Source organism: Thermobia domestica, chromosome 4 (assembly GCF_964235325.1).
Source record: "Thermobia domestica chromosome 4, izTheDome1.hap1.1, whole genome shotgun sequence".
Classification (NCBI taxonomy): domain Eukaryota; kingdom Metazoa; phylum Arthropoda; class Insecta; order Zygentoma; family Lepismatidae; genus Thermobia; species Thermobia domestica.
In genome coordinates this window covers 268,036,181-268,108,269 of record NC_137457.1, presented here as the reverse complement: position 1 = coordinate 268,108,269, position 72,089 = coordinate 268,036,181, and the positions used below count along the sequence as shown (strand labels likewise).

The 72,089-nt window shown below is 36.5% G+C and overlaps 1 protein-coding gene across 1 annotated transcript; it reads right to left on the bottom strand.

The window, feature by feature from the left end:
* Positions 1–19,925: 19,925 nt before the first annotated feature.
* Positions 19,926–44,145, bottom strand: LOC145684055 (uncharacterized). The gene is made up of 2 exons (XM_081755895.1): positions 43,855–44,145; positions 19,926–21,315 (listed from the first exon to the last, which is right to left on the bottom strand). Exon 2 carries the CDS (start codon positions 21,288–21,290, stop codon positions 19,938–19,940), a length of 1,353 nt encoding a protein of 450 aa, XP_081612021.1. The 5' UTR covers positions 21,291–21,315; positions 43,855–44,145; the 3' UTR covers positions 19,926–19,937.
* Between the last annotated feature and the right edge of the window lie 27,944 nt (positions 44,146–72,089).

Below are 72,089 nucleotides of genomic sequence, written 5' to 3'. Positions count from 1 at the left end.
TGTGTACCAAGATACATCGAATCCATATCCTGGGGTACACTGCACAGAACTTTTGTATTTTTGTATGGCTGTGTTAGGTATATCTTCCCTCTTTAAAATCGCTAAAGGTTTTGCCCATAAAAAAAATGACACGATTGTTCGTCCTGGAGTTTCGAATTTGGATTCTATGTACCAAAATATATCGAATCCATATCCTGGGGTACACTGCACAGAACGTTTGTATTTATGTATGGCTATGTTACATGTACCTTCCCTCTCTAAAATCGCTAAAGGTTTTGCCCATAAAAAAATTGACACGATCGATCGTCCTGGGGTTTCGAAATTTGAATTCTGTGTACCAAAATACATCGAATCCATATCCTGGGGTACACTGCACAGAACTTTTGTATTTTTGTATGGCTGTGTTAGGTGTATCTTCCCTCTTTAAAATCGCTAAAGGTTTTGCCCATAAAAAAATTGACACGATCGATCGTTCTGGGGTATCAAAATTTGGATTCTGTGTACCAAAATACATCGAATCCATATCCTGGGGTACAATGCACAGAACTTTTGTATTTTTGTATGGCTGTATTAGGTGTATCTTCCCTCTTTAAAATAGCTAAAGGTTTTGCCCATAAAAAAATTGACACGATCGATCGTTCTGGGGTATCAAAATTTGGATTCTGTGTACCAAAATACATCGAATCCATATCCTGGGGTACACTGCACAGAACTTTTGTATTTTTGTATGGCTGTATTAGGTGTATCTTCCCTCTTTAAAATCGCTAAAGGTTTTGCCCATAAAAAAAATGACACGATCGATCGTCCTGTAGTTTCGAATTTGGATTCTATGTACCAAAATATATCGAATCCATATCCTGGGGTACACTGCACAGAACGTTTGTATTTATGTATGGCTATGTTACATGTACCTTCCCTCTCTAAAATCGCTAAAGGTTTTGCCCATAAAAAAAATTGACACGATCGATCGTCCTGGGGTTTCGAAATTTGAATTCTGTGTACCAAAATACATCGAATCCATATCCTGGGGTACACTGCACAGAACTTTTGTATTTTTGTATGGCTGTATTAGGTGTATCTTCCCTCTTTAAAATCGCTAAAGGTTTTGCCCATAAAAAAATGACACGATCGATCGTCCTGGGGTTTCGAAATTTCAATTCTATGTACCAAAATATATCGAATCCATATCCTGGGGTACAATGCACAGAACTTTTGTATTTTTGTATGGCTGTGTTAGGTATATCTTCTCTCTTTAAAATCGCTAAAGGTTTTGCCCATAAAAAAATTGACACGATCGATCGTCCTGTAGTTTCGAATTTGGATTCTATGTACCAAAATATATCGAATCCATATCCTGGGGTACAATGCACAGAGCTTTTGTATTTTTGTATGGCTGTGTTAGGTGTATCTTCCCTCTTTAAAATCGCTAAAGGTTTTGCCCATAAAAAAATTGACACGATCGATCGTCCTGGGGTTTCAAAATTTGGATTCTGTGTACCAAAATACATCGAATCCATATCCTGGGGTACAATGCACAGAACTTTTGTATTTTTGTATGGCTGTGTTAGGTGTATCTTCCCTCTTTAAAATCGCTAAAGATTTTGCCCATAAAAAAATTGACACGATTGTTCGTCCTGGAGTTTCGAATTTGGATTCTATGTACCAAAATATATCGAATCCATATCCTGGGGTACACTGCACAGAACTTTTGTATTTTTGTATGGCTGTGTTAGGTGTATCTTCCCTCTTTAAAATCGCTGAAGTTTTTGCCCATAAAAAAATTGACACGATCGATCGTCCTGGGGTTTCAAAATTTGGATTCTGTGTACCAAAATACATCGAATCCATATCCTGGGGTACAATGCACAGAACTTTTGTATTTTTGTATGGCTGTGTTAGGTGTATCTTCCATCTTTAAAATCGCTAAAGATTTTGCCCATAAAAAAATTGACACGATTGTTCGTCCTGGAGTTTCGAATTTGGATTCTATGTACCAAAATATATCGAATCCATATCCTGGGGTACAATTCACAGAACTTTTGTATTTTTGTATGGCTGTGTTAGGTGTATCTTCCCTCTTTAAAATCGCTGAAGGTTTTGCCCATAAAAAAATTGACACGATCGATCGTCCTGGAGTTTCAAAATTTGGATTCTGTGTACCAAAATACATCGAATTCATATCCTGGGGTACACTGCACAGAACTTTTGTATTTTTGTATGGCTGTGTTAGGTGTATCTTCCCTTTTTAAAATCGCTAAAGATTTTGCCCATAAAAAAATTGACACGATTGATCGTCCTGGGGTTTCGAAATTTGGATTCTGTGTACCAAAATACATCGAATTCATACCCTGAGGTTCGGTACACGGAACTTTTATTTTATTTTATTTTATTATGATTTCTTTGTTTTCTCTGTGTGTGACTGTGTTATTTTTGTCACCAACAATCTGGGGGCCTAGGCTCCCCGGCCCGGAGCTAGATCCGCCACGAGAATTAATAAATAAAATCTTGTTCATGTGGGAGCCGAACTTGCAAGTGAAATATCAAATAAAAACAACATATAAGAAGTGTGCGTCTTTATCAATTCCTCATGCAATTGTTAAGTGATAGCATGGATGAAGCTATTTGATATAGCGGAAAAGGGACAACGAACACAGAAAATGGATCATAAAGGACGCCAAAAGTAAGCGGAAAGCAAAATGGCGTACCCTAAGACGAAACTTTAGTGAATAGCTCTCGTCCTTGCGCCTCTAGTTTTGCCTTCAATGTCACTCGCCTGTTCCGCTTGCAATTGCATTCTATGTCTCCAAACACCCCCCATGAGTCACAAGACAAGTCTCTTCGTATAAGCACATCTAGCGACAATGAACAGTACGCGTTGAAATAATCGATTTTGTGGCATCTATTGTTATTTCATGTTTGCATCCATACAGTAAATTTGTATGCTATTCGTTGGAAGACGGCAAGAGTTCCTCATGCATTTGAACACAATTTCGAGAAAGACGTGATTTTAAATGTTTATTATCTAGTAGAATCCCGATTCTTAATCTGTATGGGTAGTTGAATTTAATTGTCTAGTTTTAATCTGGCCCTCTACCTCTAGGAATCAAATCTCGCTTGTCCCGCTGAGAGAAGACCATTTTAAAAAGTGAAGTAATATATTTTTTGAGAAACAAGTGAGTTTCGATTCACAACAGTAAAACTACGGTAAACGCTATGCAATTTCAATATTTAAATCAGAAGCACTAGATCTATAGCTTCCGGTCACGATAGAGCAATACCAAGAGAGGGAGAATCTGTTCATCGAACGGTGGATTCACATTATAAATAGCTTCTCTCTATCTTTTACAATTATTACTATATAAAAATTAATATAGAGATCGAAAATTGTAGTTGCTATTAGTATTTGTGGTTTCAGTAGAGAGAAAAAAAGTGAGATGAAATTTTTTGGTGGGGGACTCGGAATCCATACCAGAGTTCTTTTGGTGCCTCCAATTACCGATTTTGCTCTATGAGAATCAATATTAGAACTGAAAGTGATAAATAATTTCTACCACGTTTAGTTACAGTAGAGGAATAAAGACTAAAATGAAATCTATTCCTGGCAGGGGCGCCAACTGTGCGGTTGCTCCGGTGCTCGAGTATATCATGGAATCTTTTCTGTGGGTGGGGTTCAAATCAGTCTTGAGTATCAAAGTTTCATAATTTCTGTGTTTCATACTGACAGAGCAACCAGGTTTGAATAATATGCGGTTGAAACAAGAAGAAAACTGCATTACGACGATGTGTGTTATTTTATTCTTGGACAACTGCCTGTGGTGGAAGTTGTCAAGCATTTTCAGAGAGAGAACATTTCACGTTACACGATCAATACCATCATAAAATGCTATCAAAATAGTCTCCCGGTTGAAGACTTGTCAAGGTGTGGCCGTCCTGGCAAATTGATTCACAGTGACAAGAGAAAACTAAAGCAACTTCCAAAAAAAAAAAAAAAAAAAAAAGAAAGAAAGAAAACCCTTGTTAGGACAAGTGGTCAAAATCTGGCTAGCTAATTTCGTGTCTTCAGAATAATTGCTCGGAATTTGCAAAAAGATGGCGTGAAACATTTCATGCGCCAAAAAGCACCCATCTATACAGAGAAGCAACTTGCTACAATAACAGGCAAGTATAGGAAACTTTGTCGCGACATTTTGCATCCTGACACAATGATCATCACCAACGATGAAAAATACTTTTCATTTGTCGGAGATGAAATACCAGATATTATGGGGACTTCGGCTACTGTACGCTACAAAAGCAAGGGAAAATTTTAGAAGAAAATACGTGTATATATGACCATTTCACCAAAGGGTTTCATCCAACTTTTCATCAATACAGGTAATGGTCCAGCAATGTACACCAAGAGATATCTACCGAAGTTGTTTCAATTCATTAACACACATCATCATCATAACAAATATGGATTTTAACCTGACCTCACTACCAGCCAGTATGCCAAGAAAACAACTGACTGGTAGAGGGCGCATTCAATACTACTCGGAACACGGAATGCCAATCCATCAAATGTCCCACAGGCACGCTCTATAGAACATTTCTGGTCTCTGCTGGCTGCGGACGTTTATGATGAGGGATAGAAAGCCAAAATTACATTTTTGGCATCACAGCTCGTCTGTCGCATCAAGATCCAGCTACGGAACTTGGACTTCAGGCTTGTTTAAAGTAAAATTAAGAGAACTCTTCACAAATTGCGACAAATTGAAGACCACGGACCCCACGCAGTATCATAATAAGTAAGATGATTTGTCATCAGTGTTTCCATAATTTACAATAAACTATCTGCCTTTACAATAAATTAACACATTTACTAGGTAGTAGCATCTTCTTTTCTTTGTGTTAAGAGTCAACATCCCGGCGAAATTAAAATACCGCTAATTTTACAGTAATTATGTGACATTTTCAAATAGATAAAAGATAATTGAAATATGGAACAAGAGCGCCCTAGACAATATTATTTTGCGTGAGGTACCGTTATCACAAGTCACCTAGTGGCTTTCCGTTTTCAGCCATTTAGAAACGCGAAAATAAATGCCGATTTTCAAAATGGCTCGAAATCGAAAGCAGATAAGTGAGTCGTGATAACGGTTTCTCATGTAAAATAATATTGTCTAGGGCGCTCTTTTTCCACATTTCGATTATCTTTTATCTATTTGAAGATATCACATAATTACTGTAAAATTATCGGTATTTTAATTTCGCCGGGATGAAGACTCTTAACTTTCACCCATACCCTTACTTCGCTGATGTCATCTTTAAAGCCTAATACTTTGTTTTCAAGACTTTTTAAATGCATACTGAATTGCACATGTACCCCAATATGAATAAATGTACACGTTGAAATGTTGTGTAATAAGTATTATTATTTTGTGCATCCTGTGTAGTACAAACAGAAGAAAATATTCATTGAGAATCATTTCTTATGCACCCACGAGACAAGAGGTGTGTTGTCTCCAAAAGGTATTGAGAAAGTGATGTCTTGTGTCGGAAAATGCACATATATGTTCTCTTCTTGTCTCATCTTTGGGCAACCCTAGATCTCGTAGAAATGATTAATAACTAGAGAATCAAGCATATGCCATTTTATGTCAATGTTCTACTCCAACAATGTAGCATACTCTGTTAAAAAATATCAATTTATATTCCTTCACTGCGATGAGTCAAACCAAGAAGAAGAGGAAAAAATAGTTCAAGAAAAGGGAGAATCGAAGCAAGGAGAGCACTTTGGTGGATGTAAAAGAAAAAAGCGGGGAAACCCTCGGAGAATCATAAATCAAGAAGCAATTGGTGGACTCTCTTCGGAAACTTGTAAGCAGAACAAAGGAAAGCGTAGATAACCGAACATGGGATTGCTTCTTGGGAGACGCAGACTCAACCAAAAAGAATCCGGAAGAAAGAAGACGCAGAATTGGAAAAGGCGAAATCTTTTCGAAACTTCTTATGGCTTGCCTTCATATATTTTTTTCTTCTTTCTTCCCAACTTCTTTGTACATGTTTCCTCTCGTTTCATGATAAGAAAAATGGTAGAAGCCGAGCAGTTGACATGTCAAATGTTACAATATCTTCCTCTTTTTTCCCCTTTCTTCTTCCAAGAAAAAGAAACATTCCACAAGGCCTTGCAACTTCACTTCCAGAAGAAGGGACGAAACGATGTCAATGGTCGTCGCAAAGTGTATTTGTGGAAACAGATTCATTTTTATGGTCATGGCTCGTAGTGGTAGTTCTATATACTTTTATGTTACAGGAGCAAACACAATAGAAAATACTCTCCTATGCTTTTGTATCGTTTCCTAAGAAATACGGTTAAAAACATGTTTGAAGTCTTCTTTTGGACGTTCTGTGGACTATACGTGTTGTTTGCTCAGTAAAATGGACCAACAAGCAAGAAGCAGAAGGAAAAGCCCATCCTTAATCTGATCATGTTTTATGGTGCTATACCCTTCATCCTATACGATCCACTAAAAACCCACATAGTGCCTTAATGGCCAAATTTGTTTTATTAAGGATCCTTTATAAAACATAGAACTGAATCCTTTTCTTGAAACTTTTTATGTCGACTGTTTACAGTCAAATAGAGAATTTATATTCTTCTCATCTAGAACTCTAGAAGAAGTATGGCAGAAGTTAAATGCTAAAGGATATAATGCAGCTAATGAGATGGATCTTTGAAGTTGTCCCATTCAGACTTAGAGAACCTTCTCTTGCAGTAAGAATTATTTTACAAAAGTGGTTTTATTTATCAAGACGTACAACGGAACTTTCTTCTTGGGTTTAAACAGTAGTCCAGTTTTCTTCTTTTGATCATAGTGCTGTTAACCTGGGTTACAGTATCATCTGGACAGTACAAATGAAATCTTAAAGTTTACTTTACTTGTACCAGAAATGGAATAAGTGAGTCGTCGTGAGTCAAGGTCTGTGAGTGGGTCAGTGGGTCATGAGTCAACAGGATGTGATCCACCACCCACCATGACCTACTCAGACCCACCACCCACTATGACCTACTCAGACCCACCCTTCCACCATGATCTACTCAGACCCACCGATCCACAGTGACCCGCTCTGACCCACCAACCCAATACGACCCACAGCACCTATCTGCTCATTCCATTGTAGACACCATCTTCTGAACATTGGTGAATTTGTTTACGTTTTACTTTCAAGACCTCGATTTATCTTCTTTTTTTATTTGTTTCTATTTACTTACCTGAGATAAGTAAATCTAAGTGAAAAAAGAACTTTAGGCACTTTTGGGTATTGACATTTGTAATTGTAATAATAGCAATAGGACTTACTACTTGGCTTTCGAGACACAGCCTGTGAGTTTTTCGAGGAGCTGACTACTGAGGAAAAAATATTTTTGAATCACTTCTAATATATGAATTATTATACCTAGTATAAAAAAATTAATATAGCTATATGTGTGTAATCATCAAGACGAAATGTCAAAGCCAAATTAAATTATTTTTGGTATATAGTTAGGCCCCAAGAGCAACGAATGTTATCGTATTGCCTTCATTATAATACATATTCTGTGCGGGAAATGGGGTCCGAATTTTTGCGAAAAATTGAGCATCTCATGAGTGGGTAACGGTGGGTGGTGGGTATGGTGCGTTGTATGTCAGAGTGGATCACTGTAGGTGGTGGGTCAGTGGGTCGTAGGTCAAATTTTCATTGACACACGCCATCTTTGCCTTGTACGTAGATGAAAAGAAATAGTCGATAAACACATGTGAATCACGATGAGAAAAGTAAGCTGAATGAAAGTGGTGAATGAAAACAAATAAATTAATACAAAGTTGTACGCTTAAAGTTCAAAAGACGGGTCTTTAAAATACTAAAATATTATTATGTGCTAGATATTGGTACCTCAACTTAAAGAAGAATAAATTAGGTACTGCTTTCTTTTGTATTTTAAAGCTACATGATCGCCTTATGAAAAAAAAAAAATGAAAACTGGTTGAAATTAGTGCTGTCGAAATCGGTTTTTGAAAAAACCGAAAACCGGTTTTTGAAAAAAGTGAAATTTCATAAAACGAAATGTCGGTTTTTGAAAACCGCATTTGCGGTTTCGGTTTTGAAAACCGCATTTGCGGTTTCGGTTTTCAAAACCGCTTTTGCGGTTTCGATTTTGAAAACCGACTTTCTCGAAAACCGAAAACTGCAGAAGTCACAAAAATTCAACAGCACTAATATCAAGTAACGACGAGGAAACAGCAAAGAATCTTTCCCATCTTCGGCTCACAGTTGCCAGATGGAGGGAAATTTCCCCGGCGTAGGGAAAAATGCTCAAAATTTGCAGAGGTGAAAGAAGATATTTTTTCTTAAAATGTCTTAACGTGTAGGGAAATTCTTGTTTAGTATTCTTTTACAATTGGCGGAATAAAAAAAAAGTTGCAGTTTCTCACAAAGAGGCACGGCTGTCGTTATTGGGAAGTAAAAAGATATAGAATAAAAGATGATCGGTGTTCCCTTCACGTATGAACTATTGCAGGTGTCTGGGACTTGCGATAAGAAACCAGTAAACACATACAAAACCACAACATTCACATTTATCGGTGTGGCAACAAATCAACGATAAAATTGTGTATTGCGATCTAAATTTTTTCTTTTCTTTTTTTAAGAAAGGGAGGTGGTGTTTTTTTGTTAACAAAAGAAAGAGTGGCAGTACTATTTAGAAACAAGGTGAAAGAGTAATGATAATATAAAAGATCTCAGTCTAAATGGATGAGATTCCAAATTGGATTTCATGAGTTGCAGGTGTAGTGATCTTAAATAGGGATATACCTTATTTTCTATTTAGCTTAGTGTTGTCATATTACCCGATTTTTGCGGGTACCACCCGATTGTCAGGTTCTATATTCGTCCCTCGCTATCGTAATCACGAAAAACCACCCGCTTTTTGGGATTGGAGAAAAATCTAAGACGACTTAGTGAATAAAGTGTTGGTATATTCAACGTAAACCGCTACACCTTTGACAATCTTAATCGCGATTGAGTTAAATTTGGACTCGCGCTCAGGCTCAGGCTGTGAGCTATCTGAGCAGTGCGCGGGTGTAGGACCATTTGCTAATAAGAGATCTGCTCTAATGCACAATAGTTTTCTTTGTGTAGTTCATGTGTTTTTAATGTAATGTATTGGAGGTTCTATACGAATGAATTTTCTTTTGTAGATGTTGTGACAAACATACTTGAATTATTCATGCCTTCATAAGCTACAAGAATGCCGAACGACAATTTCAAGTGTAACTTTAACGACACTTATAGAAGCGAATTTACGTTTCTTAGCCAGGGCAGAACTCAGTTTGAAGCAAAATGTACACTCTGGAAAACTCAGTTTCGTTTGAAAATTAGGCTGCAGGGAAGCAAAGTGGACTCCACCTGATTTTTATATATTTTGTAAACTAGATCACGAGGAATACGAATCTGCAGTTTTGATCCGACTTCCGGAGCTCGAGATATTAAAACTAAGTTTAATATAGATATATTCTCTATACGAAACATATCGAAACATATTATGTCCTGTGAGATATATAAAGGTAACCAAGAAAGTTCTGTCGCTTTTTGTGGAGGTCTGTGTTCAATTGATCCTCACACCGTGAGTTGAATGCGAATGGAGAAAAGGCGAAGGTCAGATGTTGGTGTGGGTATATCCAACATTCTACCTGCTTGTGGCAGTTCAGTTACAACATGAACTTGTGTAAGGACATAGTGAATATGGAACCTCCACAGAGCGTCATAAGGGCGTGTATGTTGTACGAGTTCAAACTTGGATCAAATGCCACTGCAGTGGGGCGGAAGATATCTCAGGCCTTTTGTGAGGGTGTCGTGATTACGCAGACAGTGCAAGGGTGGTTTAGAAAGTTTAAGGACGGTGACAAAACACTCACGAAAGATGCATCACGTGCCGGAAGACCAACACATTAGAAAGTTTAAGGACGGTGACAAAACACTCACGAAAGATGCACCACGTGCCGGAAGACCAACACATGTACAAAATGAAGATCTTCAGATAGCAATTATTACGCAGACAGTGCAAGGGTGGTTTAGAAAGTTTAAGGACGGTGACAAAACACTCACGAAAGATGCATCACGTGCCGGAAGACCAACACATTAGAAAGTTTAAGGACGGTGACAAAACACTCACGAAAGATGCACCACGTGCCGGAAGACCAACACATGTACAAAATGAAGATCTTCAGATAGCAATTAAGGCGAACAGTGGAGAGACCTGTGGGGAACTGGGGCTAACATTCAATGTGAGTGGAGAAATCATCCGCTAGCACCTCCATCAACTTGGGAAGCACTACATTTTTAGTGTATTGGTCCCACATGAATTAACTCCGGGCCAGAAGACTACGCGTGCAGACACCTGTGTTTCTTTGCTGTCTCGTCTGAGGAAGGAGCCATTTCTGGACAGGATGTTGACATGTGATGAGAAGCTCCATGGTGTCGTCATCATTGGTTAAAATTCCATGAACTGGTTCCAAAACAGCTGAAACCAGTAATGCAGCAGAAAGTCCTGCTGTGTGTTTGGTGGACTGCTCGCGACATCGTGCATCGGGAACTGCTACCGGCTGATCAGAGCAGAACATTAATGCAACTGTCTACTGTCAGCAGTTGAGCCGTGTTCAAGAAAAACTCAAAACCCTGGAGCCAGCACTTCTCAATCGCTAAGGGGTTCTCCCGTTAAGGGACAAGCCTAAGCCCCACATGACTAGAGTGACCCGGGACACCATCCTACGCCTTGAATGGGAAACACTATTGCAACCGCCATACTCCCTGGACAATGCACCGTCCGATTATCCCTGAATCATTTCTTGGACACTCACCTTAGAGAACTAAAGTTCAACTCCGTAGTAAAGGTGCAAAATGCACTTGATAACTTCTTTGCTTCACGGCAAACCAAGTTCTACCGCGAAGAAATAAGGTACGTTTTCAGAAGATCGTTAATACTGATGGGTACTATTTTTGATCTTCCAGGTACGTCTTAGGCAGGGGTATAGCCACGGGGGGCCCATTGGGGCCAGGCTCCCCAAATGATTTCCTGGCCCCCCTAATGACCAGATGTTAAAACATCATCGTGAGATTACTTCGCTTCAGTCATTTAAAAATAACAAAGTTTACATATAATTAATAATTTACGGTAAAATAGTATGGAAAAATAGTATTTTACCATACCGATCACAAAATAGTATGGTATTTCTTCCTTATAGCGATCCGAAAATAGTATGGTATACTTTTTGTGACAGTAGATTACACAATTTACGGCGATTTGTATTTGACAGTTTGAAGACAAACGTTTTGACAAGGTACTATAAATTCTATGAAACGAAATTAAATCTTTGAGTATAACGTCCCACGCCTATGCTGGTTAGGCCAAAGGAGACGGTGATTATGAGAAATGAATGAAATGGTGGAATGAAGAAAGTGGGAGGAAACGGGAGAGCCCCGAGAAAACCCACGAGCACGGTGTTTGTCCACCACAAAGTCCATATGGCGCGAGCTGGGGTCGAACCAGGGACCCCAAGCACCGGAGGTGAACGCTCTACCATTGAGCCACCGCGCCCCCCACTATAAATTCTATCATAAAACAATGGTACTATACTAAATCGTAAGTACATTATATTATTTATATGCTGTAATTAGTGTTTCAAGAAAACTTTTTATCAGATGGAAAATTTGGTGAAAAGCAACGTTTTTATTCAGTTTTTCAGTTTGGATTTCACTCGCTTTTTAAAATGCTATTTCGTGTAAAACAGGAAGTAAGATATAACTGTTAATAAAATAATTATGTCTTTTTAGTCACGAATAATAAATAAACTTTTTTTTCAGAAAATCTTAAAATAGATTAAGTGCAATTTCAAAGAAAATCAGTCTTATGTATAAAAGTAACCAAGAAAGTTCTGTCGCTTTTTGCGTAGGTCTGTGATAGTTGGTCCTCACTGGCGGCCGGGTTTCGTCGAGTTGAAACATATATCTCGCGTCGGGGTGTTGAAGTTACCACCGCGTAGCAGCGACCAGCGAGAACTTCGTCTTGGTCCGCACTTCTTAAATTCTTCGCGGAGAATCGTGAAGGGACCAACACGAAATATAGCCAGTCATGTGCATGCGGTTATTATTATATATTATTTTTTGCTGACGAATTGTTTCTAAAGTGAGCTCCGAGGGTCAAGAATAACCTCTGCCTCAACATCATGACGTGAAAAATCTTGAGATAAGTGCGATAATTGTATGAATTTAGATGATAACTGTCGTCGATCATTAGAAAGTGAGTATGCGAGAACTATGAAATAAAGTAAATATACACGCGTTATTTTGTTACAAAATTACATGGCGAACACATTTTTTCTAATTCCAAACAGTTATCGTAGAATATACATGGTTAAAGAAGCACTGTGATTGACCAAATTAAAAAGATCTTAACGATTTATCCCTTTACAAGCGACGTTTCCTTCATCGCCATCGTAGCGAAGTAGGAAGAACACTTGCCTAGTAATCATAAGGTTGGTGGTTTGAGTCCCCTTCGGGGTAATTTTTGGTACTTTTTAAAGGGTTTTTTAGACTCACCTTAATGTAACTAAATCACACATATAGCCGATTTAACATTTTTGGGGAGTAATTTTGTGGTTCATTGGCGTTTTGTCGCATCTCTGCCGCTGGTGGCATAATTTTCAAAACGGTAGAAGAGCCACCGGGGATCGTCGCTGCGGCGCCGCCAATGTTTGACGTGATGTCGCTAATTGCCCATTTGTGGTCCACCGACGCTTACGGCATGGGGACAATTCAGTGTGAGTGGCGAAACCATTCAGCAGCAACTTCATCAACTGAGGAAACACTAGAAGTTGGGTCGATGGGTCCCACATAACTTGATTCCGGGTCAAAAGCCAACGCAAGCAGACACCTGTGTTTCTTTGCTGTCTCGTCTGAGGAAGGAGCCATTTCTGGACAAGGTGTTGCCATGTGATGAGAAATGGGTCCTGTACGAAGTTCCACGGCGCCGTCATAATTGGTTAGCATCCCATGAACTGTTCCAAGACAGCCGAAACCAGTACTACACCAGAAGAAAGTCCTCCTGTGTGTTGATGAACTGCTCGTGGCATCGTGCATCGGGAACTGCTACCAGCTGGTCATCGCATCAATCCAACTGTGTACTGTCAGCAGTTGAGCCGTGTTCAAGAGAAACTCAAAACTCTGGAGCCAGCACTTCTGAATCCCAAAGGGGTCCTTATGTTACAGGACAACGCTAAGCCCTTCGTGGCTAGGATGACCCGGGACACCATTTTACGCCTTGGATAGGAAACACTACTGCATCCGCCATACTCCCTCGACATTGCACCGTCCGATTATCATCTGTTCCCTTCCTTGGACAATCACCTTAAAGGATGCCAGCCCAAATCCCAAGTAGAGGTGCAAAATGCAGTTGATACCTTCTTCGCTTCACGGAACACCAACCTCTACCGCGATGGAATAAATGGCCTTCCAGAACGTTTGCAGAAGGTTGTCGATCTATTCTTGATCTTCCAGATACGTGTTAGGTGACATATGAATATTCGGAGGTGGTGGGTGGGAAAGCGATAGAACTTTCTTGTTTACCTTTATAGATCGGTTCTGTGTATTGAAATAGTTATGCACAAAGGTATAATGTTTGGTCGGGGGCAGTAGATCTTGGTTAAACATAATACAAACTATCTGTAATATAATTTAAGAAAATTATTATTATTATTATTAATAATAACAATAATAATAATAATAATAATAATAATAATAATAAGAAGAAGAAGAAGAAGAAGAAGAAGAAGAAGCTAAAACAGTGTTTTTAGTTTTCCGGAAGGAAACCAAAATTTTCCAGTTTTTTTCAGGCTTCAAAAACACTAGCTGTAACACATTTTTTTTTAGATTGTAGCTGTCCCCCTTCAAAAACGACGGGCCCCTCCTACAGAAACCTGCTGGCTACACCCCTGGTCTTAGGTGACATATCGATGCTCTAAGGTGATAGGTCAAAAAGCAACAGAACTTTCTTCGTTAATTTTATACATACTATGTAAAACTACTTTATAAGTTCTAGTATCTCGAGTTCGGGAAGTCGGAATGTCAAAATTCCTTAACATGCGTGTTCCTCGTGCTCTACTTTACAAAATATATAAAAATCAGGTGGGGTCCAGTTTGCTTTCCTGCAACCGAAAAGTACATTGGAAGTGTCATCAAAGAAGTAACTAAAAAAAACTGCAAAGTATTTGTAACACACAAGTTCACATCAGTACTTATGGAGTTCTAAACCGTAAGAAAGTGGGAGGAAACGGGAACAAATAAAAAAAGTTGAAACACAGACATAAATCAATACAATTGTCTCGATCGATAGATGCTTTCACAATTGTTAAAAGGTGTAATTAAAAACATTGGTTTCGGTTTTGAAAACCGCTTTTTCAGTTTCGATTTTGAAAACCGCTTTTGCGGTTTCGGTTTTGAAAACCGCATTTGCGGTTTCGGTTTTGAAAACCGCATTTGCGATTTTCGGTTTTCAGAAAACCGGTTTTCTCAAAAACCGAAAACCGCAAATGTCACAAAAATTCAACAGCACTAGTTGAAATCTAAATAATTCTACATTCAAATAATCAAACATTATGTTCTTTGCATATTCGTTACTCAAAATTTTGAGTTAAGATTCTTTTGAATAATTGTTTGATCAATTAATTCAAATAAATAAATAAATAAAAATATTCTCATAAAAATTAATTGTTCGAGTAATTACTCTACTAACTGATAATTATTTGAGTGAATATTGTCAATCAACGACTAATAATTGTTCATACAAATTTTCCAGTAAATGAATAATTGCTCAAGCAATTGATTCAACAAGAGAATAATTGTTTCAATCGGCTTTCCAATAAACTAATAATTGTACGTGTATATTTAAATGAAAAATTGTTCGAAGAAATTTTCCCTTAAATGATTAATTGTTCCAGGGAATTTTTCCTTAAGTGAATAATTCTTCGAGGAAATTTTTTCTTAAATGAATAATTGTTCATGGAAATTTTCTCTTAAAATAATAATTGTTGGGGAAAATGTTTTTTAAATGAATAATTGTTCGAGGGAATTTTCTCTTAAATTAATAATTGTTTGAGAAAATTTTCCCTTAAATGAATAATTGTTCGTGGGATCTTTCTATTAAATTAATAATTGTTAGGGGAAATTTTCCCTTAAATGAGTAATTGTTCCAGGAAATTTTTTCTTAAATGAATAATGGTTCGGGGGAATTTTCTCTTAAATTAATAAATGTTGGAGGAAATTTTCCCTTAAATGAATAAATCTTCCAGGAAATTTTCCTTTAAGTGAATAATTGTACGGGGAAATTTTCCCTTAAATGAATAATTGTTCGATGAAATTTTCTCTTAAAATAATAATTGTTGGGGGAAATGTTTTTTAAATGAATAATTGTTCGAGGGAATTTTCTCTTAAATTAATAATTGTTTGAGAAAATTTTCCCTTAAATGAATAATTGTTCCAGAAAATTTCCCTTTAAATCAATAATTGTTCGAGAGAATTTTCTCTTAAATGAAAAATTGTTCGAGGAAATTTTCCCTTAAATGAAAAATTGTTCGAGGAAATTTTCCCTTAAATGAATAATTGTTCCAGGAAATTTTCCCTTAAATGAATAATTGTTCCAGGAAATTTTCCTCTTAAATGAATAATAATTATTAAAAATTTTATAATTCGCTTATATTTGTTTAGAGTAAATTTTCCACAGCTGAATAATTGTTTAAGTATGTTTCTTCAATAGGTGAATAATTGTTTCAACAATTATTTTAATACACGAATATCACAGAACTGCAAAAATAAAACAATGCTAAGCTGCTTCGGTTTGGTTAACTGATTCGTATGTGTTGGGGTGCGCTGAATCCAGGAATGACAACCGTTTTGTCCTGGGACATCTGGGTTTCCAACAAACGGGTGGTCATTTTTGAACAAAAATATGAACACAAATATGCGATTTACAGAAACACATTTATCAGCGTAACACAAATTAATGTACAGAAACACGCACACACGTGAAGACAAAAAGGTAATACCACCCTCAATCAGATTGCTTGTGAAATCATGTTTTCTTAAAGGTCAAACTTCGTTTGGAGCTTGTCCTTTTGTAAGTGGCTGCCGGAAGATCCCTAAACAACATCTAGTAGTAGTCTGCTATCATCGTAACACTCCAATTCCCCTGATATCGTTGTTCCATTTCTCTGATATATTGATGGAAACGCCCCCCCTGCTCTTCACTCACTGCTCTCACATTCTCAGGAAAATAGTCAAAGTGGGAGTTGAGAAAATGGACTTTTAAGCACATGGAGCAACCAAGTTTTCAGAACGCTTGCAACATCTTTTCCACCATTTCCTTGTACTATGGGTCCTTTCGGTTTCCCAAAAACGTTTTGATGATCAGAGTAAACGCAACTCAAGCGTCTTTTTCAGTTGGAGTCATTGAACTGATGAAGTCTTTGTCGGATATGAGTTTTCTAATATCAGGGCCAACAAAAACCCGCATACTCGTAGTATTTGAGCAATAGAGTGTGTAGCCAGAACTACTTACCAACGTTTTATAGATCTAAGATGTAATCTTACTAAATTCGTTTTATGAACAGATTTATTATTTTCGGTTTTTCTTTGTAATCTCGTACGCTCATTCATAACACACTACGACATGTGTCAGTGATCCCCATCCGGACCAATATACAGGGTGGCCCAAAAGTAGTTATATACCCCTGCATTGATCAAGTGTAACATTCTAGCTTATAGGTTTATTTGCTTCGGCTGTTCCGAGCTTAAGATAGGAGTAAAAAGACATTAAGAACAAATAATAAAGAAATTAAGTCTATCTGATGGATAACAAAAAGAAATTATATCAAAAGCTATGAGTTGACTGTATACGTACTTTAAGGCCACCCTGTACATGTATTTTCATGTTTCGGGGAGCACAAATACATTTAATCTTCCATGTTCATTTTTATTTTCGTGTGATGCATTTGCAATTTAGCGATTTCCAGCTACCTGTTTGACCACGTTACATTTCGATTGCGCAAAAACTTGATGTCCTAGGAAGAAACGGGAGCATTTTCGACTTCGGTGCACCCAGGAGCGTAAAAATCAGCTAAATTTATGCAAACAGCTTTTTGATTGCAGATCTGTGTAACTGTTGCAATTATCATTTCAACTGACACATAGTTACTCAAATAACGATAATTTTTTGAGTAAATAAAGTAATTAATAAAAATATTGTTTTGCAAATATTCGAATAACTGGGTAATCTTTCAGATAAAGCAAGAAAAAGTTTCAAAAAAATATTGAAATATGGACTGTTCAAGCACTTATTTGAACAGTTTTAACTACATCAATGTTTACAACGTTTTGCTATAACGCTTCAGAGTGTACAATCAATATTTAACAAAATATCCATTAGTATTGCTTCTTCATAGCCACAAAAAATCAGCCAGAGACTAAATACACCAACTGTAGCATCCAGACTCCGCCTTGCTGTATTACATCTTCCCCTACGGCGTCTTAAAGAATAAATTTTCTCACATAGAGAGAGAGAGAGGGGGGGGTGGGGTGGAAAATGTTCCCTAGCGCTATTTATGCAGTATATCCCCAAAAAATGGCTGTTCTGGAAGCCGATAAGAGAAGTACATATGAAGGCTGACAGCGATGATGAAGAATGTTTTCGGGGGTCGTGCTATTTTTTCAGTGTTTTCCCCTCTGTTTGTATATTCAAATGCATTCTATTCTGTATATAAAAAGGAGGGTGATTTGATAATAGATAAGTATCTACTCTTTAACAGAAAAAGGATAGAGGATACTATTCTTGAATATAATATGAGTACTTGACAGAATATTTATAATTTTAAAAGAGAATAAGGGTGGCTTCAGAAATGAGTTTTTTTAAGTTTATTTTTTTAAAAGAAAGAACAAGATAGCGGAATACAGTTTGGAGAATTAATGTGTAAGTTTTAATAACGTTTCGACAGACGCAACTCCATCTTCAGGCTTGAGAAATATGCATCTGTTCTTTACCAGCGCCTTGAGTTTCATCACTATATCATATTTACCACAAACAACTGATAATCTTATGGGAATTGTGCATAAACATGTTTTGCCCTATGAGTTTCATCTTACATTCTAAAACTATAGAGCTCTTTCATGGCTAAGCCGTTAGCATACGCGCCTTTGGCGTGCGAGACCCGGGATCGATTCCCGGCAGGAGCTCATGTGGTTCGGATTCCATGTTACATTGTAGATCCATATTTCATATATCCTCGCTGCTGAAAAGGACTAAAAGTCAAAACAATCTAAAACTACAGTAGACCTTCAAACTACAAGATTTTATACTACTACGTATAAAGAAGATTCAATATTGAAAATTGAAATGGTAAATTAAAAGTTGTATGAAGATCAGAGGTTAACATGTAAAATTAAAAAGTAAAAGTAAAATAGACAGAATCTGAAGAACATCATTATATAATATTCCTGCATTATTAATCATGTATGAAAATTTGATCCAAATGTGTGTTGCTGAAATTAAAGTCAAAATTAGCCCCAAAAGTTAAAAGTTGACTATAATATAGCTAATATGCATATGTAATAGTGTTGAGTGTTTTCTCCCAGGGCACGCTCTAACTTATTTACCATAACCTAACTGGATGTAATAACTAAGCTAGTATGTTAGAGATTCGATTTTCAGTTCCTTCTCCCTTGTAGTTTAAAGAAATGCTATCCGTTACACAGCCTCCGTTACATAGCTAAACGCTTCCAACACAACATCTCATTCTCTTCTACACAACACACCACATCCTGCTCTTTGTCCTTCGGACCTTACCATACACCATAACCTGCTTCTTCTGCTCTTCACTCTCTGTCATTGTACCCTAGCACCCGAAAGCTAAGGTCACATTCTCATCGAAGATTTTTCTCACTAATAATGCCCTAGTATGCATCATACCATCTTTTGCATAGTAATCCTCTTCTTTTAACAGAACTTCCCACTGTCTTCATTCAGGTGTAGCCCTTGGAAAGGAAGATCACCAGATCTGTTTCAATAACCAAAGCCGATTTTGTGACGTCATCTTCATCATTACTAACCTACCTACAAAAGTGTTATGGTTAATGACCATAATGACATCTATGCCTAAATAATGCGAATGTTTCAATCTTGTACGCATCCCCAATTGTTGTGTATTATGTATTAAATAATTGATGTTTAATAATGCTAATAAATTCACTATTGGCCATCCATAATTGTTCGTTTCCACAATCCCTATAACGCATTTTTCCTAAATAAAGGGCTGTAACCTTTCGGAGAGAGCTAGTTAAATAAAGTACTCTTCCTATAAAGACTTCCTATAAGAGTCATTTCCAAATGGCTGAGATATCAACGGGGAGCGTGCTTTTATAATATTAGGAAAACAGAAAAACACAACCAGGAAAGGTCGAGAGCGGATACGGCAGTCAGGAATCCATAAGGAGTATGTTTGAAATACCATTGGCTACGCTCTCTATGTTCTTGTTTGCCCGTCACCACTGTCCTTACCTGCCCGATCTTTTCCCTCTACAGAAGGTAAGGACAGTGGTGACAGACGAACAAGAACATAGAGAACGCAGTCAATGGTAATTCAAACATACCGTACTCCTTGTGGATTCATAACTACCTTATTCTCTTCACTGAATGCTGAGAAGACTAGCAGCTCAGTCAGTTGTTTACTGAATAAGTAGCAGCAAACCGTAACGGGAAAAATGATTCAGATAGAAATGACTGTCTTTCAGTGTCAAAGAGCCAAAACATTCACAGATGGAATATAGGTAATCGTTGTTGGGTAACTTAAATGAAAGACAAGTTTTCTTTTTTTCTAACCAGATATATCAATGTCATCACAATCATCAATAGTATGTACATTATTCACATTATAATAATAATCACCATTTCCCTGAGGCTTGCCTTTATCGTATAATACCTGCATTCTGCTGTCGTCGCTACCATTTCTATTATGCATTTTTTTATTTCTAGCTCGTCTACATCGTACAATAGCAAACACTATAATAGCGACTAGTAGAAACCCTCCAGCTGATAGAAAGAATATAACAATTGTGTCCTTTATGCTAATGGAGTGTGAGGCAGGAACAGGCATAGAGCATCCTATTGCAGGCCATTCTTTAGCAAATTCATTTTCGTCATCTTCTGTAAAACAATAGTCAGTCCAGTAGACCCGCACATCTTTTTCTTCCAATTTGTTGCGTAGGTTTTTGGTGGAACAATCACAATACAATGGGTTAAGAGATACATCGAAGATATTCAGTGATGTCATTGAATCAAAACTTAATGAATCAATCGTATGTAAGTGGTTTCCGGATAAATTTAAGTAGTTGATATTTGTTTCACGGTATGGTGTGTTCATAGGGATATTACTAATATTACATGAACTGAGATCTAACGACTGTATTTGTTCCAAGTTTAATAACGACGTAACACTAGAAATATCTAAGTAGTTACCGGAGAGTCTGATATACTGAAGTTCGGTTAAAGAACCAAAAAATTCACTTTGGACATGCGTGATGCCACAGTCACTAAGAAATAACCACTCCATACTGTTAAGCGTCCGAAAGGTTGTGCTGTTCAAAATTTGTAAATGATTTCCCGATAAATCAAGTTCTTTTAAGTTTTTCATACCTACAAATGCTGAGTCGTGTATTCGAGATATGTTACAGTGACTTAAACTTAATTTGACCAGGGATGTCATTGAGTTTAAGAACGAAGGACCTTTAGCGGCACTAATTGTTATTAAAGGATTTCCATCAAGATATAGATACTCCAAATTGGTATTACTATCGAACGTTCCCGGGTGAATGTACCCAATCTTGTTTCGACATAAGTCAATGAACCAAAGATTTAACAATCCTCGAAAAGATGTCTTTTTAAGTTTATCGATACTATTATCCGATGCGTACAAACAAAGCATATTTTGATAAGTATCTGCAAAAGAACTTTTGTCGATGGCCGTGATGTTATTATAGGAGATAATCAAAACTGTTGTGTTTAGTGGAATTTCAGCCGGAATTTTATCCAATACTTGCGCCGTACAATTGATCACAACCCAGTCGTAGTTATTGACATAACATTCACACTTAGGAGGACACGAGAACACAACAATGTTCGATGTTATTGTCAGTAGACACAAGATGCACAATGTTAACTTCTTCATCATCCTCAACCATAGTCAGTACCACTGTCTGTAAAGAGAAAAAGGGACATTTAAAATATTACAATGATATATTCTTATGCATTACTTACATGTGTTTATACAATTTAAAAAACAGAGAGAAAAAGACTTCACAAAGGGAACTAACGATAATTTAGATCTATCTATTGTTCACGAAAGAAGGCAGAAGAAAAAAATAGGATCATAAAATTCAATGTGTGCTATAATTCAGCCCCACTATTTCCCTAAATTTAGTATTTTGCCCCAAAAATGTCACTTTCCTTACTTGCTAAATTTTGTTATCAAATTTCCCTAGGTTCGGGATATTTCCCTTAGTTTATGAACACTGACATAAACCTATTTTAATACGGTTTTTGACGCATACAGGGAGAGAATATAACCTGTAAATCCATATGCGAAAAATTACTGTCTAACCATCTTGCCAATGTATCTTCGCCCTGCCTTTATGTCATCTAGTGAAATGAAATTTAACACGATTGTTGGCTCTTTAACTCTTACTGTAGATACTTGCTAAGAAAGGATTTTAACGGTTGAGTTTGCTTAGGCTGAAAAGAAGTTAAGCCTGCTGAATATCCATGCTACTTGTGTTTTTTATCCCCATTAATTTAAACGATGAAACATTTATCTTTTTTTAATGATAAGGGATATTAATAGTTTGATTGATCTGGTTCCTTCTTGAAATCTATTTCAATTCGTTGCTCTGCAAAAAATACAGAAACTACTTTTAGACACAGTAGGACACTGTACACATTACTGGCACTCTTTGAACACCTCCAGATGACACATATTCACCCTTTGTAGATGATGTATTATCCAAGTATGTCCCAAATGTATGTGCAAAATGTGCAAAATGTATGTCATCACTTTGTTTCCGAACTGTTTGCCGAAAAAAAGGGTTTTAAATATGTCATACTGGACACTGTTTGCGGAGAATGGACGCTTTTGAATACGCAAAGCACACTTTATAAGCACACACTTGATATATTTTCCCCTCAACATCTGAACTAAAAGTGTTTGAATGCTGTTTATTTTTTTTTACAGTGTATTTTGTGAAAATTAAATTATGTGGTATACAAAATAAATGAATCTTAATTTAAGTAGTAATATTCAATTCATATACAGTATAATGGGAATTCATTTGGACACAGCAAGGACATAGGTGTAGCTACGAACAATGTTTCTTGCAGGCATGTTTTTTTTTGGGGGGGGAAGACACTGCCTCCCGGAGGAGACCAAAATAATCTATATTATAAAAGAGAACGCACAAATCCTTTGTTAGCTCATCACGCTAATACGGCTGAACCAATTTCTTTCATTTTTGGGGGGTTATTAGGATTTGGACCCTAGATGGTTTTTATCATATCACTTTAATTTTTAATTACCAGTGTCTTGAGATAATTGACCATTCAAGTGTCCATAACGTACAAATCCTTTGTTATTAGTTCATCATAGGTAAAAATAAACGTATTTATATGCAACCCGCATGACCGTGTCACTCGGCGGGTTAACATAAATGACAGGCGCTATAATGTTAACATTTACTGCAATTTGAAAGCGAAAAAGTAAAAATTATCTAAGTAACAAAGTTTATTGCGTTCCGGGGTGACCGCAGCGAAGCGGGGTGAACGCTGCTAGTATGTTAATAATATATTAACAAATAGAATAGTACCATGTGAAAATAATATGTGCCCCTCAGAATACTAAGTGTGTCCTTCCCCCCGGAACATTTTCTTTTGTGAAACAAAACACTGGATACGAGATGCGCATGCATAAGCTTGTGCACATCCTAAAAAGAAAACATTGCCCATTTTTCAACATACTAGATTTTCGAATTGATGTGTTAAAATAGTTTGATTCTATTTTTCTTTCTTTAATTATCACGTATTCTAAAATTTTATCTGTAACTCTTTTTTAATTCATTAAAACAACATTTTATCTTATATCCATTGCAGTTAAAACCCAATAAAATGAGCACATGAGAACGTTATACAAGTATTAAGGGGGAGGAGTGAACTTTAATTATTTTTTGTATACACCGTTATGAAAAAGTTCTAGCTACACCTATCGTAAGCATATTGAACCAGACTAAAGAGAAAATCAGTAAAATTAAACCATTAAAATTTCAACGTCTTTCAAAGTAAGAGGAATATTTTTCCCATATAAGTTAATGAGCAAAAAGTAACGCAGGTACTCTGCAGTACAGGTACTCTGCACTATTCATCATCACCATCATAGGTATCCTTCCATCATTCGCATGTCACTTGCTGCAACTGAGAACCTTCCATGCTCCACGGTCTTCTGCTAATCTCTTCTTCACGTACGATTTTTCTGCACTATTAAGCCTAGGAATACCAAGAGAGAGGATGGCTCTTCGAACCCACAAAGTAGTTTTTGGTTAAAATTTTCAAAAACATATTATCAGCCAGTTATTTTTTAATAGTTATTTGTAAGTTACGGTTACTTAGACAGTTTCACATAGAAATATAGTTACATTTTAAAGGCAGTTAGTTGGAAGTTGTAAAGACGGTTGGATTGGAATGGAAAGATCGAAGACTCACAAGGAACTTATATATGAAGGTAAGTAAATGTTAGAATAAAGAAGAAAATGACAGAAGAGAGTGTAATTGGAAGGGGAGTTTGATACAGATGCTGTCTCTCGCTAACATTATTTAATACTTATCTAGAAGAGACAGAGAAAAAGCGCCTACCTAATGAAAACGGCATTTTGGTAGGAGGTATAATGGATTAGGTGTATACGGTTTGTAGATGATATGGCGCTTGTTGCAAAATCTGAAAACAAAATCAATAAGATGTTAGAAAACTTGAAGAAGAACTGTGAAAATATATGGGATGAAAATAAAATGTTAGAGAGACAAAAGCCATGGTGATTGGAACGAAGCGGTCCGTGTCAAATATAGAAGTAGAAGGAGAGAGAACAGGTGATTAATTTTCGACACCTTGGTAGTATTATTACTGATGATATGAAGTACAAACGTGAAATAAAAGCAAGAATAGGAATGGTGAAAGAAGCCTTTAGGATTAAGAAAAGTCTGTTTTGTGGGACCTTGAATAAAGAGTTGAGAAAAGACTCATAAAATGCTTCGTGTGGAGTATTGTAGACTGTATGGGGCAGAAACAAGGACATACACAAAAATGAGGAAAAACGACTGGAAATTTTCAAAATGTGGGTATGTAAAAGAATGGAGACTCTTAGCTAGGTCAAACGGAAAACAAATGAGAGGGTCTTAGAAATTGTCGGTGAGAAAAGAATAATTTTAGATACTATTGAGAAGAGGGAGAAAGCTGGTTGGGACATTGTTAAGAAGAAATTGTATTATGAGGGATATGCTGGAGGGTATGGTGGAAGGGGGCGAAGGAAACTACAATAAATGGACAATATCAAAGTAGCTTAGAAAATAATTTAATGGGTCCTAGGAGCCACCCCGCACCCTCCTTTAGGACTATCTGGAATCATTTCGTTTGAAGATAGTAACAAATTTAACTCAAACACCAGACTATTATCTGGCCGGAATATCAAAGATAATTTTATCTCCATGTCTGCGAATTAAAGAAAGTATGTATCTGATCACTCTGCCCAACCGGGCAATGATTTTGTGTTATTAGTGTCAGATATGTCGTTTTTACATACCTCTTTGTCAGCTCGGCACGAACAAACAATACTACACCTTCCTGTAGAGAAAAGGAAATAAGTAGTCTTCTGTGATTTTTTATGTTCTATTGACTGTATGCTTATGGGCTAACAAAATTTAAAATAATTCCTTTCTCTTTGATTCTCGCACTGCATAAGTCGACTTTTGTTGACGGAAAGAAAATTTCACTAATCAGAAAATGTTGAGTATAGTCAATGTTTTAAAAAATTGTATCTTGGGCTTGTCGAGAGTAGTCGCTGAAGGTGTTTCGTGCGATTTTATGGGGTTCTATTGTTTTCGATAGACAATGGTTGAAAGAGTTACGCAGTGAAAGGGTTAATTATATGAAAACGTTACTGAGTTGGTTCAAGAAGCCCCATAGTATCGTTGATAAACGTATATTCGAGGTGGTATTCTGGGTTTCCTCACAGAACAATGGGCACGTACCCCTTGTCTTTGTTGTGTGCCCTTAACGTTCCGTTCGAACAGCCTGCTAAACTATAAACGCTTTTCCATTTAACATAGGTTGCCTTACCAGAGTGAGGACCAAATAGCTAGTATGCAGTGGCGTAACTGAGGTGCCCGCAGGGCCTGCAGTGCGGGGAGGCCCGCAGAATTTGGAGGCTCACTGCGAAGCAAATGCCAAGAACTATAGGCTAAAAAAAGGTGAGCTGAATACGGAATATCCATTTCCTTGGACAACATTATTTACTTTAGAAAAGAAAAATATGCTTTGGGTGAAAATTTATCCATTCTAGCAACATCGGTTTAAAAAATCATCTTAGCACTCGAAGGTTAAGGGAAAATAATTTTTGCTTTTTTCGGTGAGTATTAATTTTAATTGTAATTTTGTTATATTCCATGGATTTATTAACCATTGTCTTCTACAGGAACATAATATACTGAGAAATTAATGAGCTGGAAGGGAAGCCCAAAAATAATCCTGCGGGGAGGCCCGAATTTTGCGTTACGCTACTGCTAGTATGGTTGGAAAGATTCTACAATTTTTAGGTTAAAAACCTCTATTTGCACAACAAATTTCCTCTCCTTCCATTTTCCCCCATCTTTATTCATAACGGAGCTGCCCTACGGCCCCAGACTTTCGATACACCCTATATATATAATGAAAAGTGCTTATGTCTGATGTTAAATCGAAGCTCTGTATACCTACTTAAGCTGTAAGTTCGTATCTTGCATAACCTCAATCTTGAAAAGACACGTGGTCTCTCCGCTGTTAATCTGCTGTCAGTTTCTTACAATTTAAACACGCCTTTTGAGCCGTAACTTCATTAAAATATTTTACCATTTACCACTAATATCACAATATCGTTTTTCTTTATTTTATCATTTTCTGTAAGTTGATTTTCAGGCTTATACTAAAATTATGTTCAAACAGTGCTGACGTACATGGTCCCTATATATGTATTACACTTGTATTTACACAGGGACCTGATAACTGCTGATATTTCCTTATGTAACCGGCGACCTTTAGTCGAAACACTATATGGATTATTACTTCATGAACATTTTTATATACGCTACATGTAAAAATAACACACGAGGCCGGAAAATGCTTCTTTAGAATTCCCACACACATATCGATAAGCACGTGTGCAAATAATCTCAGGAAATAATATGTCGAGGGAATCGATCTAATAAAACATATAATTAATCATCGCTCTCTCAAGTACTTGTTTACTTCTTATTCGTTATCAGGTGGCTAAGGTGGGTTAGTGGTGAAATGCCGAACTTTGTAAAGTCCGCAGCAAAAAAAAAAAAAAAAAAAAAAAAACACCTGGAACATGAGCATGTAAGTTTATTGTGAAACTACGCCAACAGCGCAAGGAAGCAACATAAGGTCTAAGTAGCACGAATCACGCCAGGAGAAACCTCGGCGTCCTCCCCTGCATACTTATTTTGGAGCAAAAGACTTCGTCGTTTCAGAATAAACTTACATGCACATGTTGCAGATTTTTTTGCTGTGGACTGTACAAAGATTCCTGGTTCGATACTGTAACCACTCCTTGTAATCGGGTCGCTGTTCGGGCTGCCATTTATTTGTAACCACTCGGTGTTCGGGTCGTTGTTCGTGGTTCGTGGTCCTACCAATAAGTATTCTCCTGAGGCCTGAACTTACCTGCATAGGACGATGAAGGACCTCTCCAAGAAGGGTTACAAATTGTTTCCAAATCGCTCGTCGGTCTCAATGATGAGATGAGCATTAGGCGCCAAGAGGTTCGGGTGTCTCGTCTCGAAAACCTCACGGACGATCAGACGGTCATCCAGACCATAACGCACACAAACATCACTCATACAAACAACGAAAACACACTGAATCAAATAACACTATACTTATTTATTAGAATACTAATATAAAAAAAATAACGAAGAGGAATGGGCATAACACTTAACACATAATATGTATAATAATCTTCATTACTAAAATTACACTTTGCCCTTTTAATGCAATGTAGCCCTTCATATATATATGAAATTATATCTGAAATTTCACTATGAATACTTCTCTCACACCATTGACGCACTTGGGGGATTAGCACTGGGGAAAAAGTTGCCGGGATAGTCCCACGTAGAAATCCAGTTGCTGCGCCAAACAATCCTGAAGCGTAAAGATGAGTCTTCAGCAAATTCAAAAAAAGAAAGTAGAATGCTGATGTTGGAGGGCGCGTGTATAACTTTTTAGGCGCACAAGGTTTGTGTACCTGGGACTTCACTAGTTGGGGCTAGCCGTAAGAAAACGTCCTTCATCGGCTAATAGCTTGTGCCCCTTAACACAAAATCATATTTAATTCCCGACGCAACGAGCGTGGTGGCTGCACACAATACCGGAGTCAAACTCCCTGAGCACCAAAGCTCAAGGTACGAACTGCAATGGTTGATTGAAGAGTGTTGGCAGTTCATTCTAAAAACCACTCAGTTAACACACCAGTATGCACATACAAACAGAATATAGAAAATAATTTATGTTAATTTTAGTCCACTGGCTAAGATGCACGAGACATTGCGATAACTCGGAAGTGAGAAAGTGCAGATAAGGTACTGCAAAACCAATGTGACTGGCGTCACTTTGGTCACTTGAACATCTGGTCAGCCAGTATTTCTCTAAACTACTGCAATATTCCCATAAGCGATTAAAGAAAGCACTTAATTCAGTTCCAAATAACTGCAGAATATATACTGTGCATAATAATAAGTCAGGGAGAAACACTGAGAAGGTTCATGGCTCACTGAAATTGTCTCACCGAAAGCAATGTTATATTATATATATATAAAAGCAATGAAAGACTTCTTAGTCCAGTTGTGTGGGAAAGAAGCAATTCCTACCGAAGAAAGAACCTATTTGCGTCGCAGTATAAAGTATAAATCGAAAAAATAATGACTGTCTTTACGAAATATACAGAGCGTCCACAAAAAATACTTCTATAACCTGTTGCGGTTATAATACTAAATCATGAGAGTTTGCGGTGGACAGAATTGAGACCATATTTTTCTTATATTTCTTCGATATTCTCCCACATTCTCATTCCATAATATAATTCACTGGATTCACTTTATCATGTGTCTTCACCTCAAGTCTCTTTGTGGAGACTCTTGCTTCTTGACTACAGAAGGACAAAATGCTCTGTATTAATTGGCATTGTTCAAGGGTAGGGGAGGGGATTTTGAGTTTAACATCCTGTTCAGCAGCGAGGCTATATGAAACATGGACCTACTGAGTAACGTGGAACCCAAACCACATGAGATCTCGCTGTACATTATACAAGGGACTAAATGTTTAATGAATCCGTAATTACACAGCTCATGCATATAACTAACTAACTAACTCTATGGCTTATGGAACCCGGATGTTCAATGGCCCGTTCACAAAAGCTCTCTATTGACTTCTATCCTTAGCCAACTGGATCCAGTTTCTACCTTGTATTCCTACCTCTGCGAGATCCATCTTAATATTATCCTCCCGTCTGCGCCTAGATCTTCCTAATGGTCGTTTTCCGATTGGTCTTCCAGTCAAGGCTTTCTACTTTCTTCCATCTTAGTTACATGATCTGCCCACCTAAGCCTCCTAGACTTGATGACCCTAACAATGTTTGGTAAACCGTCGTCGTTATGAAGTTTCCGCCATTCCCCATTCCCGTTCCTCTTGAGTCCGAATATTCGTTTCAGGATCTTGTTCTCAAATACTTTCAGTCTATGTTCTTCTCTCACAAGTAAACCTTACGTTTGGGTGAATCGAGTTGCTGAGTGAGACACATATGAGAAAGTAGTACTAAATGTGGTCAGTATTTCAGTGAAGTTATAGGTGCGAAGCTCCAGGGGTTTAGGAGATACAGCTACCAGAACATCACATGGAAGTACAGAATAGTCTTCATACAGTTGGAGGTAAAAGCCCTGTAAGACCTCTTGTAACGACAAAAGGCGAATAACAAATATATGGGTACATACTAGGACTAGGGGGAAGTCATATAGTAAGGGTATACCTGACGGCGGCCATCTTGAAATCCGCCATTTTGAATTAAGGTTAAGTTTTTAAAATAGGAATAGGGTCATGTGATACATGATTTAAGACGCAAATTTAATCAGAAGAACAATGGTGACGTTAATTTTGATTTACACGCAATTGGTAAAAAGTTACAGGGAAATTAAATATTGTTGCAGCATATGTATTAGTTCTTTACCCCACCTAGTAAATTTTGTGTTAATGATAATAATTAAATAAAAAGCAGGTGGATAAATATTAGGTCTATGGTAAGAGTTGCCTTGACGGCGGCCATGTTCAAATCCGCCATTTTGAATCAGACAAAAGTTTTAAACAAAACGCATAATATTGTCACCTTATTCATAGCAAATTTTACCATAAATCCAACGGTATAACTATTTTTGCTCATCAAACAACTAACATTGTAACGCCACCATTGTGTTTCTGATTAAATTCTAGCCCGAAGTCATCTATTGTATTACTCTATTCCCATTTAATTTTGTTCTGGTTAATGATAAGGCAAAAATGGTTATACCGTAGGATTTATGGTAAAATTTGCTATTAATAAGGTGTCACTGTTATGCGTTTTGGTAAAAACTTTTGTGTGATTCAAAATGGCGGATCTGAACATGGCCGCCGTCAAGGCAACTCTTACCATAGACCTAATATTTATCCACCTGCTTTTTATTTAATTATTATCATTAACACAAAATTTACTAGGTGGGGTAAAGGACTAATACATATGCTGCAACAATATTTAATTTCCCTGTAACTTTTTACCAATTGCGCGTAAATCAAAATTAACGTCACCATTGTTCTTCTGATTAAATTTGCGTCTTAAATCATGTATCACATGACCCTATTCCTATTTTAAAAACTTAACCTTAATTCAAAATGGCGGATTTCAAGATGGCCGCCGTCAGGTATACCCTTACTATATGACTTCCCCCTAGTCCTAATATGTACCCATATATTTGTTATTCGCCTTTTGTCGTTACAAGAGGTCTTACAGGGCTTTTACCTCCAACTGTATGAAGACTATTCTGTACTTCCATGTGATGTTCTGGTAGCTGTATCTCCTAAACCCCTGGAGCTTCGCACCTATAACTTCACTGAAATACTGACCACATTTAGTACTACTTTCTCATATGTGTCTCAGTCAGCAACTCGATTCACCCAAACGTAAGGTTTACTTGTCAGAGTAAGCGACCATGTTTCGCAACCATACAGAACAACAGGCATGATTATCGTTTTATATATTTTAAGCTTCAAATTCTTCAACAGAATTTGCGACGACAAGAGATTTTGAACTTAATAAGAACACGAATTCCCTGCTTTTAGTCGATCTTTAATTTCTTCGTGAATATGATTTTCATCTATTAACTAGCAGCGTTCACCCCGCTTCGCTGCGGTCACCCCGGAACGCAATAAACTTTGTTACTTAGATAATTTTTACTTTTTCGCTTTCAAGTGATATGATAAAAACCATAGAAGATTGCAGTAAATGTTAACATTATATCGCCTGTCATTTATGTTAACCCGCCCCGCTTCGCTGCGGTCACCCCCGAACGCAATAAACTTTGTTACTTAGATAATTTTTACTTTTTCGCTTTCAAGTGATATGATAAAAACCATTATAACGCCTGTCATTTATGTTAACCCGCCGAGTGACACGGTCATGCGGGTTGCATATAAATACGTTTATTTTTATACCTATGATGAACTAACAAAGGATTTGTACGTAATGGACACCTGAATGGTCAATTATCTCAAGACACTGGTAATTGAAAATTAAAGTGATATGATAAAAACCATCTAGGGTCCAAATCCTAATAACCCCCCAAAAATAAAAGAAATTGGTTCAGCCGTATTAGCGTGATGAGCGGACAAAGGATTTGTACGTTCTCTTTTATATATATAGATATTGATCCTAGATATTTGAAAGAGATCATGCATATTGTTGTCATTAATCCAAATTCTCAACCAGTTCCCCTGCTTCAGCTCGTAATTACCAGTTTCCCACATCACTTTTTGAACCATAGCGAAAAGAAACTACCTAGCCTTCCGCTTAACTGGATTAGTGGCCCAACCTACCTGCATTATGGTAAGTGGGATAGAACCTATCTTTGAGAAGAACACTCAGACATTTACGTTAGAAGTCATATTTACTGGATATTAAATATCTTTTGTTGATTATTTGTTTTGTTTTGTGTCGTTTGTTTATTTATTTATTGAAGGTTACAGACTCTTTTCAGAACCGAGATTGTATAAGACATGGATCTAGAGTTGTAGAATTCGATGTAACTCCATGACGCCATGCTCGTCTACTGAGAATCAAATTTGGGACCCTGTACACCGAAAAGCACATGCTTTAGCTACCAACAAAGAGGAGCCTTAGTTTTGTTTAAACTATTCATTAAAAAGAAATTCGTTTCGTTTTGCCGTTCGTTTGTTGGGAAGTTTAGCTTGCTTTCTTTAGCATCAAAATCATGTTAGCAGAGGACTCCACAATGAGATATGATCCAATCTACATGTATGTGGTAGAAGTTCAATTACCTTAAGAGTCTTCATCCCGGCGAAATTAAAATACCGATAATTTTACAGTAATTATGTGATATCTTCAAATAGATAAAAGATAATCGAAATATGGAACAAGAGAGCCCTAGACAATATTATTTTACATGAGAAACCGTTATCACGACTCACTTATTTGCTTTCGATTTCGAGCCATTTTGAAAATCGGCATTTATTTTCGCGTTTCTAAACGGCTGAAAACGGAAAGCCGCTAGGTGACTTGTGAGAACGGTACCTCACGCAAAATAATATTGTCTAGGGCGCTCTTGTTCCATATTTCAATTATCTTTTATCTGTTTGAAGATATTACATAATTACTGTAAAATTAGCGGTATTTTAATTTCGCCGGGATGAAGACTCTTAAGAATACGTAAAATCAATCAGGAGCATCGACACAGAGAAACAGAAAGAACCAAGAAGGAAGGAAGCAATGAGGGAGAGGGAGCAAGGTCTAGCAAAGCTGGCAGCGTATGAGAGTAGTTCTTAGCGAAATAGTAAACAGTGTTCGTTATAATTGACTTGGCGCATACTTTTCAAAAATCAAAATGAAAATTTTTCAGTTTATTGTCCCAGGATTATGTCTTGTAGGCTAAGGAAGATGGTAATTAAGGCAAGTGAAGTAATAATGGAAGAATTAGTGGAAGGAGATAGTGAGTACCACGAGAATACCCACGGTCACAATGTCCACCACAAACTTACTTGGCCGCAAAAAGAAACCAGGAACTCCACGCGCCAGACGTAAGTGCTCTACCACTGAGCCACCTTGTCCCCGATACTTTTGAAATTCAAGGGATTAAATCAGGGCCAGGGCCTGCGAATTACGCGTTCGTAGAAGGCGTCAGGTGAAGAGAGCGCCAAACTGAAAAAATGAATTTTGTGTTTCAAATGTGAATATTTATTAGAGAATATGTTATGATGAAAACTTTTCCAAATATCTTCAAACAAATATTCTAGTAAGTCGAATCTTTGCGTTGTTGGCTGTAAAACAGCCTTTACAATTAAAATAGACTCGTACATCAATTGGTGTCAATGCCACAATCATAATTCTTCCTAGTTTGAGAAAAAATTTCCCGCGGCGCAGAGAGATTTAGGAAAGATTTTTTAAAAAGGAAAAAGGGGAGATTTTACTAATATGAGATAAAATGTAGGGATATTTAGTTTTTCAATAGATGTTATATTAAGCACTACGGCAGTTCACTAAAGACACCGGCATTCTTTCCACAATCCCATCATATGCACAAAATACAAATATAAAAGACTCTTCATTCCTCTCCCAACAACCCTTCCGCGACCTTGCTAGAGAATATCATTGTCAAATATGTCTTTGAAATGAAAATGGATCAACAAACAAAAGGAAGTAAACGACACGTGTTGCTTATGGATTGGGTGGCATTATCACAGCAGGAAAAATATCTTCAAGATTGCTCCGTCTTGTCACAAACAGTATCCCGTATTCAATTATCACAGTTAAGATTTGAGAAAGGTCAGCATAAATGAAATGCACATTATCGAACTTCAAGCGACTGGCTTTTGTTGACCATTGGTCCACGGAGGGGGCGAATACTAAGAAAAAACGGGCGGTACAAATGGAATTTTGATCATTTCTGAGGGAAATTTCAATTTAATTTCCTAATATCAGTGGCTCACAATCGCTGCCCACTGCTCAATGCTCACTTTGTTAATGTCTATTAGTTCATTTGTCATTCGTCAACATTCTCGTTTGTATCCTGAGTCGTTCCGTTATTATTATTATTATTATTATTATTATTATTATTATTATTATTATTATTATTATTATTATTATTATTATTATTATTATTATTATTTATAATAATGTGTGGTTGCACTTTTCAATAGTATTTTCTTTTTATGTAATAATAATAGCCAACGATAAAAAAACAGGTGACCATTTCATCGGAAAAGAAAGCTACGAAACTTGAAAGAAGATGAGAGACAAGGAGTAAAGGCTCTAAAAATTTGTTTCAACTTCTGGGCAAAATTTCAAAAGTGATAATCATAAAAATGTTGAGGTGAAGGCAGGGGCAGACGAAGGGCCGGGCAACTGCCCTCAGCACCACAATCAGGGGAGCGCAAAAAAAAAAGTCTCAAAAAGTAAATTTTATAACGTGTTTTCTACTGACATTTTTCTGGTTTATGTTCTTGTAAAGTGGCGTGAATTACATCATCGTTTTGCATTTCATGTCGATTTCCTTACGGCGAAACGTTCAAGTGAAACTCGTGGGAAAGTTATATTGATATACTATGACTACTATTCGGTATCAAGCGGAGGAAATATACGATGCATTATATGCACTGTCTATTGATCCCAGAAATAGTGCTTTTGGAAAAAAGCAAAGCTAATAGTCTAGGACACAAGATTAAGAGTTTCAAGTTCATTTGCTGTCCCGTACTTTGGCATACAGTTCTATTCAGAATCAATCTTGTAAGCAAAATGTCTCCAAAAAGTAGAAATGGACATTTCAAAAGTTGTTGAAATGATTGCAAAAGTGAAAAGTCATTTTGAAGCAATAACCGATAGAGCGTTTGAAGAGCTAGTAGTGGATGCAAGAGAAATTGCAAAGACTCTCAAAATCGATCCTCTTATTTGCAAGTGAGTTACAATTACGACCACGAAAAATCAAACGACAGTTTGAATATGAAGCCCCTAATGAGTATATTGCGGATTCCAAAATTTCTTTCGAAAGTACCCTTTATTTTCATGTTTTAGATCAAGCCATAAACTCACTAGAAGAACGGTCTTCTCAACTAAAACACGATCATGACCTATTTGTGTTTTATACAGGATCAAAAATTAAAGACAAGGATTCCCTGATGAACAAATGTGGTGACTTACAGGTGCCTTTAACAGATGAAGAGCATTGTGATATTGAGGGTTCCCAACGTCAAAAGGAATTATTGGTTTTACTCTTCCTAATACTACATGAAAATGATAAAAGCCCCCTTGAAGTACTAAAATACTTGACAAGTAACCAACTGACTGAACATTTCCGTAATGTATCAATTGCACTCAGAATAAAAAATGCACTCACTCTTTCTGTCAGCGTGGCTTCAGGCGAAAGTAGCTTCTCAAAATTAAAATTAATTAAAAAACAAAAATTGAGATCTACTATGTGCCAGGAGCGCCTCATGGGACTTGCCAAGATGTCGATTGAGTTCGATATTCTTGAACATAACATACATGTCATTGTCAGAGATTTTGCAGACGAAAAACCTCGGAAGGTTATATTGTAATTGTAGTGGGGCGCTGAAAACAAATGTATCTAAAATTGTTTAATTTGTAGCTAATTTTCAGTAATAGTGGAATTCAACTTTTTATTTAGTTTTTCTTGAGTTCTGTTATGTTATTATTACCCTTGAGGCCAAAGATTGCAAAATTAGGAAAACTATTTGTGTAAATTATTCTAAATTTTAAGGTATTATTTTTACGGAAGAAAAAGATACGGACCCTTTCTCATAAAGTTCCCTAAATTGACTTTGATATGACTTATTTACGTATCAAACTTACGAAAGTTAGAGGATCTCTAATACTTGATACAATCTGTTATTAAGCTTTAATCTTGTTCAGATGCAGTATATTACTGTGCGTAAAACGTTTAACATATGTGAAATGTATTTATTGGTATTTCACGTTATTAAAATAGATTGTTACATAGTCCGATATATGGTAGAATGACTCCTGATATTATTGATATAACAAACAATTTACAATATAACAGTAATCATGCCATCATTAGCCCTTTGGGGTACTCATGGTACAATTTGTACCATACGGGTGTTTCATGGTACATTGCGTTATAACTCTCCTATTTGAGCTTTTTCGTCCGGTTTATTTTTTTTTTAGGTCCAGAGGCATTGTAGAAGACCTTACGTATGGTTTTACACCTTCCTGCGTCGAAACATAGGAGGTGATGACGTCATAATTCTAAAATATATATTTTCTTTTATTAAGCCTATGTTCATTATTTTTTGGCGGGCTTATTTTTGCACGTAGAAGATTGAAATTTTGCACAAACATTCAGCTCACCGAGTAGTATTTACAAGATTTTTTTTCAGATTTCTGCGTTAAAACAGGCGGGTGTCCAGAGGAGCAAAAAGTTGAAAAAAGGGATATTTTTACCAAAAAATCCCTTTTTTGGGAATTTTTCCGTCTCAGATACATGATGGAGACACGTTAGTCGTACCGTCTGAAAGGCAGTTCTATTCTGAAGAGAATAATTAGCGAAACATGACCCTAGGGTAATTAGGGATGTGTCAGGGAATTTTTATCAAAATATACTTCTGTATAGGGGAATATGGGACATTTCCGGTATTTTTGGCGGGCTTATTTTTGCACCTAAAAGATTGAAATTGGGCACAAACATTCAGTCCACCGAGTAGTATTTAACATATTTTTTTTAAATTTCTGCGTTAAAACAGGGAGATCCAGGGGGGCTAAAAGTTGAAAAAAGGAATATTTAGACAAAAAATCCCTTTTTCGGTATTTTCCCGCCTTAGATACATGATGGAGACATGTGAATGGTACCACCTGCAGGCAGTTCTATTCTGAAGAGAATGATTGGCGGATTATAGTCCTAGGGTAAATAGAGATGTCTCAGGAAATTTTTTACCTGAGATCATGGCGTTTTGCGGTAATTTGGGGCATTGTGGGGATTCTTGATAAAATTTCTCCCGCTCTTAGTATTCAAGATAAAAACTTGAAATTTGCACACACATTCAGTCTACTAAGTACTATGTATCAGATTTTTTTTTGAGATCTCTACGTTCACACAGGGTTGTTCCAGAGGGGCCCAAAGTGTGAAAAAAAAAATTTCCTCCCGCAATTTTCCCTTTGATATCACTTTTCCCTCTTCTGGTATACGGTATGAGCATGCAAATGGTATCATTTGAAAGCCATGTCCATTTTGAAGAGAATGAGGTATGAACCATGATCCTAGGGTAAATAGTGACGATGCAGTAGCTGCTTGACTGAAAGTCTAAAAAATACCCCCAAAAACCCAGGTGCCTTAAAGAGTTAGTAGTATTCAATAAATACTGTTCGAAGTTATTTTTTCTTTATACATATCAGTACATAAATAATAATAATAATAATAATAATAATAATAATAATAATAATAATAATAATAATAATAATAATAATAATAATAATAATAATAATAATAATAAACACAATGAAATTGATACCATATCTAAATTTCTAAATCTAATGTAGCCAAATTAATATTTGAGTATTAATTTTTCTTTTTGAGAAATGGATTTAAAGTACTCATGAAAATGACATACTCAATGAAATGGATGCAAATGGAATAATAAGAGATTTTGCCAAATTGAATGCCAGAACGGTGTCTTTATAACATGAACTTTTCAGTAACAAAGAAAACGAGAAAATAAGCTAATCAGCATAATCGTATCACTAGAAAATACTACGTAAATATGCTTTTAATGAAGCAGAAGAGCATACCTCTTTGTCAAAATCAAACATGTGCTAATGTAAGACTTGAAGCTCATAAATTATATTGTGATTCGACTTGTATGTTTCAATTGTACTTGTTAAAATACATCTTAGATATATATCTTAATTATGTCTTGTGCATATTTAATTTTAAAAAATATTAATTATTAAAGTTTGAAGTTCGTTCAGTATTCATCCACAGTCAATTTCGCCATTGTTCTTTAATATTCACAAGAAGACTACAGATATTAAAGAAATTTGCAATTCTAACAATTATTTGAAGATTTTTTTTTTTTTTTTTTTTGTCCATTACAACTTTCTACCATTCTATTATCATTTAGGTGCGGACGCCTAAAATATTGTTTGCTTACACTAAAAAAATGTGTAGAACCAGCCCTGATCAGAGCCAATAGCATAATTTAAAAGTAAATGAAATCTAAGTTTTACGCCCCACTTTTATACCGGTTAGGCTAAAAGAGACTGTGATGATGAGAAATGAATGAAATGAAGAAAGTGGGAGGGAACGGGAGAAACCCGAGAAAACCCACGAACACGGTGTTTGTCCACCACAAAGTCCACACGGCGCGAGCTAGAATTGAACCAGGGACCCAAGCACCGGAGCTGAACGCTCTTCCACTGAGCCACCGCGCCCCCCAGCATAATTTAGGAGTGGGAGGAAGCCAAGGGCGCCTATCCTGGGGCGAGCCCCAAATGCTGATGTGGGACCCAGGTATTTTTATGAATATGTCTTTTTATAGGTGTCTTTGTATTTTTATTGTTGTATGTATGTTTTATGAATATACAATATTTGGCACAATTTGAATTCAATTTGTGTTGAAATCCTCATATATGACTCCTTAGACCCTTGTCTGCAACCAAACACGCATCTGAATAACCTCCCCAAAGTTTCAAAGAAATAGACTCCCTTCGACGAAGCCAATAATGTAGCATTTAGTGTTGCATATGACACGACGAGAGATGAGACACGAGCATTTCGCATCTCGTCTCGTAAACTTGTACAAGTCTCGTCTCGTCTCGATTCTCGAAGAGTTCTTTTTCGTCGCGTCTCGTTTTTGTAAATTTGTGTACAAAATCTATGTCTTGATGTTTTCTTAATTTCACCTAGAGATTGTCAGAATCCTTGCACATCACAAGGAATTACGAAAAATATAAAGAACAGTACGAAAAATATAAAATATAGTATAACAACAGTTAAACTATACCCAGGGGTAAAAGTATATCTGAAAAGGTAGGGGGGATGGTAGGTAGCGGCATGACGTCACGCCGATCCCCTGTCTATCTATGCCATTGTATTTTTTTAGAAACTGGGGGGACGCCGTACTAATTTTGTCGAGGTCGGGGGACGGGGTCCCCTCGTGTTCCCCCTCACTTTCCATATTGTTGAAGTGTATTATATATCTTTAAACTGTTGATAAATGCTCTTCATTATGTTCGTATAATCATTTGATCAATTTATAGTTTCTATATACTATATGAACCATGTAACACTAAAGTAGTGTTTTGAGAACTAATACTTGTGTGCGCCAGTGTTGCCCATGACACCCGTGAACCTTTTGGCCTAATCTCAGTTCTCGTCTCGAAAATGAAAGTACAAAATTGTCACATTTCTTGCCTCGTCTCGAATTTAAAATGGTACCTTTTGTCTCGACTCTCATCTCATGGACAACACTATTAGTATGGTTGAATACGTACTCATGTTCTTCGCTTTTTTTTATTTATTTTTTAATAAGGAGAAACAAAACAGTACGAATATTTTGTATTATCTTGTATTATTTTATGGAATATCCGTAGAATAAAACTCTCGTGTCAACTTTATTATTTTGAAACAGGAACACCAGTAGTGTACTAAGGATCTTGTTTCGGGGACGTTGGCTAAATCTCAAAAAGCAATAAACCTGGTTTTATTATAACATTATATATTACAGATCAAATGGAACAAAAACAGTGAAAGTTTAATTTTTTTTTAGAGGGAGGAGGAAATCTCAAGCTCTATAGGCCTTTGTAAACACACCTCTGAGTAAGTTGATCATTGCCCGCCAAGCACCCGAAAATATCGCCTCTGAAAAACATTTTTTTTTCTAACTCTGCATCAGTGTTTCTTTCAGGAACACTGTTCCTTGGGGCACACTTAGTATTCCGGGAGGCACTGCTGGTACTATTCTATTTATTATTATATTATACACGTATTATTTTGGCCTCCTACGGGTGGGCACTCTCAGAGCTCCGGAAGGGCAGTGCCCCCTCCCCTTAAAAAAATGTCTGGAAGAAATACTGCTCTGGATCTGGTGAAAGATCAACAGGTTCCATCAACTTATGACTATACAATGTGGTTGGTACACAAAAATGTCGGACAAACCAAATCTACTTGCTGTGATTAGCACACAATTATAATATTTATTTCATAATGAATACAAGGAAATTTTTCCAAGTCTTGTCCACCCATATTTACACGTTCCTGCTGTCTTACAAGAAAGTTTTATTAACACGCAAAAGTTCTTCCCGAACGAAATTAGTCTCGAAATTTCATTTCTAATAAATTGTATTGTCGCATTCGAAATGAAGTCATTGTCACATTATCACGTGTTACGAAAATTATTTGAAGTGGTATCTACTGATGTTAACTTATCTGTCACGGCCAACAATAGAACATAGAAAAAATAAACGGATTGATTTTTATTTATTACAATGTTTATCTATTATTATTATTATTATTATTATTATTATTATTATTATTATTATTATTATTATTATTATTATTATTATTATTATTATTATTATTATTATTATTATTATTATTATTATTATTAAAAGGTTCTGGAATACCGAGAAAGCTAATTAGATTAATTAAGATATGTTTAAATGAATCCCAAAGTAAAGTCCGGGTAGGAAAATTTTTGTCCCCGACCTCTCACGTGGAGAATGGCCTGAAACAAGGAGATGCGTTGTCGCCACTATTATTTAACTTTGTTCTGGAATACACTATAAGGAAAATCAAAGATAGCAACCAGGGCCTAGAGTTGAACGGGATTCACCAGGTTATGGCATATGCTGATATAAATTTAATAGGGAATGATAGGAGAACAATAGAAAGAAATGCATTGCAGGGACATGGGTTTAGAAGTAAATGCAGAGAAAACTAAATACATGGAAGTGCGTAAGGACCGTAATACGGCAAATTATGGATGCGTTAAAATATTAAATAATACATTTGATAAAGTGAATAGTTTCAAATATCTAGGATCAGTATTAACATAGGAAAATCATATTCACGAAGAAATTAAATGTCGACTAATAGCAGGGAATTCGTGTTACTACTCGGTTCAAAATCTCTTGTCGTCGCGAATTCTATCGAGGAATCTGAACCTTAAAATATACAAAACGATAATCATGCCTGTTGTTCTGTATGGTTGCGAAACATGATCGCTTACTCAGAGGGAAGAACATAGACTGAAAGTAGGCCTATTTGAGAACAAGATCTTTAGACGAATATTCGGACCCAAGAGGAACTGGAATGGGGAATGGCGAAAACTTCATAACGAAGAACTACATAATTTATACGGTTTACCCAACATTGTTAGGGTCATCAAGTCTAGGAGGCTTAGGTGGGCGGGTCATGTAGCTAGAATGGAAGAAAGTAGAAATGCTTACAAAGTCTAGACTGGAAGACCAATTGGAAAACGACCATTAGGAAGATCTAGGCGCAGATGGGAGGACAATATTAAGATGGATCTCGCAGAGATTGGAATACAAAGTAGAAACTGGATGCAGTTAGCTAAGGATAGAAGTCAGTGGAGAGTTTTTGTGAACGTGGCATTGAACCTCCGGGTTCCATAGGCCATAGAGTTAGTTAGTTATTAAAAGGTATGTTTTATATACTCCAGACCTACCGTGAAGGAGATATATTAATCAAAAATACTATTGAATTGAGGAAAACAGTATAGCTAGATGTTATTTACCTATTTACAATTCAATTGTAGTACTACACGCCAAGTCTACTAGTCCCTAGTTCAATTCCCGGTGGGGGACACTCGGTCGACAAAGTGTAAAAACGTTTTTCTGGCCAGCTATCCTAGGTGAGATTTACCTGTTTTTTCCTAATTTAACACCAGGCAAATGCCGGGATGATACCTAAAATATAGGTTCCAGGTCGCTTTCTTCCTTTCCTCAGATAGTGTGATCGCCGAGGGACGTCATACCTCATACCTGAGACACAGTGGCGTAACTAAAGGCTTGGGGACCTCCCCGCAGACAGCATGGAATGGGGCCCATCTCTGCGTCCCATTTCACGCTTTGAGCCCCCCTAATGGCTTGGGAACCCCGCAATGCGAGGTCTGCGGGGCCCTTATTTACGCCCCTGCTGAGACACTATCATGGTCATTCTGATCTCCTGGTCAACCATCATGTCAAGTGATGACGTCAGGAGATGGCCAGGGATTCTACTTCTCACATTCATACTCAATGATGGTACTTCACGTAGATTAGGGGGCTACCAGTGCTGTCTCAGTACTATTTTCAGCCTCAGTGTATTGGAAGCCCCTCACCCCCTTTGTGGGAATCTCCCGAAATCATCACTGATCATGCATGCCCTTTGCCAATGACTTTTGTGTCACTCTCTTCAGTCAGTAGCACAAAATAAAAATAAAAGAATGTATTTCGTAAAAATAGTTTGTGCGTCGCGGGCCGTTTTTTGGTGGTTCGCCAGAAGTTTATCCTTTTAATTATGAAAATTTTATTTTCATGCAGAAACAAGATGTTGTAAATTACTATTCAGAAAATAAAAAATTGGAAACGCTTGTTAATGATGTGAAGAGAACGTGGTTATTCAGAACCCTGCCCTGTTGTACAGTCAGTAAAAATGCTAGGTTAGGATGGAAAGAGTGGGTGAGTCAAAATCTGTCACGGGATAGGGAATTGCGTCGGGAGTAGTTTTAACTCTGCGTTACCTTTCTATGGAAAAATTAGATATAATTTACAAAATTTAATTCCTTTGAAATACACCACCATTACGCAGAATGTCAATGCGTATTTGAATAAAAGTAGGTGGGCCACAAAATACTTTTCAATATTTAATGTGGGTCGCGGTAACAACAAGTTTGAGAACCACTGGTCTATAGTGTTAGAAAATCGGTATTAATTATGGCAGTAAGAATGAAAACTATTTCAAAATTGATTAACTAGTTTGTGTTTAGGTCCTTTGATAGTACGAGACTTAGCGTAACTCGAATCCAAGTCCTCGTGCACCAAAACCACACGCAGCAAACACTAAACCAGCGAGGAGCAAACTACGTAAAACACATTGGCACTTTTACACTTACTAGAGAACAGGAGCACACCCAAAGGGATGGTTCACCGGATTCGCACCTCCTCCAAAAAAAAAAAAAAAAAAAAAAAAAAAAAAAAAGTATTTCTTAAATGATATAGTAGGTCTACCGTTTTGTTTTTGTTTTTGTTTTTTGTTTCCAGTAGGGGCAAACTCACACTAATCCACATGATTCAGACTTTAAATTTTGAACACCCCAACAAAAATTTATGTCTGCGACTGTTAGAAAATTACGAAAAGAAATGATCAGATTCAAGGATGCCTATCTTCCCAAGAATTTGGCCGCAACCCTTCAAATCTACTAGTCTTCCCTCTTCCAAATTTACTATTATTCCCCTCCACCCCAAATATCTTTCTTTACTTTGATTACAGCATTTTCAAAAAAAAAAGAAAAGAAAGAAAAAGAAAAAGAAAAGAAAAGTTATTTGTCCCCCAAAAATTGTCATAGGCGCGACCTGTACCCTAAAACCCGACTATGAGCACTACTGATCAGATTATTGATTGTTTTTTTTTTTTTTTTTTTTTTTGTTATAATATTGTGTAATAAAAGATTACATTAGGGAGACACTGGAATATCTTATGGTTTTGAAGTTAATACAAAATGCTATTTTTTCTAAACCTAACACATTGCTGTCCACAGTTTGTCAGCGGTCACAGATTTTAAGATATTTTATGTAGTTGAAAAATTCTTCAGTTTAACGTCCCACGATTATGCTCTTTAAGATGATCAAGACGATGATTAAGGCAAGTGAATCATGATGGAAGAATTGGGAGAATGAGAAGGTTGGAGGAAACAGGAGTACTCAGAGAAACCCCACGCACACGATGTTGTCCACCACAAACTTACTTCGCTGGGAATTGAATCGCAGACCCCACACAACAGAGATTAGCGATCTATCACTGAACCTCCATGTTCCCCTTTTATGCTTGTTGAAAAACCCACTTTGCCAAATTAATGTCTTGAATTGAAACTTTAAGTCCGCCAGCACTTACAAGAAATACTTAATATTCGATCTTACCTGTTAAAAAAAGAAGTATCCTTTCTCCATGTCTTCAAAGCAGCCTATCTCCTTGATCTTGCACAATGTTATTCCACACTGAACAAATGAAGAACTTCATACTACATAATTATTATCACACTTCATACTTCCGTTCGTGTAATTAAAAATCTATCAGCTTTTGTAAGTTAGGAAATGACGAATGCACTTTCTCTGCGAATACTAGGCACGTCATTCTATATGTCATAACGCTTCAGACGACTTCCACAGCAGTGTTTTGTTGCCGTTTCAAGAACTTATCTCTACCAACGATAACAAGACATCTGTATCTTCTGTTGACATTTTGGTGCACTACAAAACGTAGCGCCCCGATAAAGGAAGAGTACATATTTGCTTTCTGAAAGCAAACACTCACACACACATATATATATATATTGATACATAGGCAGCAGAATGCTTATTTAATCAATTACTATATATGTTCAAAATTCGCTTGAAAAATCCATGAAACGATTGTGACGCAGTAGAAGATTGTCAAAAAGATTTATGAACAAAATTGAAAGCTGTAAAACAATGTTTCTCAAAGGATGTTTCGCAGCATACTAGTATGTTCACAAGAGAGTGCTGAGTATCTTTATTTGTTTTCACTCAAAAGAAATTTTATATATTATACAAAACACCAAATGTCAAAGAAAGAAATTCGATACTATGGGGTCAAACACTTAAAAATATTATATACAGTGTACGAGGATAAGTCAATAAATATCTGCAATCAATTTTTACTATTTATTACGACAAAAGTAAATTGCTTTTATTCGTAAATTGCTTTTAGTCACACTGCTTTACAATGCACCTGGTCCACCGCTGCACAAACTTTCTGATAACCTGTGCAAAAAAAGATATTTGGCTCTGCAGCAAGCCGCGAATTTACCGGTTCCTTCACCTATTGATCGGTGCTGAATTGACAGCCTCTGAGCGCATCTTTAAGTGGACCAAACAAACGGTAATCAGACGGAGCGAGATCGGAACGGTATACAGGATGCTCCAACACCTCGAAACGCAGCGTCTGAAGACTTTAAGCAGTGTGGGCGGCAGTATGTGGACGCTCATTGTCATGCAACACAGAAACGCTTTCCGACAATCGATCTATGCGTTCATTACTGTACGAATTGCAGGCTTATCAGGCCATCGCTGTACCTTTTACTGTTTATTGTTGACACTTTCCTATTTAATATTCCAGGATTGGCCCTTGTGAGTCCCAAAACACTGTGAATATCACTTTCCCTGTAGGATGTTGAATCTTACATTTCTTCTTGACGGGAGACAAGTGGTGCTTCTATTCAGTACTCTGGTGTTAGCTCGTTTGCTCTCTGGTTCAAAGTGGTGAATCCACATTTCATCTCCAGTGATGATTCGCCTGAGAAAGCTTTTACCTTAGTAAGGATAACAGTCCAGTAGGTGCTGACAGATCCTCACACGATGTCGCTTGTGCTCTTCATCGAGTTTTTTCGGAACCCATTTGGCCTAGACTTTCTGAAAATTGAGCCTGTTATGAAGATATCACATACAGAACCTTGACTAATCTACATATGTGTTGCCACTTCATTAACAATTACTAGTCTATTATTCAAAATCAAAGGATGGACTCGTTCAATATGTCATCAGTTGTTTCTGTAGCTGGACACCCTGCACTTTTCTCATCCTTCACACTCGTTCTATAACTTTCCAGCTGTTGACTGACTTTTAAAGACTTCCCTGTGGCATCACATTGTCTAGGTATTATGCTGAAAGTCTTCTATGAATTTCCGCTCCGGTTTCACCTTCAAACGACAAATAACGGATAACAGAACCCTGATTCTCTTTGGTGTACATAGAGAGTGGTGAGGTCATCTTTACCTCACAATAGCGCAAAGCAAACTGATGTGATAACGCTGCAATCGACCACAGACGAGGCCAACGGTGATACCTAACGTCTGATTAGCACGCAATGCCGTAAAGCTAATCTGAAAAGAAATAGAAAAATATTGCTGTTACTTATGGACTTATCCTCGTATTTTATTTCACATTATATAAATTCTAAAGTGATTCAATCAAGAAAACTGTTGAGCTATGTTCTCTAATTTAATGGCGTAGACAGAAAAAAAACATCATGAGGGGCTAATAATTGTGATAACGACGAAGCGCTCACACATACACATGTAAGCATATTAGTAGCATTTCATATACTGGCCTGAAGTCAGAAACTGGCGTTGGAAGCCGATGTACCACAAGGGCTTGGGTACAAGTTCCCCCCCCCCCCACTAAATTTAACATTGTAGCTCCCAAATGTACCACCCTTCCCAAAATTCACCATTCCTTCAAAGATACAATGTCTGAGATACTTCAAATTCATCTTCTGATGTATAAAAATACAAGATTGACTTTCAACACAGACCACACAAAAATTAGGATTCAGCATCTCTTTTATTCTACATGACAAGTTTTACAGGATTATTAGATAAAACTTTGACTTCTCTCGCAAGAATAAAGGTAAAACTTGTCTCTTATATGATTCTCATGCGCTTATACTTTGATAGATCTTGCACTTACGGTATAATTCAGTGTAGTGCTTTGACACTCGCACACACAAGCAGTGACAGAAGGGAGAGAGAGAAAAGAATCATACTTATTACAATTATACATATACACGTACTGTCATTTGTATATGTATATAACACACACACACATGTGAGAGTCTCACATACTCTCATATGTATAAAGATAATAATATCGTACGGATAAGTCAAATGATTTCGTAAATTAAAGTTCATGATTTGAAAAGCTCGTTTTACGGTTTCAAAGAGCATGGCTTTTAGGTCAATAAAACATATACCTATATTAAATCTTGCATTTATTTCCATTCATATTATGAGGGATGAGGGAGGAGTTACAAAGCATAAATTTTTTATGTTATTCACTGTAACTTAACGAAAATTTCAATTAATAGCATGTCTGTCTTGGTGCAAATGTGAAGATTTCGGAGTCTGATCATGTATACCCGAGAAGCGGACTTAAAAAATGATGACTCGTGGAAGTGAGGTCAGTGGTTTGGGCCAAAAACACTACACCTACTGATATTCATAGGCAGTTTGTAGAGGTGTATAAAAGGAGGGCTAAATTTCAAAGAAACATGTAAGGAAGTATTATCCTACCTTCAAAGGAAGACGGACCAATATTATTAGCGACAACCCTGTACACAGCGGTAAACCCAGTACTTCAACGACTGACGTTACGCTTGAAACGACTAGAACACCCTTTCTACAGCCCTGATCTAGCCCCAGTTACTTTCACCTTTTCCTTGTTCTAAAGCAAAAAATGACTGGCCACCATTATCTGGCATGTGATTATATCAAAACTGCTACCTCACAGTGGCTACGACAACTTGACGTGGATTTCCATGCAAATGGTATAGAACACTTTATCTACCATTGTGATAAGCGGTTGAACAAAAACTGTGATTACATAGAGGACTATTGCTGAGTGCCCTCTATCATCAGTTGTGTTTATCTTTCAGCTATGTCTCACACATAAGCCATGATAGGTAGGGATGCGCACGAGACGAGTCGAGAGAGAATTTTCCTGAAAAAAAAATCGAGTAAAGACACAGTTCTTCCAATAAAAAAAAACGTACATTTTTCGAGTAGAGACATCACTTTTACAGCACATTTTCGAGACGAGACAGCCTCAAATCTTGTCTGGTGCGCATCCCTAAAGATAGGGTTTGTAACTTTTTTTGATCATCCCTCGTACATATCCTTGCCTCATTATTTTCTTTTTATCCATACGGTATATCTTTTAAAGATTCCTCTTCGGAAAGTTACAGAAAAATTACTTATTTTTTTTTTTTTCATTACAACGGTCGGTACGAACTATGACAATAATACCTTTTTGAATGCTGACGTGGTGTATATCTCTTTGGTACACTCATGTCCAAAATGATTGTCACATATCTATAACTGTCTTCTTGTAAGAATATAATTTAATAATGATTTTGCAGGGTACTTTTAATAGTGATACTATGTGTATAATTGGGAAATATAAATTTGTGGTAAATTTCACAGGAAAAGAATTATAAATACGAAAATTAGAATGAGTAAAACAAAATGATGCCAAATGGACAAGAAAGTTTTATTTTCGTTTTATTGTTCTCATTTACTGCTCTTTTGACATGAAATTTACCACATACACGTCTTTGCCGATTACACACATACTAACATTATAAGAAATACCGGGCGAATTCGTTATCAAATTATATTCCTACAACAACATATTTATAGACATGCGACAATAGTTTTGGACATGAGTGTACCTACAAGAAATAGAAAATGCCGAGAATACTGATACAGTAGGAAATACATAATATGATTGACCCATCCATTGAGTTAACTAAGAATTTGGCGGAAGAAAAGTTGATTAATTGATTAAATAATTACTGGGTATTTAATGGAGACGCCAGCAGCTGGGTTATTTGTTTCCGTCACGATAGGGCAAATAGCAATGGCCGACTTATTCTGTGGAATAAAAATTGAAAATAAAACATCTAACGAAGGATCAAATATGAATATTGTAATGTTAAGGCTAAAACTAAAGGAAGAATTAAATAAAATTTAAACAAAACTTGAAAATGCAAAACTAGAGAATAGAAGAATATAACATGAGTAACTGCGAGGGCTGTTCAGAAAGTAAGGTTACAAAGCCTACAGTGAAACGTATATATAATACTTCATACAACCAGTACAGCCAACAGATAGTACATACATTAGATGACTTTCCGACATAGTTTCCACATCGGTTGGAGCACTTGTTGCATAGTGAAATGTGTTTGAAGATTGCCTCTTGGTAAAAATTCTGTCGTTGCGTGTTCAGCCACATTACCACAAAGTGTTTCACCTCCTCGTCTGAAGCGAAAAGACGGCTTTTTAAGTGCTCCTTCAAGTTCCTGAACAGGTGAAAGTTGTTTGGTGATAGGTCTGGGCTGTAAGGAGGGTAGCTGATGATGTCTCAGCGAAACTGCTTTAATAGCATGGTGGTCTTCTGGGCTATATGGGAGGCCATTCGACATCATTCTCCAACATGCTAACGAGTCTCTCTATAAACCTCTACCAGCTGTCTGCGAATTTCAGCCTCTCGAATCTCGCCCACAGAAATCAAATAACTGAGCGGACGTCTCCGTGAGACTAGTTTTCGAAACGAGTCACCATTTGTGTTTACCTACAACTAGCGCCGTAGGTGGCGAATGTTTGAAACTCTGCATAGTGGCCAACTCTATATATTAAAATTACTGCACACTCCTCATGCCTCTATAAAAGATGAAACTTCGGAAATATCGGCCTTGTTAGTTTGTGATCCTCTCTCGCAGAAAATAATCATAAGATAGTGTCATGTGACACGAACAATTTGAAAAGTAAATATCAGAGCACTTTAACTATTCCAGTCTCACGAATAAAAGTGATTTGATTTGACTTAAGTTTGAAGTTTATCAAAGTTTATCGTCCTTCTCAACAGCGAGGCTATACGAGACGTGAATCTACAGCTTTACGTGGGATCTCACCGGGAATAGAATCCGGTTCTCCCACACTAAAAAGCGCGTACACTAACTGATTAGTCACAAGTGAGCTCATGGACAAAAGAATACGGCCACTAGCTATTTAAAATTATATCACTTATTTTTAGGTGATAGGGTAGAATCTTTATTATTCAATTAAACACGTATAAATAAAACTTTTCACTTTGGCTTTTTGATTTTTCAAGCCTGAAGGCATTCTAGAACACTTTACGTATGCTTTCACGCCTTTCTGTGTACGAGACATGTGGGTGATTACGTAATAACCTTTAATTTTTTTGTTAGGCCTATTTTTATTATTTTTTGTGAGCTTAGTTTTGCACCTAGAAACTTGAAATTTTTGCACACACTTTCAGTACGCTCTTAGTATTTTTCAGACTTTTTCAGATCTCTGCGTTGGACAAAAGGATCAAAAAAGGATTTTTTAAATAAAAATCCCTTTTTCGACTGCCTCAGATACACAATGAAGACATGTGAATGGTACCGTTTGAAAGGCTGTTCTATACTACAGAGAATGATGTACGAATCATGATCCTAGGATAAATAGGGACGTCTTAGGAATTCTTTTACCTGAGAGCCTGTTCTATACGAGAATCTGAGATATTGTGGGGATATTAATTTTGGCGGGCTTACTTTTGCATCTAGAAAATTTAAATTTTGAACACATTCAGTGCATCCCTTAATATTTTTTAGATTTGTTTCAGATCTCTGCGTTAAAAGAGGGGGGTCCAGAGGGACAAAAAGGTAAAAGAAGGCATATGTTTAACAAAAAATTCCTTTTCTCGCGATTTTCTCGTCTCAGATACATGATCGAAACATGTGTATGATACGATTTGAAAGACAGTTGTATTCTGGAGACAATGATGTACGAACCATGATCCTAGGTTAAATAAGGATGATGCTCTAGCTGCTTGACTGAAATTCTATAATTTATCTTTGAAAGAGCTAGACACTGCATTATCCCCGAAAACATTAATAAGACTCTTTAGGTAACCCTAAATGTTCTCTGGGGTCTGAATGTTTTGGACATTGAACAAGAATGCACCGAATACTCATTAGGACGATACAAGCTTTACAATAAGAACGATAAGCGCCACGTAAGGTACTAAAGTAAAAAGAAAGTGAGATTTTTATTGTATATACTATGAAATATAATTAAGAGTGTCAACAGTGTAGCAGAACGGTTATCACACGTGAGTTCTTTGCCCGTAGTGCGTCTTGTACTCAATTCTTAGTGGCAAAAGAAATTTTCAATTACAACCATCATTCGTATTCCTCTATTAATGGCAGGTCATATGCTGCAAAATTTGACTAAGCTCTTTGTCTGAGCGTAGAAATTTTCTATTTAAGGCGGGTGTAAAGCAGCACTAAACTTCAGTAGATGACAGAACGTTTTTCTCTATCATTTCAGTGATATTTCGATTGCAACAATTCAGTCACAATCCATAGATAGAGTTTGGAACTTTGTCCAAGAAGAAATTAAATCAATATTGTTGAGAGTTTCATAATCGTTAGCAGCTCTCAACAATGAATAAAAGAAAATATAGTAGAACCTCTCTTGTCCGCCCTCGGCTGGTCCGCCACTACGGTCGATCCGATCGTGTTCGAGCCGAATATGTCCTGACTCGTCGGTGATTCACGAGGCAGATTGTCGTTTGCTGCCGTCACAGTATTGTTGTTTACTTGCTATTACCGCTTGTCCATTTTAGCGCTCTGTCATCTCTTGTACCGTTTCTTTTATTGTAAGTGTTTTCTGTACTATACTCTGCAGTTTTTAGTGCTTACTGTTCGTTGGTTTTACGACAGTGTTCTTCTGTGTTCGTTACGGGAGAGTGATTTTTCAACATGTCGGGAGTGAAACGTAAACTCGTTACTCTTTTATTGAAAGAAAAATTAGCAGAACTACAAAGACTGGAAAAAAGAAAATCGCTCCAAAAAATTGCCAAGGAACTCAATGTAGGCGTTACGACAATAAAATGTTGGAGAAGAAATTGGAAAGATATTAACCCATATACAGTGACGATAGATAGCGAAAACGCTCTTAAGAATCACAAAACATTGAAAAAGCCTAAAATTGAACTGCTTTTCTGTATTTTCCTGTATTTTCTGATAATGTAAACTTTTTTGCGTTCCGACCATACTTCCAGTCCCAAAGGTGACGAATTAGAGGGGTTCTACTGTATTTAAAACTTTCACGAATTATCCTCTGACAAGTAAACCTTACGTTTGGGTGAATTGAGTTGCTGACTGAGACACATATGAGCAAGTAGTACTAAATGTGGGCAGTATTTCAGTGAAGTTGTAGGTGCGAAGCTCCAGGGGTTTAGGAGATATAGCTACTAGAACATCATATGGAAGTACAGAATAGTCTTCATACAGTTGGAGGTAAAAGCCCTGTAAGACCTCTTGTAACGACAAAAGGTGAATAACAAATATATGGGTACATATTAGGACTAGGGGGAAGTCATATAGTAAGGGTATACCTGACGTCGGCCATCTTGAAATCCGCCATTTTGAATTAAGGTTAAATTTTTAAAATAGGAATAGGGTCATGTGATACATGATTTAAGGCGCAAATTTAATCAGAAGAACAATGGTCACGTTAATTTTGATTTACGCGCAATTGGTAAAAACTTACAGGGGAATTAAATATTGTTGCAGCATATGTATTAGACCATTACCCCACCTTGTAAATTTGGTGTTAATGATAATAATTAAATAAAAAGCAGGTGGATACATATTAGGTCTATGGTAAGAGTTGCCTTGATGGCGGCCATGTTCATATCCGCCATTTTGAATCAGACAAAAGTTTTAAACAAAACGTATAACAGTGACACCTTATAATAGCAAATTTTACCATAAATCCACCGGTAACCATTTCTGCTTTATCATTAACCAGCACAAAATTAAATGGGAATAGGACAATGCAATATATGACTTCGGGCTAGAAGTTAATAAGAAATACAATGGTGGCGTAACAAATGCTGGTTAATGATAAAGCAAAAATGGTTATACCGTTGGATTTATGGTAAAATTTGCTATTAATAAGGTGTCACTGTTACGCGTTTTGTTTAAAACTTTTGTCTAATTCAAAATGACGGATTTGAACATGGCCACCATCAGGGCAACTCTTACCATAGGCCTAATATTTATCCACCTGCTTTTTATTTAATTATTATCATTAACACAAAATTTACAAAGTAGGGTAAAGGACTAATACAAATGCTGCAACAATATTTAATTCCCCTGTAAGTTTTTACCAATTGCGCGTAAATCAAAATTAACGTGACCATTGTTCTTCTGATTAAATTTGCGCCTTAAATCATGTATCACATGACCCTATTCCTATTTTAAAAACTTAACCTTAATTCAAAATGGCGGATTTGAAGATGGCCGACGTCAGGTATACCCTTACTATATGACTTCCCCCTAGTCCTAATATGTACCCATATATTTGTTATTCATCTTTTGTCGTTACAAGAGGTCTTACAGGGTTTTTACCTCCTACTGTATGAAGACTATTCTGTACTTCAATGTGATGTTCTGGTAGCTGTATCTCCTAAACCCCTGGAGCTTCGCACCTACAACTTCACTGAAATACTGCCCACATTTAGTACTACTTGCTCATATGTGTCTCAGTCAGCAACTCGATTCACCCAAACGTAAGGTTTACTTGTGAGTATATATTCAACTTATCTCTTGACAAAGTTCGAATATTTCAAAATCTATAAATTATTTTGAATACAATCGCTCATTACCAAATCATTGGGAAAGTGAGAGAAATGTGCTGCCATCTGTTGCACGAGTATTTACACTCACCTTAATACCATCTTTCAATTATAGCATACATCGTCCCTTTCTTTAATACCTGTCTTCGTACCTTCTATTACATCCCATGTGATACACAGACACGTACACAGGAATTTATTTCGGAAAAGGTCCAAAGCTTTTGATGGGTCCAAACTCCTAAAGTTAAACTAAATTTACAGAAAAGTAGGCATTTTGGAAAAGATTCAAGCGATAAGGACTCGCCCCTGTGTACATTTCTGGTGATACAATTTCTTCTCAGCCAATGTACGATACGAACTAGAATCTCTTACTCTGTCTACATAATTTCGTATAAAATTTTTCTTTTCCCTTACTATTTCAAATACTTCCGCCGTGATTTTTCATTTGATTTAGTAAATTTTTCATTCTTCGTGTATAGTCCAGTATATTTGATAGGTGATATTATTATTATTATTATTATTATTATTATTATTATTATTATTATTATTATTATTATTATTATTATTATTATTATCAAATTTAAAAGTGAAACACCCGAACGCAGGGACGTACGCAGAGGATTGGTCCTGGGGGTCCGGACCCCCCGAAATTCGGACTTTTTTTGTAAATTTAGTCTAATTTTAGGGGCAATTTTACAATTTTTAATATAATTTAGCTTGAAATTGCGTTTGGACCCCCGAATAGCTTTATACCCCTCCCGAAATAAATTCCTGCGTACGTCCCTGCCCGAACGACAAGTACTGGTACATCCGTGGTATCCGCTGAGCACTAGTTGCACTCGTGGCTTGTGATGAACGCAACTTTTTGCTTTTCACTTCTGAGATACGTTGATTTAATAATATATTACAAATAATTGTGTGAGCAACACATGATGTTGAGAAATGCATAACATTCTAGATAACAGAACTGAAAAATTAACTAACCGATATCGCAGAACAGTGTTTGCTGCTTGATATCATCGACACTGAATAAATATTTTTAAAGTGTTAAGTAGAGTGACGCACATTACATTCCAACGCGTTATCTTACGTAATCTAAATACTTACAGTAAATAGTCCTCTGTTCCCTCTGTTCAAGTTAGTATGACAAGGATTATAATACTGTGAAATGGTTCTCTTATTCGAGATGGTAATATAATATGATCTAAAGCCTGTGACAAACATCTTGGCATTTCAGCTAAACGAATAAAACGCAAGCTCTGGCGCGACGTTGCCAAGTGGTAAGTGGGTGTGGCTATGGCTAAATAGAGAAACTATGAGCGGTCCCGTGTTCGATTCCCGGTGGGGTCACTCGGTCGAAAAAATGTAACACGCCTTTTCAGGCCAGCCACCTTGAATGAGGTTTTCCTGGGTTTTCCTCATTCAGACTAGGCAGATGCCGGGGTGGTACCTAACTTATCGGTCCCAGGCCACTTCCTTTCTTCCCCAATCCTTTCTTCCTTCCCTTTCCCCGGATTGTGTGCTCGCCGAGGGACGTCATCCCTCAAATCGTGAAGGGCTAAATGGCCTTAGATGCCGGAAGCCCATAAATCTAAAATCCTAAGTCCTAAACAGAGAAACTACTACACTATCAGGTAACAGGGGATAGACGTGGATGTGTACAAAATAAACGTGGCAATACAGCTGGTCTCTCATTTGCTAGCAGCATTTAAAGGGAACTTGGAGCGCCGCCTTCAAATGCCAAGATGTTTGTCACGCCATTTATTATATATTTTCAATGGATCTAATGCAGACATTTTATCTTATGGATGCAGTATCACCTAGCACTATATTCGAGATCCGTATGAAGTCCGTCAGTTTTATGTCACAAATTCATACGATAGACCCTACCGTATTTTATGAAGAGTGTGCTTCAAACAGCTTTCTCCAATTTAGTCACTTCCAATTGGATGGTCTGTACCGGCACAGTTGGCTATTCGTATTCTCATTAAACCACGTAGAGAGAACAAGGAGAAGATAACAAAACTAGCATCGGTAGAAGACAGTGATGACAAGTAAACAAAAAATGCAGTGGTTTTTTTTTTTTTTTTTTAGATACACTGCTCGTGAATTCGTGACTAATCAAACACATCTATTTTTATCCCATTTTACTTATCTCCTTCCCTCGTCGTCTTCGCTCAATCTGCTCTTCTGTCCTGGTTTTTAATCGTAAAAGACCATTTGTAGAGATACATCGGCCACTTGAAAATTCAGTTCTTTGGCTAATTGTTATCTTTGATATGAGAAGTAGCATGGAGAGAGATTTGAACATTCGATAGCCAACCATTAGCCGATCCTATCCCTACTTACCTATCGTGAAATACAGGGTGTCCTAAGAGAAAATTACGTCCCTTTCGGAGATGATATGCAAACTGCTTTCAAGCAAAAGCACTCCAATATCGTACTCTCAACAATTTGAGAACTTCTGATTGTTAATAAGATTTATGAGTTCATGTTATAAAAGTATTTATGACTCATCCTGTAGTTGTTCTATAGAACTGAGACATATCACATTCGAAGGGTGATGAAATGCTCTTTCCAACGGTATTCAACATGTGTCAGTGGTGTCTTTAGAGGGAAGTTGTTGAGAAAAATCCTTGAAAACTGTTGTCTTAAAATTCCCTTAAATGATCTAGAAAAGGGAAATTATGCCAATTCGCCTCAATTCTTCCTTGACGGAAATCCTCGACGACAGCGTTGCCATCCAATTCCCTTAAATAATCTTGGAAAGAAATTATTACAATTTCCCTCAATGACATCCTTGAGGAAAAATTGTTGCCATCCAATTCGTATAAATTATCTTGAAAGGGAAAATTATTACTGTTTTTCCCAATTCTTAATTAAGGGAAAGCCTTGACGACAGTGTTTCCATACAATGGCATTAAATAATCTTGGAAAAGGATTCCCTCAATAACTTTCCTTCCCCAGGACACCACGGACACGTTCTGCATAGCGTTGGAAAGACTGTATCATTACCATTCAAATACGCTATGTTTCATCTTTCAAGAATAAATACAGGATAAGTTATAAATACTTTCAAGGGGTCAAAAAGTTACGAACCTGTAGCTCTTTATGCGCCCAATGCTCAATGAAAATGTAACGTTGCCATTTACCTGGATCCACAACATAAATGAACGAACTAGTCTTTTCCACTAACGTGTCGATGGCCATCCCCCATTTTAAACATGCCCCCATTCACCATAGTCTTAAAAATGTATCGACCTCCCGGCAAATAACAATGTTATATTTTCATTTAACATTGGGTGCATGAAGAGTGTACAGCCCAAACTACTTTTAAAAAAAATCCTTCACTTTAGATTGAAAACATCATATTTGGAGACGGTTTCCCCTCTTACACCTTGTTAACTGATAACAACTGAGTTATCCTTTGTCAGGAGACTTTTGAGACTCCCTGTATACGAATTAATTTCTCAATTTTTCATATAGAAGGAAATTTTCTTTTGTAATTTCCCTTCACCTTTATTTCCACGATTTTTTTATTGCCCACTATGCAAAACGAGGAATCATTATTTTTATCTAAAATGGCGGACACGAACCTTATAATTTATCTGTCATAACTTTTTTGGTTAGGTTAAACGATGTAATACGAGAAAAAGGTGCGTTACCCTTTAATCGTATTGACAAGGAAACATTCCATAACTTTCCTATTTAATTAATAAGACAAAAACGGGATAATGCTTTTTTATTTTTTATTAGCTAATTTCTTCATGCGTGTAATGTGTAGTATAAGCAAATATTTGAATATTGGTGGCATAATATAAAAGAAAAAACAGACTGCCAATACACTCAATATAAATCAATGATTTAAACAAATTAATAAATAAAATTTAATCTCTTTGTAAAGTAAACACAAGTGAAAAAACAGTGGCCAAAGAATAAAATCAAATAGTGATAAAAGCGAAAACACCGTTCTGATGCAATACGGATGATTAAGCTCGTGATAACATCACTCAATGTAATTAGCTTGACAGATAAATCAGTTTAAAATAATTTTGTTTGTTTGAAGTCAAATGAATAAAAATGAGAAAAAATATAATGAAAAATACTGCTATGTAAGTTCAATTGCATCTCAACGGCGGACAAAATTGCATATTTTGAATTATATTCGCTTCGCTACTATCATGGAACTGACAACATTACTGAAGTTTGTGTTAAAATATGGTAAACTCAAGTTAATAATAGTTGCATCATACAAATGTAGTGAGTGAATTGGACAAGATATTATAGGGAGCTAGCTTTAATGCGAGGCTGAGGAATTCAGAGTTGATTGGCAGGTTCCCCACCCCGTCGCCAAGAAACGGTCACTCGACGGTCCTGGGCAGGGTTGCCAGTGCGCCGTGAGAAAAGTCAGCAAATACTCATTTAATTGAAAGAGTTTATGCAATTATGCAATCCCTATCGAAGATCTTTGTATACGTGGACACACGCAAATTAGGCTGTGATAACGAATGCTTCAGTTTTTTTCCCCCTCGCTTCTTCGTCGCACTGCACTATGGCTTCTTCTCTAGCTTCGCTGTGTATAGTTTGCCCCCTCTTATGCTGTGAAGCCTTTGTCAAATGAATAATAAGCAACAAAACCGCAACCACAACAGCACACAGCAAATAATCAACTCACACTAGCTCTTCAGAATGACATTCATGTGACAAATTTTTAACCCTGGCAACGCTGACATATAGAAGGAGGGTAAGGGAGTATTGCAAGAGTCAGATTGTTGAATTTTTTTCTTCCTTTACCTCAGCCCCGCTGGTAAATAACAAGCTAGCTCCCTATAGTACATATTGTGCTTTCAGTGCACAAGGGAATCAGGCACACTTTCTGGTCATTTCGGATTTACAAGTATTTCATCTGTAAGATCTCTATCGAACATTCATTCAGAACGTAAACGATGCATGTTCAAATATTTGACTATCACGATGAAACAGAAGAAAATGTTAACTTACCAGGTACCATGCAAACTTTTATCGTTTTTTTTTTTTTTTTTTTTTTTTTTTTTAACTTTGCTAACTGGAGTTGATTGCCTTGTGCTCTAAGTGCCCCATATTTTATTTATTATCACAATGTACTAAAATAACACAAATATGCAAATATTACAGTACCAAATCGTAGTCTGTGTAAGTTGAGGTTGAAATACTAAAGATATATGAGCAATCGTGAATACACCCTGCTTCTCAGACTTACAGATATACAACATTGACTTGACAGCTAGTCTTCCGTTCCAAGCGCTGCTATCGGCTGAAGGAGTTGCACTCCCTTTCGTCATCCACACTCTCGCTTAGCAACAGCTGAACCCTTGTTGGTTCAATGCGTGGGTATGTTGAGAGTGTGAGCTTTAGTTTGCATTTTTGCCACGGCTCAAGACATTTTGGCAGCACTATAGTTAAATATTATCCAGAAATACTTCTTTTCCCTTCTTCGTTTATACTCATTGATATAATTATAAATTCCTTTTATTGACTTACTAATAAAAATTTATTGTTTACTTTCAAACATAGTTAATGATTACATCTCAACGGTGAGTAAAGAAGTTTTATTTTTCTACACAAAACCTTTCCACCAATATTGCTAAATGATAGTTAAATAGAGGATTGCATAATTAAGAAAAAAAATGAGTGAAAACAAAATATTGAACAGTCTTTACCCTCTTAGAAATATCAAATTCATTCTATCCACTACTATGCTCAATGAATTAAAACTTGAATTTTAGATTTTTCACTTAATTCCGACGAGAAATAAGTAAGTGCCATATATGACACACTTACAACTCACAAAGAACATGCCAGATGACAAAAATCTCTTATTCATACACGTCAATATCTCACACAGCAGACAAAACAGTCATTTAGTGCATTTGATAAATCACAAAAAAGCTAAAGTGAAAAAGGGGTATGTGCCATATATGGCACGGCATGCGGTAAGGGGTTATATCATGCAAAAGGCGAAACCAAGTAAATGGAAATGATCGGCTACTATTGCGATTTTGACCGAATGTCTTATAGATACGGAGAAACTCTTTCAGTGGATAAGCAAGGTGTTTTTTAAAATCCATTCCGGCAATATTTATGAAGTACAGTCGGAAGATGTTTATTTTGATACATAAACCTTTACTAATAAAGCTTTGTTCTTGTTCAAGCCTATGATCACTTTCACCTATTGTAATGCGTATATACCGATCTTGGTGGTTATTAGCAGCTGGTGGTAAACCGTGGTACTGAGTTGTAGAAATTACTACTCAAAATTTGTGCGCATAGTCTGAACATTTCTTGTACTAATCTTTGTGCACCCACATTCAATAGTTTTCACCCTAGAGTTGCATCAAGTAATAAAGAGATTACTTATAATAATATTTCAATATGTGATGTCGATGTCTTGCTATTAACGGATTTGCGGTAAAACTGGAAAAGTAAATAATTTCATCTATTTGCCTAATTTACTTCTTTATTTTTTATTTTATTATTTATTTATTTTATTTTATTTTATTTTGCTTTAATTTTCTTTTAGAAAATGTGCAAGACTGGAAGAAACATCTGAACTTGAAGACGTATTAGAGAAATGTCATGCGGTTTTGAACCCACGGCAGATCAACACCACCACAACCTTCGCTGACTCTCAACGACTATAGCGAATATTGGTTCTCTTGGTTACCAGTATCTGTTGCAAATAGTGGTATAGTAGAAACGTTTTCCTCGTCTATAGCTTCAGAAGCTCCAAAGTTTAGTTCCTTCTCTCATAAGCAACACAAGAATGGTCCTCAGATGTAACCTTGACAACAATTGCATAGTGGACATAACCCAATGAGACACGAAAATTTTTGTTAAAAATCATGTAAGCTATATATTTTCTTTTTAACAATTGTGAGAATAAAGTATTCCAAAAATAAACGAGAGATGTTCCACTGGAATACAATGATAATGCAATATAATATCCACATCATTTTGTTCTTTAAACTTGATTAAAAAAACATAAAATTACAAATCTATGAATCATGTTTATTTCTTTATATAGTTTCAGGTATGAAACAAATGTAGTAAATACTAAGTAAAATAGTATAACAGAATATTAACAATATATGTGCATACCGGTAACAATTAACCGACTTCATTGTATGTGTATTCATGGATTCACTTATTTACTCCTTGACTTGACTAGTGGGTGCTGACCTTCTCAAAAATATACCTCCATTCCTTTCTGTTTCTCATCTTCTCTTGTCATCCTATCACTTTCATAATCTTTTAAGTTGTTTATTACATCATCCACCCATCTTAGTCTATAGGCCATCCTCTTCTCCTTCTCATGTAGAGTCTTCCTTCATATGCTTTCTTGGACGTTGCCGTATCAGCCATTTTTCTACATGGTCTAGCCACTATATTCTCTGTGCTTTGATTAATTTTACTGTCTTCTTTCTTAATTAATATGTGAAGTTCATCGTTTAATCTTATTCTCTATCTGCCGTCTTCCTTCACGGGCCCATAGATCTTTCTTAGTATTTTCCGCTCAAATATTCTTAGGTTCTCTTCATCTTTCGTTGATAGTACTCATGTTTTTTACCTATATGTCACTATTGGTCTAACCAGTGTTTTGTATAGCTATCAATATTTTTTCTATTTTGAATATTAACTTACTTCTGAACAATTTCATGTTGGTATAATAAGCTTTATTTCCCGACTGTATTCTGTCCTGGATGCAAGTCCTTATTCTATTGCTTCTATCGATTAGGATTCCTAAATATGTGAACTTCTGTACTTCCTGGAGCTATTATTTCGCAATATTTTATCTTCAATTCACTTATTTTAAGTCTTATTATTTTGGCGTTTATTTCCAGTTCCTTATACACTTGGACTAACCTCTCTTTCTCGTTCTGGTTATAATGGATACATCATCAGTATATGTGCATGTTTGGCAGAATTTTGTAGAACTAGCACTTCTCTGATCGATGTCCTTAATAGTTTGGCGCAAACACACAAGATTAATGTTGTTGATAAGCTATCTCCTTATTTTACTTCTTAATTAAAGTAAATAAGAGAAGTGTTAAGAGTCCATACTTTGTTCAGGTTAAGGGAAAAAATACTTACTAGTTAGACAATATTTAGTGTGAAAGAAATTGTTTGTAGCGACAAAAAAGAAGTGTTGATAAAGAAAATTAATAATTTCATTACGCAACCTAAACGACAAACTGCTTACATCATATTTTAATATATAGAATATCATTATAGAAAGGCTCTGAAGTACCCAATAGGAACATTTTTGTGTGTAATGGGTTAATACCACGTAAAAGTTCTTGAAATGTCCATTAAAATAATAATAATAATAATAATAATAATAATAATAATAATAATAATAATAATAATAATAATAATAATAATAATTATTATTATTATTATTATTATTATTATTATTATTATTATTATTATTATTATTATTATTATTATTATTATTATTATTATTATTATTTGGAACAACCTAACAAATACTCTCGTAAACAAACTTGAAATGGTCCAAAAGTATTTCTTAGAATACTTTGTTTTAAGTTAGGACTAGATTATTACTGTAGCTTGTATGAATACTAACTAACTAACTAACTAACTCTATGGCCTATGGAACCCGGAGGTTTAATGCCGCCTTCACAAAAGCTCTCCACTGACTTCTATCCTTAGCTAACTGCATCCAGTTTCTACTTTGTATTCCAATCTCTGCAAGATCCATCTTAATATTGTCCTCCCATCTGCGCCTAGGTCTTCCTAATGGTCGTTTTCCGATTGGTCTTCCAGTCAAGAGTTTGACAGCGTTTCTACTTTCTTCCATTCTAGCTACATGACCCGCCCACCTAAGCCTCCTAGACTTGACGACCCTAACAATGTTGGGTAGACCATATAAATTATTTAGTTCCTCGTTATGAAGTTTTCGCCATTCCCCATTCCCGTTCCTCTCGGGTCCGAATATTCGTCTCAAGGATCTTGTTCTCAAATACTTTCAGTCTATGTATGAATACTGGAAAACATATTTTAAATTGGAACCACTGGCTGACAGGAGAAAATTAATTGACTATGTATTTGTAGAAAAGATACTTGACAACCGATCTAACTCGGACAATATTTTTAAAACTGTCCAGCATAATTTACAAGGATAAAAAATTTGATTGCAACCACATGATAGGAAACATATTTTAATCTCTAGGCTTTTAACAAACTATCTTAAGATGCATATCTTAAAATGTGATTTTTATTTTAGAATTTTAAATATAACTTAGCAGTTATTTTTATCTTTACTTTTAATTTTCGACGTCTCAGTATGTTATGAATTGACATAAACAACATTGTCTGAGTTCATCTTATTATCAATTCAACTTAAAAAGTTAATCATTATTTATCTCTTTTACTATTACTATGTTATAGTGTTAAAATAATGTAGAATATCGTAGCTGCGCCTCGAAGAATCGCTGTGTGTTAAAACCACAACTTTTCAGGAGAAGCAAAAAACTGCCAAATATACACGGAAACACTTGAAAACATAATAAAATTGATTCTGCGTATATTATGCACTGGACATTGTTGAAGCTTGCTTCAATAATATTATATTACTATTTTTATGTTTACTTAGCACATGTCGGTTTATCTTTTGCGCCTTTATAAGCACATAGAGAATCAATACGTACGTGATTAGAACTTGAATGAAGCCTATCTATTAATTTTTCGTAGTTGTGGCGAAACAATTGAATATTCACTTATCACATTATAAGGGACGCTGCCTGGCAGCTTTGAGGTTTATTTGCACAGCATAACTCATTTTCCACCACAATGTCACATAGTGGTTCTTCGAGGAGCAGCGACCAATGAAAAAATGCTGTATTTTTGCGGCATTTCAGTTGTTTTCAGCACATAAAATAAAGATTATTATTATTATTATTATTATTATTATTATTATTATTATTATTATTATTATTATTATTATTATTATAGTAGGGAGATAGAGTGAAAAGATATAGTGAGAATTATGGGTACCACGTATACTAGATCACAGTAATTATTGATGCAAGAGCAGTTTAGAATTTTTCACGACTTGTGCGTCTCCTAACTTCTGTACCTTGCTGCGGACCTGTTTCCTTGAAGCTCCGTAGCTCCTGCTGAAGCAATCATAACTAATAGCTTTGTTCAAACAATACTGGAAATAACCTGCCCTATTAAAAAATAAATAAATAAAACTCACGACAATCAGTTATCATTCGTTTTATCAGTATATGATCACGCACGGCAGAAATATGCAGAAGTGTGGATGGAAAGATAAACAAAAAGTTAGACAAGAACAGAACTAAATGTTACTATTGCAAAATACTTTGTATTTTAAACTGTTCATCTAATACCAAAACCAAAGACCAGGACAAATCAATCATTTTTGCATAGTACTTCGAGGTGTGATTTAATTGCAGAGGCTAACCACAGTAATTAGTCAGCTGGTGTCTATCTCAGGAAGAAGTGAAACGTGGTCGTCATGACGTTTGCGTGACGTAAAGCTATTAAAGAGCGCGCCGCCACTGTCATAAATCAGAAAGTTCTTTTTCTTTTGTTTTCCAAGTCATAATGGGCTTTGGTATGCCAGTAAACTATTGTATGTGAGTCATAAAAGTTTCCTCAGAATTTCTATTACAACAAACACTAATTAAGATATAAAAGGCTTACTTTCAAATGTAGGTCAAAATAATCCTTGATGTTTCACAATCGATGTTTCTTTCCTGGGATTAAAAGAACAGTGCCAAGTGTATGTTATTTCTTCCCGAGTCCTGTTTCATTGTAAGAAGTGGTACGGAAATGAATGGTGTTTTATGGTGAAAATGAATGGTTACACATAAGATGCTGTATCAAATGTTTCTTGTAATGCAGTTTTAAGAGTCGAGCATTGGGGTAACTAGAATATTTTGCTAGGGGGGAGGGTCCATTGTCCATTAAATCTCAGAGTTGAAAAAATCTCACCTGTTGTCCAGACGATAATCTAGAGGGAGCCAACGTTATTCTAGAGAAGGTCAGCAGTGTTTTAGGAGGGGTTGCCTCCCTCTAGTTAAGGCTATAGTCACAAGTTGATGAAAAAAGTATACTGTATATGATTAGATGAATGACCAGTGCTCTTATCTTCAAGAAAAGGCGCCGGTGCTTACCATAAATATATTACAGCAAATTCGACTCTTTTAACATATAGTCCGACATATGAGATTATGGGAGAAAACGGGAGTACCCCGAGAAAACCCGCGGACACGATACTATCCACCATAAATTTACTTGTCCGAGAATCGAACCAGGACCCCCACACACCAGGAGTAAGCGCTTTACCACATACCCATCGTGCCCCCTAGTACTGTCCTGATAAACAACAGTGCAGAGATTGTCCGTATAACGGGGATGACCCAGATGAAGTTCTTGTAAGGGTCCTCTCACAGAACCCACTTTCACATTCGCTGGAAGATATAGCCACAAAGTGTGCTTCTTAGAGGAAATAGCATGTAAGAGACTTTATTTTCCCGCAGATACTCGCGGAAACCATGAGCTGATTCACTTTCCTTTAAGCTGTATTTTAGCGGCTCCGAAGGCAAGCGCCAAAATCTAAACAAATTGTAGAAATTAGTTGTTGTACCTATATATACAGTGTGTGAATGTGTTCAATTGAAGACACTTTTCATTTTTACGCTAAGTCTGTTTAAAACACAAATGAACTCTCTTCACACTCCCCTTCTCAAAAAGTAATCCTAGCTACTCTACTGTGTTGCACAATATTGCTAGCAAGCATTATCTTTAAAATTCATATTATTAAAATCCACATTTTATGCATTGGATGTTCTAAAAATGGCGTCCACGGACAACAGAGCGCTATTATTCAGATCAAAATAAAGCGAAAGTGCTATATAATGGTTACAGCCCAGATTTATATGCAAAATGCATGTTTATAGTAACGTATAGAAAATATTTTTGCATGCAGAAACATATGGAAAATATTTTTTTTTCCGACGGACGGACTTGTAAGGATTGCGTATATAAGTGCATATTTTGAGTAAAGTTCAATGTGCATGCATATTTCGTAATCTTTGCAGGATACTGCATATTTCCGAATTTTATTGCTGCATACTAGCATACTTCAGAGTATATCACAAGAAAGTAGGTTATAGTTAAAGTGAACTGAATCACTTTGTACATGCAGATGTAGAATGAAACGTTGTATAGAATAATAGATAGAATATTATAATAAATTGTTGTATCCAAAATTAGTCCACCTAACTTGTATTGCACGCGGTCTTGATCGTGTAGCAGAAACAATTAGATGACAATATCTGCGAGTAGGTGCGCTTGTATCAGATATAAAAAAAAAAAAATATATTTGTGAAAGCTCCATCGCGTGTACGTATCTTTCGCGAGGTTGCGAAAAATTTTCCGTTATCTACACAACCAGTTTAAACTTAATGGGGCTCGTGGGTATTATGCAGAAAAATTAAATCATCAAGTGAAGACAATTGTGAACTCATTAAATCCCGGTGATGCAGCCGCTATTTATATGATACAAAAATGTTTCTCTACAAGTGGCATTGAGAACAAAATTAAGTACATTCACAACCACTTCTCGAGAATATCTGAAATTATCAGACAGTTGAAATGCCATAGCAATGCTTTGCTGAATACACTCTCCTTGTTGGGTGAATTAGCGCAGACTTTGTCCAGTGAAACTTACGGTGTTGCGAAAATACCGTCAGATAAACTTTACCAAGTATTATTCAAAAATCCCGGGTACAAAACAATCTGTGACATTGCAAATATACTTAATTGTGAAAACATGGAATTGAAAGAGGACCTAACACAGGAAGACATTTGGTGTTTTTCGGTGTTTTTCACATATATCAGTGACTTCTGCTAATGTAGAAAGGAACTTTTCGATCTACAAAACGTTTCTCACTGATAAACGCGAAGGGTTTACAGAAGAAAATATAAGGAAGACGTTAATAATTCAAACAACACAGGCCATTAAGATGAGATTTTTTTTTATAAGAACTGAAATTTTATTTTCTTAGTTTATATTTCCGTGCATATGTTAAAAATTTTAATGCATATTTTAGTGCATATTTTTTATATTTTTCGTTCATACTTGCATGCATTTCTTCTGGTTTGTTTGTGCATGCAAATCCGGGCTCTAATAATGGTATACTCTCGGGGATCTCCTTCAACCGCTATGGGGAACCAGATCGCAGATTAACTTGGAACCATTAGTATTGCTCTTCGAATCCATGAAACAGTTAAGCCGACTGTCACGCTATGTTAGAGGATCACGTACAACCTACAATCCAATACTAATACTCACACGAAGACGACATTTTTCAGGACGACAATGCACGGTGTCACCAAGCCAGGACTGCACTTGCTTGGCTTAAGGAACATTTCACAGAGCTGTAGCATATGAGTTGGCCCCTAACTCTGGATCTTAATCCTATAAAACATTTTATGGGATATTGTGGAACGAACTCTTAGCACTATGACTCCTGGACCGACATATGTAAGCTTATTGTCATATGCCATCAGAGAATAATCTCTACACGGCGTACCAGATCCAAGTGGAAACAAACATATCGGCAACTACCACAATTCATGTTGCGCCGTGTGGAGATTATCCTCTGAGCAAAAGGTAGAGCAACGAAGTGTTAGATAGGTGGGTTGCAATTCAGTGAACACTCAATGTACTATTAGTTATAGTTCCAATATTGATCTCCATGTTGCAAAAACGGTAATAGACTGGAACAGATGGCTTCTTTAATATTAACTTAGTTTCCCAACAATAGATTCAATCTCGGCTCTATTGTCTCTATTGAAATCGAAAGTTGTATAAATAAGTTACTTCCTATTTTTATGTTCCATTTCCATATAGCAAAACCGGTAAGCGGTAGTAAGAAAATATTTTCTTAATATGGATTCAGTATCTCAACAGTCATATTCACCTTATGCACCTATTAAAAACTTGAAGTGATAAATCTATCACTTCTGATCACGATATTGGAATCCTGTCGCTTGAAAGTCTACTGTAATTGCACAATGTGAACCGAAGCTCACTTGTTTTTGAAACTCAGCTAGTACATATCTTACCTAAAACAAACACATATCTAATATAGACATATTTTCTGAACAAGTCACCCACAAATGCTGAAGTTGCTTTTCTCATTTTGAAGAAACACAAGGCGCAGCTCCCATAACAATAAATATACCTAAATGTGGGTGAAATATCATACGTATATCTATTCTGTTACAATATAAGCGTACTTACAAGGTACTTTATATTCAACTACCTTAGTGGCGCCCTAGTGTCCAGTAAATCTGCGCCACACTAACTTCTATCGTCACGAAGAAATGTGCAGTATGGAGTAAATTGGAGAAATTTTGGGAATATATTTTTTCACTTATTTTTGTCCATAACAAGCTCCGGAGAGAAGTTCAAAGTGTATTGGGAAGGAAAAATTGAAAAAGAAATGAATAGTCATGTTTGAACACGAACGGCGAGAACCATTTTGTAATTGATAGACTGGAATGTTTACAATTCTGTTTTTTTTTTTTTTTTTTTTTTTCTCCCTTCAACTCCTCCGACTAAAACAAGAGAGATCTAAATGTAGTGGCATTCCTTATTTATATTTGACTGTTAATTCAGTTGTCGGATTACCGAACTGAGTTAGCATTTTCTTTATCCTTGGTGATTCTTCAGTCACACTACAACTGATACCTCTGCTATTCTTTATTATTTGAAATAAAACAGATGGATTTCTTTTAAGATTACGAATTAGATTTTCTGGGCTTTCGGCAGCTATGGCCATGTTAGCCCGTCACTAGGATAAGGATTAGGAATTGGATTTCTGGGCTTTCGGCATCTATGGCCATGTTAGCCCGTCACTAGGATTAGGATTAGGAATTGCATTTTTGGGCTTTCGGCATCTATGGCCATGTTAGCACGTCACTAGGATTAGGATTAGGAATTAGATTTCTGGGCTTTCGGCATCTATGGCCATGTTAGCCCGTCACTAGGATAAGGATTAGGAATTGGATTTCTGAGCTTTCGGCATCTATGGCCATGTTAGCCCGTCACTAGGATAAGGATTAGGAATTAGATTTCTGGGTTTTCGGCATCTATGGCCATGTTAGCCCGTCACTATGATTAGGATTAGGAATTAGATTTCTGGGCCTTCGGCATCTATGGCCATGTTAGCCCGTCACTAGGATTAGGATTAGGAATTAGATTTCTAGGCTTTCGGCATCTATGGCCATGTTAGCCCGTCACTAGGATAAGGATTAGAAATTGGATTTCTGGGCTTTCGGCATCTATGGCCATGTTAGCCCTTCATGTATAAGGGATGACGTCCCTCGGCGATCAGACTGTCCGGAAAATTGATGAGAAAGAAAGGAGTGGGAAAGGGAGGAAAACAGCCTGGGATCATCATGGTTGGTACCTTCCCGGCATTTGGCTGGTAGAAATGAGGAAAACCTCACTCAGGATGGCTGGTTTATTTAACATTGTAACACTGCAGACTTTCAATGAGATTAGACTTTCAACATTAAGAAATTTAAATTTGAAGTCGGAAGATGTAGATCTATCACTTTCGGTCGCATTAAAGTAATAAAGTCGGAGTCGGAACCTGCTCCTGGAATACTGAATTCTTATCGAAAACAGTTTCTCTCTACATCCTACAGTTTTTGCTGTATAGGAATCAATATTGAAACAGAAAATTCTATTAGTTTCTACTATTTGCGGTTTCGATACAAGCAGAATAATTGAGATTGAACTTATAATTTAGACTTTGAACCCAAATATATATAAGAAAACGCTTCTTGATATCTATTATAATTTTTCCTTCATGGAGATCTGTATTGAACCCGGAAATCGTCGATTTCCACCACTTACGATCTGAATATGGGCTAGAGGTTGTTCAAACGAATTTTTTTTTTTTTTAACTGTGAATCCATATCACGAAATCATTTCTCGCTATTTCTGGCTCATTTTGCTATATGAAAATAAATATTAATACCGGAAGTAGCAGTAGATCTGCAGAGAGAAAAGGGTGGAGATAAAATGTATTCTTGAGACTCTGAATCAATTTGCAGAAAAAAATCTTTTTCTGACGTTCAAAAATGCTGCACGGATCTGCACATCCACACATACTACAAGCCACATATTTTTTACTGTAAACACATGTTTTTACGATTTGTAAACAAATAGTGGCAGACGACAAATGAAAACTACACACTTCCCAGAAGAGACGAAGAGGACACGGAGAACCACGAAGAAAACCGACAACCCCTCCACAGGATCTCCCTCCAAAGGACGGCTATGAAAGAGGACGTTGGAATTAAGAAGCCATCAATGCCTTGTACTGGTCATCCACCCACAATACATACTCCCGAAGCCCTTCTGAGGCCGTTACGGGCTACGGAGTCACCAATCGCGTCTCAGGTCGCTTTTGCTTTGGGCTAGTACATCTTCCTATCAACCGGAGGCAACATTATACGCCGAGGGGACCATTTTTATCCAACACTAAAAACATGTATTTAGAGTGATTAGTGACTTAGAGAAATATTTTATTGAGACTTTGTATGATAATTATATATGACACTTTTATAATAAAAAGATGAAAGTCTAAATTCTTGTGTATGTTATTTATTCTATCTACAGAATATTAGAACACGATCAAAACAAGGTCTATGAATTTAGCACGTCAACAAAATACTACTAATAGTACTCAGATATGTGGAAACAACCTTGTTCTTGTTTCCATGTAAGAGGCCCGATGACTCAGTATTAGAGAACGCTTACCCCTGATGTGAGAGATTCGTGATCCGATCCTAGGTGCTCATTGGTTTTCTCAGTGTTCTCCCGCTTCACCGACATTATCATTCCACTATTTTTTCATAGTCATTCCTTTAACTAATCCCACTTCTGTCGCTTGCACTGTATAGTAGTGAAACGCAGAAGTGTGTAATTTCATTTTTATGAAAAATCAAGTGAAATGAAATCTCTGAGTTTAACGTCCCACGATTATGTATATCCTTTAGGCTAAGAAAGACGATGACTAAAGCAAGTTAATGATTATGGAAGAATTTTTGGAATGATAAAGGAGGAGGAAATGGGAGTACCTCGACAAAACCCACGAATACGTTGTTGTCCACCACATACTTCAGTGGCGGGTCTAGCCCGCGGCCGGGGGCTTAGCTCCCCAGCTTTTTGAGTGACAAAAATAGCTTAAGCTATTATTTATATATTTTTGAAAGTTTATAGTAAACTCATAATATACCTATCATAGTCAGGGTTCTGGTTGCCTACCCCTAGTTTTACCTTCTAGATCCGCCACTGACAAACTTTCTTGGCAGAGGATTGTACCAGGGACCCTATGTAGTAGAGGTAAGAGCTCTACCACTGAGCCCCTGTATACTCCCAAACTGCATGTTTATATGTAAGGATTCTTTCTGTCTATCTCTCCTTGAAGCCCCGCATGCAAAAGATAAAAATAAGGTTTAGCAACCCTATTACAATGATATCGACAAACGTTTTAGGCTAACTCATCAATCAAGCTCTTTTTCTTTCTTTCTTTCTTTGTGTAAAGAGGGTTTCCAAACCGTTTTATTCTCCAAGAAGCTGTAAGATGGACTTCTTGTACATAAGATAAAAGTAAAAAAAAAAAAAAAAAAAGGAAAGAACCACGTGATTTCTCTGACGAAGGCTTCTTACAAGTGAAAAGGAGAGGGTTTTCCTTTCAACGATATTGACATAAGTGCCTTCTCCAGGGAGAACTGAACTGAACAATGGGATATCCTCAATCCATATACGAGACAGACAGAGGCGGACAGACGGGAGGGCTAAGATGAAATGTCTCCCTGATTTCTGACCTCTTCGGTAAATATTTTTATATAATAACAGAAAGACCCAATCTAATTTATCTTACTCTCCTGTTTACCTTCCGCCCTTGTTTTTTTGGCTTTCAATTTCACTTTGATTTATTACGACTTACAGTCCAAAAAGAACGAGAGAAACATTTTCGGATCGATTCCGAGTAGTATGTGCGCAACTCATATGAATGTGTGTGACACTGGTAGGAGTAATATATGTGTCACATGCCATCGTTAACAGTATTTGCCACTGTTAGAAGTATATGCGTCACTGATAGTAGTATATATGCCACTATTAGCAGTATATGAGAAGCTTGTTTCTAAAACCTGCTATTTCCATTCATTGCAATTTTACAGGAGACCATAAATTCTCCTGTTCTTTTCTGCGGGCACAAATTAATAAAATCTTTGGATTTCTTTAATGCACGTAACATTGTTTGTTAGCATTGTTATTTTCAAGCATATATATATAGTCATTTATATATTTATTTTTTGTTCAAAATTCGATATAGCATGTTTTGGAAATAAAATTAGCCTTTAGCATTTTTTTTTTTTTTTTTTGGAAATAAATATAACAATTTTAGATCTTTTTTGAAAAATAATTATATTCAAAAGCACTACTATTTACTTTATAAGAAAGATAAAATTGTCGCAATACATTAATGTGTATTTAATAACAGCATATTATAGTTAATATAGAAATAGAACATTTTCCATGTTTGGGTATAATCTTTTATATAGCAAATTCAAAATTATTTTTCATTTCAAATTTTTTACAAAACAAAGGCTTTTCTTTCGAAATATAAATTTCAAGCTTCCTTTGGGTTATACTGTATTTTTTTTTTTTTTTTAATTTACACTGTGATATTAAATGACCAAGTTCGAAAACAGGGACGGCGCCAGGAACGCTTGATGGGGTGGGCGGAAAGAGGCGGACCTAGTTGCTGGGTGGGCGGACAATGAAAATGAAAAGTGGGCAATGT

What these genes read in the sequence shown, in the direction of transcription:
- LOC145684055 (XM_081755895.1), bottom strand. Translation starts at nt 21,290, where the DNA reads ATGATGAAGAAGTTAACATTGTGCATCTTGTGTCTACTGACAATAACA.